Consider the following 68,327-nt stretch of genomic DNA (forward strand, 5'->3'; position numbering starts at 1 on the left):
AGTATTTGATCAATACATCTTTAAAACAATATTCCTGCACTGTGAGAACTTTTGAGGGAGTGTTGTCATGGAAATGGGAAATAGCGCCATCAGCATCATTTTCCCCGTGTGCACAGGTCTTGAATAGACAGCAAATATGGATTTCTGTTTCTAGGCACCCCCTCATACTTTTTTTCTGAGATTTTAACCAGAAAAGCTGCTTCTGTTATTAATCAAATGATCTTAGTAAGACATATTGAGCTGCTTTATGGTACAGTATATCATCCTGAATATAATGGCTATTTTTCATTACTGATGGGTTGAGTGTTCTCCTTAAATGTCATATTTTTATGTGGTGATACTGATTATTCTACATACTGGGTTTTTTTTTTAAGATTTTATTTACTTATTTATTTATTTATTTATTTAGAGGGTGTGAGCGGGAGGAGGGGCTGAGGGGGAGAGAGAGAGAGAATCTTAAGCAGACTCTGCGCTGAGTGCCGAGCCCAACACGGGGCTCAATACCTGAAATCAAGACTTGGACACTCAACCAACTGAGCCACCCAGATACTTCAGGAATAATGTTTTAATCAAAAGAAATACTCAGATCAACTCTTTCTCTCCTGCCTGTATCCCTATTTCCTTCTCTCTTTCTTCTTTTTCACATCCATTTGGTTATTCAGTCATTCAATCTACATTTATTAGCACTTAAAGGAGCTAAAGAGTTAAAGAGAGGGGTAGACTTGGAAATAATCATAATTGAGAAAGCCCCTCAATCGTAATGGTCAAATTTCTCAGAACACTCCAGGAAGAAAAATTTTAAGAAATTTAAACACTGAAAGGCATAAACCAGGTAAGTCGCTGAAGTTACATGTAATTCTATTAAAGCTTGCATATTTTAATTACTTACAATGACCACAATAACACGTCCATTGCTTTTCCTCTTTCCGGTTTCCAAGTTCATGACCCCCTCTGACTGGGTTCCAGAGTTTCCAGAGTGGCTTGAATGTTGATGTGGAGAATTTAAAAAAAAAAAAAATTATCTTAGTAACTGCTTGATTTGGTTTTGCTTTGTCAGGCAAAAGAATTCATAAACTCCCCTGCCCAAATTTTAGGGTCCAGGATGACCTTGAAGTTTTGATAGCTGGGCATTTTCTTTTTCGTCCCTGAAGCCCAGAAGATGTGAGACTTCTGTGCAGAGAGCATCCGGGAGTGGGTCAGAGGCATCCCTGGGCTGTGCATTTGTCCCCACGCTGCTCCTTGCCGTGCGGCTTGGAAGGAGAAACAGAGTGACTTCAATATTCTTCTTCTGAAGAGATGTGAGTGCTCTGACCGGAGTACATCTCTTTTCTAAAAAAGGCAAAAACACCTGCAGAGCAGGGTGAACGAACTCTGCCATCCGGTAGATCTCCGTTTACACCCACATGGGTGTCCGACTCCTCCAGTAACAAGAATGGCTCTGTTTACGTTCTGTCAAAGACAACTATCATCTTAGTCACTGGCTCTTCGGGAAACAGCTGTCTTAATTTAGCAAAATACCTTGACAGGCCCCTTGGTCTAGCAGCTGAGATAGGCACTGAGAACATTGGTTAGGAAAGAAAGGAAGTAAAAGAGAGAGCTCAACTGCTCTCAATTAGAAAAGGACAGGGCTCCAGGAATAGGGAGAGGAGAAACGGAAGGAGAGGCGGTTGCCGAAAGAGATGGCCAAGCGTCGAGGGGCAGTTTCCAAGAGACTCTTAGTTTTCATGTCGATCTTAGGCTATATTCTGTGCTATCTGTAAATCCCTTCTATCTGCCTAAAATTGCAGTAAAGACCTTGAATAATTTGTTTGTGGAAGCAATGGGAAAAGGTTGGATCCATGTCTCAATCAGCGCCAACACATGGGTAAGAAGAAATAGCAGCAAGTGAGGGGCAGAGAATGAGTCAGCAGTGTCTGGAAGTTGTGGCTGGAGGTGACTATGAGAATGGGGTCCTCCTGGAAATTCACAGTGCACGGGGAATGGAGGCAAAATGCTGGGCATGGCATGGAAGGAGGAAAACAATTCAGAACTAGAGACACATATATTGGGATTACCCAACACGGGAACTCACAGTTGGGGAGTGACTGTTAATGGGGGTTTGCAAAAAACCTTCTGGAGTTCCCAAGGACAGAATGGCTGAGTTGAGTAAAAAGGAATTCACCCTTCATGCTGGCAAATGAGCATTTGCCCAATATATTCCATGATGACTAGAGCAGGTAGTTCTTGCTAGATGAACTTCCGTTCAAATTCCTTAACATTCCTGCTATGGGGCAGGTACAGTTTATTTAAGGAGGCTATTGTTGGAAGAGCCTCAGGCCCTTCAAAGCCCTTCCCTTTATGGTTCTCTGTGATTGCTCTCCTGCCTTTGAAGGGTTCAGCATTGGAGCATGTGGAGTATCAGCCAGGTAGAGAAGTATGAGAATTATGCTTTCAGGTAGGACCTAAATAAGTCCAGTATGGCCAAAGAGTGCCCCGGAGGCAAATCCTTAATTAGTACTAGTTTACAGTCAGCAAAAAATAAATCCAAGGGTCAAAGAGTATGAACTGAGCTAAATCAGGAGGAAAAACTTGACTGGAAATCAGGAGGGACTGCACGAAGTGGGAGAGATTCTAGAGATGGGACAGAGGTGATTGTCCCCATTAAACTGCTGAGTCCCTAGCCTGCCGGTACTTGCTGTCAGACCTGTGGTTTGGGTTTCTGGCTGATTTAGTTCAACTTAAATGTATAGGTTCAGGACAAAGTGTCTTGAGGAAAGAGCCCAGAGAACCCAATGGTGTGGCTGAATCCTCAGAGGAGTGACAGAAACCAATATGACTCAGGCCTTCTTGTTAATTCACCAAATCCATGACCTAGGCTTTGTGGTACAGTTGAAAGCACATCAACTACAAAAGAAAGAAACATGATTAATTGCCAACTCATCTGACAAGTGATTAGTTTTTTATTTCAAGAGACCCATTTTATAGTTCTGAGCCTGTAAACATTAATATAAAAAATACTGACCTTTCTAGACTATTTGTGAGGATCAAAGAAAGTGTATGTGTGGAAGGGGATTGTGCAATATTCAGTAAATACTAGTTTGAATCTTTTCCTGCCTCCCTGCTTTCTTCTCTCCCTCTCTCCCTTTCTTCCCCTATTCCTCCTGTTTCTCTTCCACAGTAGGTACCCTAGGAGCTTCACTCCCTGAGCGTCAGACCCACCAAGACTTCCTCTTCAGTGTTCATTTCCAGCACTCACGTAGACCTTGCCACAGTGACCTTCAAGTGCATCAGTCTGCTGGCTTCCTCCCACACCAGCTCAGTGAGAGTGATGCTCCATGCCCACATGGACGTAAGCAGAGGGTGATTGTAACCCTGAGTCAGGGTCCCTCAGGAAAGATGAGCAGTAACCTCAGCAAACTCAAAGCATGTGTTTTATATGTCAGGAAAAAGCACAAGGGAAAACCACCTAGCAACTCTTTCCACTGCAGACTGGGGAGGCCTTGCTGAGAGCACCCCACCAGTCACTGCTCAAGCTTCCCTAAAGGTAACTCGTTCCCCTTTGCCCTCTGGCAAATCCATGTTAATAGTCCAAACGATGTGGATTTGGGAACATCCTCTAAAAAGAAGTTACCAGAGTTCTCAAACAGACCATATTGATATTCACGTTGACAAAAATTGTGCAGTATTTCTTTTGTAAGCAGATGGGAAGGGCAACTTCAGTCAGGGAGAAGTTTTGGAAGCAGTTGCAGAAGAGGGTAGCTGAAAGCAGGCAACAGGAGGAGATCACTCAGGTAGAGAGTGGAAAGCAACATTTCAGGAGCAGACAGGGAAAAATGACACTAAAAGGGGAGCCAGAGTAATAGGCATGTACCAGAATAAACGAGTATCTTTTTAAAGAAACAAGGCTAAGAATTTCAAGCAATTAAGAGTGATAGGGGGCTAAGAGTACAGTTTTACATGCAGGTTAAATAAGATGGAGAAGCCTTTCTATGATTTCCTCCTTCTCCTAAGGTAATTTCCCAGATTCCTCACTATGCCCAAATGCTTTTCAGCCTCGTCCCCCACTGTTCTCTCATTTTCCTACCCCCAGCTCTCTGTTCCAGCCTTTCCAGGCTTTCATTTAGTTCCTCTAATGTACCATGTTCCCTTGTTCCACAGGGCCTTTGTACATGCTGTTCTTCTGCCTGGAATACTCTTCCTCTGAAGTGCACTTTACTTGGTCTTTACAATCTCAGCTGAAGCATCATTTCCTCCATGAAGCCTTCCCTGAGTGATTCAGACCAAGCCAAATTCCTTAATTATATGCTATAATAAAATCATATTTCTTTCTATCCTAGAACTAATCTCAATTTATAATTATACATTCATTTGTGTTATTTGGTAAAAACATTTCACCCACTGGATTGTAAACTTTTTGAGTGTGAGACTCAAGGAATTCTTAGTACAGCCATCAGGATTTTAACCAGATAACAGTTGTTGCCAATCATAATCAAGTCTGGTGTGGAAAGAGACTTTATGTATTCTCTGCCCATTAGTAATCACATCCAAATCACCGTGGTGTTTCTCCACAATTTGGTACTAAGGTACACCCCATGAAGTTGGTGGTTAGGTTGATACAAGGTAAACCATGAAGCAGATTTTCAGGCCATAGTTCTTAATCTCTAGAACGGCTATGGACTCCTTTAAGAACCCAATTAAAGCTGTGGATATTGCTAGAGGTTGAACTGTGTCTCCTCCAAAAATATATATTAGAGTCCTAACCCCCAGTACCTGTGAATGTGATTGTATTTGGAAATAGGGCCTTTGTAGATGATCAAGTTTAAGATGAGGCCATTATGCCAGGCCCTGATCTAATATAACTGATGTCCATATAAAAAGGGGAAATCTGGACCCAGAGACACATGCAGAGGGAAATGATGTGAAGGCAAAGCAAGAGCACCACCTATAAATCAAGGAATACCTGAGGACACCAGAATCTGGGAAAGAGGCTTGGAACACGTTCTCCCTCATAGGTCTTAGTAGGAACTAACCCTGCCCACACCTTGATTTTGGAGCCCCCAAATTTTGGATTTCTAGCCTCCAAAACTACGAGGCAATAAATTTCTGTTGTTTAAGTCACCAAGTTGGTGGTACTCAGGAAACTGACACACGTTCCCCATATTATACAACTCTGCATGTAGTTTCAGGGTGTTCCCAGACCCAGCAATGCCCAGGTTAATCATTCCTGCACACATGCTATAACACTCCTGCACCCGAACCCACTGGGATAAGGACAAAGAAAGAAGACAGAATGGAACATCGGCATCAGGGACTGTCGGCTAGGTGTTTGGCCTTAGCCCGACACTTGGCATCTGCTTCTCCATCGAATCCTCATAACCCCTTGGAGAAGTAGATGTTAGCATCCTCATTTCAGGCAGGAGGAAATTGAGACCCCAAGAGACAGAACATCATGCACAAATTCACACATCTGGAGAGTGGCTGTGCTGGGAATATGGCCTGAGTTTGTTTTACCCTGAAACCAATGCTTTTTCCATTCTCACCCTGCCTCTGAGCATGAGTGATATGTGAGATCCAAAGCACATGATGTGTGGTTTCCGGGGTTATGAGGTTACAGAGAGACCAGGGTTATACATGTGTCAGTGGCTTCGAGGGAAACAGGAGAACAGCTTTTAAAAAAAAGTTAAAGAAAGGCCATTCCTTTCGACTACTTTCCTTTCATTGTTTACCATTACAACTTCTTTTGAACTAAAGATTTTGGTATCAAAGGATTTTTGCTCTTGCTAGGCAAAGATAGAGACAATAAAGGATTAATTAAGTCATACTGATGATAATTATCAGTAGGAATTTTAGGAATTTTAGAGATGGGACAGTAGTCTGGATGAGACAGCAAATCAAGTCAATCTCTCATTCATCAAAGAACTTATTGATCACCCACTCCATATCTGGCTCCATGTTCTGTGGACAAAGTCTGGCCACATCCAGCCTTAAATCTAGAGGGAGACACCAAGTGACATCAGTCAATACAGTAAAGTAAAATATTGTGTTATAAGCAAAAAAAGAGTGTACTACATAGCAAATGTGGGGGTAAATACTCACTTCTAGTCGGGTAGAAAACTGGATCTAAGTTTATCCCAAATTCTGAATAGTGATTACCCTGGCACCAGGAGATGAGAGAGAAAGGTGGTTCCAGGCAGAAGAAACATGTGCAAATGTCCTGAGGCAACAGAGAATATAATACATTTGAAGCCCTGAATACAATTCATGACATCCTGTGCGTGGAATGGGAAGGGCAAAAAGTAAACCCTGGAGGGGTGTCAAGGAGCTAGATCCTGAGGGCCCCTGACAGTAGTTGAGTGATGGAGTTGGCTCTGGTTTCTTCCAGAAACCGGGAGCTGTGAGAAACCATGACAGATTGGCAACAGAGGGGAGAGTACTGGAGAGAGGGCTACTACTGGCTGTGGAAATCCAGCAAGTCAGTTAATCTCTCTGGGTCTCAGTTGCTTCATCACAAGAGATAATAAGGCCCATCATGGAAGCTAAATGACTCATTCCATGCAGTATTCTGAGAATTGTGTGCCACACTGGCTCAGCTCTTAAAACAGTAATACAGGCCAGACCTGGTGGAGCCACTATTCCAAACCCGCTGCCTTTCATTCCACCTGTCTCCGGGGCACGGCTCCTCAGGGGCAATGCAGCCGTGGGGTGAGGCCCACAGCCCCCCTGGATCAGACACAAATTTCCAGCAGGTGTGTCCGATTAGGCAGAGAGCGACGCTTTCCCTTCTACCACGCTCACAGACAAGGTCCAGGTCAAAGGCAGTCTGTCCACAGGCAATGCGCCGGGCCGGGGCTGCAGGCAGGGGCCAGGGGATGAGGCCTTCGGGGGTGAGCTGCCGGCCAGTGGCCCAGGGAGGCCCACACTCTGTGTCGGCTTGGAGTTCACCAAGGCTTACCTCGTTTGGGGCTGGGGGATGGTGGAGACTCACCGTCTGAATGCATCTGAATCTTTACGCCATTATTCTTCGTTTTGCAGCTTTTTAAAAACAAAACGGGGGCGCCTGGGTGGCTCAGTCGGTTAAGCGGTTAAGCGTCTGCCCTCAGCTCAGGTAGTAATCTCAGGGTCTGGGAATCGAGCCCCACATCAGGCTCCCTACCCAGCAGGGAGTCAGCCGGCTTCTCCTTCTCCTGCTGTCCCTCTCCCTGCTTGCGCTCTCGCTCTTTCTCTCTCAAATAAATAAATACAATCTTCAAAAAAAAAAAAAAAGCTTAAAAGGTTTTTGGTTTTGCTTCATTGAGGCCTCAGGGAGGTAATACTTAAAATTATCACCCTGCCTCACCTGCCATTGAAAAATTCCATAAATTCAATTTGGGGAGGGCTTCCCTCTTGTCTCCCTGGGAGGCAATTTTAGAGACTCAGTCAAAATATGTGTGGGTATGAGTGACACCTCTTCCAAACGTGCAGTGCCGTGGGCCCTGAGAGTTAAGATCACATGTATACTGTTCTCATCCCCAGCACCAGGATTCTGAGGACAGGAATTGAACCCAGAGATGTATGGGAACAAGAGAAAGCAGATTCTCCTTGTTCTGAAGATTTATTTTCATTAAAGACAAAGTCTCATGTGTGCTGAGTACCCACCGTGCTCATGGAACTATTAGAGTTGTTTGCCCATACGTTACCTTTTACTCTGTTAAACCGGTCAAGTTATTATTAGGATTCTCATTTTCACAGCTATGGAAAATGTGGCCCAGAGAGGTCTTATACATTGGACCAGAATTTCACATGGGTGGTTTGACTTAAAAGCCTACAGGCTCCCTGTCCTTTGCTGTAGTTCAACTTCATTGTTTTAGGCCCAAAGCTCTACACAGTGATGAGACCCTGACCTCTATGAATCCCAGCTGCATCACTTCCTGTCTCTGTGGCCTTGAACTTGCCCCTTACTCTTGCTGTGCTTCCAATTCCTTAACTGTAAAATAGATAATAAAAAGATCCATCTAATAGGACTGTTATGAGTTAAATGAATTAGTACTTGTAAAATACTTAGGACAGTGCCTAGTGATTAGTAAGTGCTGTAAACAAGTTAGCCATTACTATTATTATAACTAGAAAGAGTAGCAAAGTCTCAGCTTCATCAGGGCAAAATAGAACATTGTCCAAGGTCTCTGGATGAAAGTAAATACATCAATATAAATAAATAAATACGTTTTTTAAAAGACAAAGAACATTCAATACCCAACCACAAAATCTCATTCCAAGAAATCATCTTCCCTTTAGAAAAAAAAAAAAAAAGAACCCTCCAAGGCAGATACATGAGAACTGTTGGTTTTTAAAAATTGTTTTCCAGTAAAAGCTATTTCTATTATTTATGTCTCTCACATCCCTGCTCCCGTTTCCCTGCAACTTCATTAAGGACAAGGATGAACTGAATAATACCATCTCTGTCCCATGATTATCTACCATTATTATTGGCATCCTGAAGTAGAGCACATCCAGAGAATTAAAATCTTCAACCTCAAAGTTTATTCAGCTTATCCTCGGCTACAACTGGGATAATGGAAAGATGGGGATTCAGCGACATTCCTTGATGGGGTGAAGCACTAAATCCTAAATTGTAGCTGCGGTTATGGGCCCAGAACTTTCTACAGGCTCTTTCTTCTCTTCCTGTTTTATGAATTTAGTTCCATTAGCAAATCTATATTGATCTTATACTTGTGCAGAGAACTACAGAGAATTTAAGAAAAGTTGCACTTGAGGAAAATGAAGTCTAGCAGGGAATCCATGAACTGGTTCATGTTAAACGTAATAAGTGACTGGGAATGCTCAGTCGGCTGAGCATCCGACTCTTGGTTTTGGCTCAGGTTGTGATCTTGGGGTCGTGAGATAGAGCCCCGTGTCGGGCTCCACGCTCAGAGGAGAGTCTGCTTGAGAGTCTCTCCCTCTCCCGCTGCCCCTCCCCCTGCTCGCACTTGTTCTCTCTCTCTCTCTCACAAATAAATAAATAAATCTTTAAAAAAGTAGTAAATAACTGTCAGAGTCTGGCTGGGGGATTAGGGCAAAAATATTTGGTATCATTACCAAACGTCCCTCAGGCTGAAATATGATTGAAAGCATTCCATCATAATTGTACTTTTTAATTGAGATATAATTGACAATAACATTGTTTTCATTTCAGGTGTACAACTTAATGATTGCAAAGTGGTCACCACAATAAGTCTAGTTAAGATCCATAGCCATACATAATTACAAACTTTTTCTTGTGAGGAGAACTTCTGAAATTTACTTCTGAAATTGTTTTCTATAGTGACTATCAATTTACATTCCCACTAACAGTGCACAAGTGTTCCCTTTTCTCCACATCCTCACCAACACTTTTTTTTTTAAAAGATTTTATTTATTTATCTGACAGAGAGAAACACAGCGAGAGAGGGAATAAAGCAGGGGGAGTGGGAGAAGGGGAAGCAGGCTTCTCGCCGAGCAGGGAGCCCGATGCGGGGCCCAATCCCACGACTCCGGGATCATGACCTGAGCCGAAGGCAGATGCTTAACAACTGAGCCACCCAGGCGCCCCCCAACACTTATTTTTTTTTTGTCTGTTTAATAATAGTCATTCTAACAGGTATGAAGTGATATTTGGATGTGGTTTTGATTTGCATTTCCCTGGTGATTAATGATGTTGAGTACATTTTCATGTACCTGTTGGCCATCTGCATATATTCCTTGGAAAAATGTCTATTCAGATCCTTTACCCATTTTTTAGTTAGATTATTTGTTTTTACTATTGAATTGTAGGAGTTCTTTATATATTTCAGATATTGACCTCTTATCAGATATGTGGTTTGCAAATATTTTCTCCCACTCAGTAGGTTTCCTTTTTATTTTGTTGATGATTCCCTTTGCTGTGCAGAAGCTTTGTACTTTGATGTAGTTCCACTTATTTTTGTTGTTGTTGTTTGCTTTTGTTGCCTTTGCTTTTGGTGTCATATCCAAAAGATCATTGCCAAGACCAGCAAGGAGCTTACCACCTATATTTTCTTCTAGGAGTTTTATGGTTTCAGGTCTTACATTCAGGTCCTTAGTCCATTTTGAGTTAATTTTTGTGCATGGTATAAGAAAGTGATCCAGTTTCATTCTTTTGCATGTGGCTGTTCAGTTTTCCCTACACTGTTTATTGAAGAGACTGTCCTTTCTGCATTGTATATTCTCCATTCTTTTGTCATGTTAATTAACCAAATATGCCTGGGTTTATTTCTGGGCTCTCTATTCTGTTCCATCAATCAATGTGTCTGTTTTTATTCCAATACCTTACTGTTTTGGCTGCTATAGCTTTGTAATATAGTTTGAAATCAGGAAATGTGATGCCTCCAGCTTTGGTCTTCTTTCTCAGGATTGCTTTGGCTATTGGGGTCTTCTGTGGTTTTTTTCCTATTTCTATAAAAAGTGCTATTGAAATTTTGATAAGGATTGTATTGAATCTATAGATTGTTTTGTGTAGTATGGACATTTAAACAAAATTAATTCTTACAGTTCATGAGCATGGAATATCTTTCCATTTATTTGTGTCTTCAATTTCTATCATCAGTGTCTTACAGTTTTCAGTGTATGGATTTTCACCATAATTTTATTTCTTTTAACTGTCAAATAGCTACTCTTTTTTCCCCCCTAAGGAGTAATTCCTCTAGGCCAGTAGTTTTCCAACAGCATCAGAATCACATGGGAGCTTAGAAATGCAAATACTCAGGCCTGACTCCAGCTCTATCAAATCAGAAACATAGGGGTGGGACCCAGTAATCTGTTCTATCAGCTCTTTCCAGTGACTTTAATTCATGCTGCAATTTGAGAACCACTGCTCTAGGACTTTTACTTTATTCCCCCACCCCAACATGGCCAAAGGCCTGTGGAGGACATGTGATGCTTTTGCCTGAATATGTGCACTTTGAAGAAAAGAGGATCTGAAGATCCCATGGCCAGGAAAGGGAAGACTCCAAGATTTTAATAGCCTATCAGGTTGAATTAACACCTTTTGATAACAGATAGAAAACATATGGATAGATGATTGCCCCAACTGTCAAAGGTAAATCAAGAGAGTACCAATGTTTTCTTAAAAAAACAAACAAACAAACAAAAACATGGAGCCTACTCCAAGAAATGGCCAAATGATTCATTAAAACTTAAAAGTTCAAAGTTCTTGGGTGGCTCAGTCAGTTAAGCTGTCTTCCTTCAGCTCGGGTCATGATCTCAAGGTCCTAGGATTGAGCCCCACATCGGGCTCCCTGCTCAGCAGGGCGTCTGCCTCTCCCTCTCCCTCTGTTCCTCCCCCTCCCCGTGCTTGTGCTCACGTTCTCTCTCTAATAAGTAAATAAATAATCTTTTTTAAAAAAACCTTAAAAGTTCTACAGCCCACAGCCAGAGTGCAAGGATTTAGCTGGAAATAAGTTTAAAGTTGGTGATGTTAAATGCTCATCTCAATAATTTGGGGATGGGAGTGGGGGGATGGCAGTGTAAGAAATCTTTTAAGACTGTTGATTTCATATCACCAAGACTCTTTCTAGAAATGCATGAAAGTACAGGTCAGCAGCTGCGTATCAGATTACTTATCTCATCATCCACCTTCTATATCACTGAGGATTATAGACTTTTTAATATCAAAGGGGGTGAAAATGTCATGATATTTTTGTTTAACTTTCATGTCTTTGATTATTACTGAAGTGGACACTACAAAATGCTTATTAGTCATTTTTCTTTCTTCCTTTGTAAATTGTGTATTTGTGTCCTTCACTTATTTTTCTAATAAGCTATAAGTATTTTTAATTGATTTGTAAAATGTATTATATAGGAAGTACATTGTAAAATATTTTTCTCCATCAATTACCTTTCATCTTCTTTGTTTTATATATACATGATATGTGTGATATTACATATCTATTACATATATATTTCATATATTATGTATATCATATATATACTTTTTATATTTTTTTATACACACAACTTTATATAGTCAGTTCTGTTTCTCCTGTGTGCTCTCTTTCAGTGCATTTTTGTTTGCTTAACTTTTTCAGTACAAGATATGTTTTCCTACTTTTTGTCTTAGTAGCCTTAAAAAAATTCTGAAGTGGTTTCATGTGTTTTTTACATCCATCTTTTTAATGCACTACAATTTATTTCAGTGCATGGTATGGACAAAGCTATAAATAGATTTCGTTTCCAAAAGAAATGCATGATTTTCCCTGTAGGTTTTGGTAAGAAAACCCATCCCTTACATGGTCTTATGATGCTTCATTATGAAATTTCAAATTTGTGTGTCTATTTCAAGACTATTGTACTCACTGATCTATCTGTGAATTCTAAAGTCTGTCCAACTTTTTATTTAATACTTCATTTTATAACTGACATCTCATAGGGAAGGTCCACAACTGTGCTTTCTTTCCTTCTCTAGTCCCAATTATTTATTTTACCAGATAAACTTTAAGATTATTTTGTCAAATTGCAAAGGAAACACTTTGGGGATTGGAATTGAATTAGAATCTCTATATTATAAGTGGAAAAAGTTATCTCTATAGACTAGTAGGTAAATTCAAAACGTGATTTAAAAAGCATTACTGCTGTACACTTAATGAAGCTAATGTATCTATATATTTAGAATATAGAGTCCACAAATTTCTTATTATTTTCAGGAGTCTTTGACTTTCTGACGCTACTATGAATACAATCTTTGCTTTCATTTTATTTCTGATTGTCTAGTATTTTAAAAATTGTTGATTTTTAAAATATTTACCATCAACATTTCTTCTATCAAAATAGATGTTCCACTGAGAAGCTAGAGGCTGCTGGGGAGACACAAGCATGTTTACAAGTGCCGTGGGCTGGGGAAGGCTGAGCCCCCATTCAGAAGCTATGCACGCCATATGACACTTGTCTCTTCGTGGTCTTCATCTTACAAGACAGGGAAGAGACATATGCACAAGGTAGGGGGAGGGCCATGTCTTAGTCCATTCAACGTACTATTAGAAGATACCACAGCCTGGGTGACATATAAACAACAGAAATCCATTTCTCACAGTTCTGGAGTCTGGAAAATCTAAGGGCAAGGCACGGGCAGAAGGAGTGTCTGGTGAGGCCTGCTTCCTGGGTCATGGACCGCTGTCTTCTCACTGTGCCCTCACTTGGTGGAGGGCGCAAGGGAGTTCTTCTGGGCCTGTTTTGTAAGATCACTAATCCCTTTCACCTAATCATGTCCCAAAGGCAACCTCCTAATGTCATCACCTTGGAAGTCAGGATATCAACACGAATTTTGGGAGGAAACAAATATTTGATCTATAGCAGGCCAATTCTCCACTGGTAAAAGAAAGAGGTGTCTGGCCTCGACTGCTGGTAGCTCTCTAAACTTTGTCCTCGGCACAATTCCATGCAAAGAAGAAAACTTCAATTTGATATCCTATTACACATCGTCACAGACAGACATGGCCATGCATTTATACACAATATTCCCCATAGTTCTAATGACACACACACACACACACACACACACACACACACACACACACACACACACACACTCTTCCAGCTACTGGACCGAGGAAAGATTTTCTCTTGCTTTCGTTATCTAGTTCTCTGAACCTGAGGTACATTTATTCATGACTAACACTTGACCAAAATTTCCTTGATTCCTTCTTCCTGGTCACCTTCCACATTTAATCCATCAACCCATCATGCTGACTCTACTTCCAAACACATTCTTACTGTGCTCCCTTCTCCCCAGCCCACTGTGGCCACCCTCATGCAAGCTGCCACCCTCTGTCCACCTGGACGACCGCATAGCCTCCCCTGTTCTTGCTTTCCCTCCCATTCCCTTATGAGCCATTTCCACAAGGCGGACAGAGGGATCTTTTCAAAATACAGGTCAGATTTTGCAAGTCCGTTGCCGAAAACCTTCCATCAGCTTCCCACTGTTCCTGGAATAAAGTCCATTCTCCTAGCTTTTGTGCCCCAGCATCTAGGATCTGGCCATTGTCTGTCTCTTCAGCCTCATCTAGAGTCACTCTGTTTGAAGCTCTTGCCCACAAAGCTCTTTCCTGTACATTTCCTGTATATTTCCTCAAACAAGATGAACTCATTGCATACAGATGCTGGATCTTGGCATGACCAGCTGCCTCTTAACGTTGAGATCACTCTGCTCCATCACCCTCTTTTCATTCTCTGTGTAGTTCTTGTCACTCTCTGGCTTTTTGAATGGTCCCTCTGTTGCCTGCCCGCCCGCCACCACCAGAGTGAAGCTCCCTGAGGTAGGACAGTCCCTGTCTTGTCCTTGACTGTATCCCAGTGCCTAGAAGGGAGCCTCAGATGCAGGAGGGTCTCAGTAATACTTAAGGAATGAAGGTCCCAGAAATGCTTAATTAATGCCTAATTAACAAAGAGTCTCAGAAAAGCTTGATTAATAAATGCTTAATTTGGGCAGATGATATTGCTCAGGAATGGCTCTTTCCCAGCAGGGGAGACACCGGCTGCTTTCTGACTAATCAGGCCAGACCTTTGGCAGAATTGGTAATCGTGGGTGGGACTATTCTTCTACCTTATTCATGTGCTATTTCTCTTCAAAGTCTGAGAAGTGAAATGGCCGTAACTCTTGCTCAGCTGACACCTCTGATGGCCAGTTAGTGATAACTCTTGCACAGCTTGGCAAACTCCTGATGGATACTTCCTGGTTCCAGTACTATTATAACTTTATATCTCTTTGATTGTTTAAACGGACATTTGACCACGAAATTGGGGGAAAGGTAAGTAGGGGCTACCATGACCCAGAAGTCTACAGGCACCGCTGGAAATCAAACAAAGGTGATATTGACATAGTTATATATTCAGCCCATGTTCAGAATTGGCTGTAGAGAATTATGTTTTAATATATTCATATTTGCCTTTTCTTCATTTAATAAATGTGACTCTTATAAGTACCATGCTAATAGCACACACCTAGTAGATAAATAATAGTTGAAAATTGTTATCAATTATCCTCCCAAGTCAAAGGCATTTGATGTGAACCTCAATCTTCTCATTTATGAGATGGGAATAATAATAATAATAATAGTAGTATCTAGCTTAAGCGTTGTTGTAAAGATTAAATGAGATAATCAGCATAAGACTCTGAGTAGAGATCCTGACAAAAGTAAGTGCTGGTTATTGTTCTCTAAGCTTGAGGTTGATATTATTTTTATTTTCTCTATCTTCAGTGCATTGTATGCAAAACAGCTAGAACTTGTGGGAACCATATTTATCAAGAGAAAGTCACTGTTATTTTACAAACTACGGTTATCTTATTCCTAAGGGTACCTGAGTGTGACTAGGGGTAGGCACACAATTCTGCCTGTGGGTATGAAACAATGGAGAACAGACACACATCTCAGAGAGCAGGCCAATTAATGGGCCAAGGTGAGCCCACAGAGGGCACCACCTTCATGGGTCACCGTAACCCAGCTCTGATCCTTAGCAGACTTTCAGGGTCACAAAAGTTTGATTTTGTTGGCCCGTGGAGGACTGGTCAGACTCTCAAGGGAAAGACACCAAAGGTAGGAAGTATCTAACATTTTGGGTGCCTCTTACTTGCAAAGCTATCTGCTACAAACTTTATAAATGGGATTTCATTTAATCCTAACAAAACCCTTTAAAGAACTAAGTAGAGAAAACATAGGCTCAGGGACAGTTCCAATAACTTGTCCAAGGTAATGAATGACCTAATCAGCATTTGAACTCAAGCCTGTACAATTTCAAACACTTGCCCTTTCTATTACACCACACAGCCTTTCTCAGAAACTGATGTATACTAAGCAATTTAACTTTGCTAAAAGATTGGCATATAATCCAGAACAACAATGCATTATTGTACAATGGTGTTTTTAGCCTTTCTGGTGAGTGGCATACTTAAATCGGCCACTGAGGACATTCACCTGTGATGACCAATTTCTTAAGAAGTAAATTTCCAATCAGGAAGGAATCCACCAAATCTGTAAGAATCTTCCAGGCCACCAAGTTAATTAAATGCTGCCTGTCCCGTAGACCTAGCCAAATCTTTCTCTTGGTTGTGGATGTTCTTCATGTAGGTTGGCTATGGCTCTGACCTACCCAGGTCTAGGGAAGGTGGCATTAGGCTCTGAGGCCAATACTCTCTTCCTGTGTCCTTGTTCCTTTCCTCTGATGCCAGTGGGTCTGCTCTCTTTGCCCTTTTGCTCAGCTGGAAATGATAAGATCTACCTGAGCTGGGATTTGCCATAGAATAGACAGACCTAATAATTTACTCCGGGCTGTAGGTTCTTTGGCTTCTACTTCCTCTAGTCAGCCCAGCCTAATTCACCAGAGTTCTACAGAAGTACTTGGAGGTTAAAGTCCCAGCTCAATAATGGTGATGATTTGCTTGGCTCTGTCTTCTGAGCTCGCTGCTCCATGGATCCTTGACAGGAAGAGGGAAGTATAATCTGGGTATTCCTGGATCTTGGCCAAAGTAACAACACAGAACTTTAATCTCCTATTTGTCCCCAACATTCTCCACATATCTGCTAGATCCTGTTATTTTCTTTCCTGGACATCGTTAGATGAACACTGCCAAATCCTTGGTCTTAGATTTCTTTTTTTTTATTTTTTTATTTTTTAAAGATTTATTTATTTGAGAGAGAGAGAATGAGAGATAGAGAGCACGAGAGGGAAGAGGGTCAGAGGGAGAAGCAGACTCCCCACTGAGCAGGGAGCCCGATGTGGGACTCGATCCCAGGACTCCAGGATCATGACCTGAGCCGAAGGCAGTTGCTTAACCAACTGAGCCACCCAGGCGCCCTTGGTCTTAGATTTCTTAACTAAACTCCATGTAAACCAACTTCCTTCTGCTAAAACACTTAGTCTTTTGACAAAATGATAACATTCCAGTGTATCAGCCCCATTCGGACAGCAACTTGTTGGGACTGCATTCCAGTGGCAATCTTGCTTTAATTGAACTTTATGATTTCTCCAGTTTTTCAGCCCTGAACATGTAGACCTTCTCTTTCCATGGCTTGAATCTCTGAAGAGCTCATTTACCCATTCATTATGAGTTGGTCCTATTCTTTCAATCACAGAGCTTAACCTTATTTCCAACTTAGGAGGCAACTAAGTTTAGCCCATTTACATCTTACTTACACTCTTCCAGAGGTATATGGGATTCATCTAAATGGAAAATTCATTAACAAACTTATTTTTTAACAGACTGCTTATGCTGAATGATTATATACAGCGAGAATCTGGGAAAAACTTTATCTCCATTCCAGAAGCATCCACGGCAAATACCATAATAAACTCTATTATTCTTGTGTTATCCAAACCATATGAACTATCTGAATTGTTTCCCCCTCTGCCTAACCGTTGACGCAGGAAATACAAAGTTCTCATGTCTGAACTGGGAAGATAAGGGGTTTAAGGAAGAGTAAGATAGAATAGTGAGTTGTCAAAATCATGTGGTACACCAATGTTATCCAAGAACTATCTGCATAATAATATACTTCCAGAAAAGTTAAACTGGAAACTGTCCCACAAGGTTCAATTACTACACATTTGAAACACCCCAGAATACTGAACTTCATTTGTTCTTAGTAGACAAAATAAAAATCATTTTATATTTATTAAATTGAAAAGCAGTATTCCCCAAACCAGTAGGTTTTCTCCTTCAGGCTATTTTCCTTCTTCACTAAATGGCAACATCTACCATAAGGTGCACAGATCCATAGGCATGGGAATCATTCTGAATCTGTGATAGGAAGGGCCAATGGTTCATGGTTTAAGGAAGAACCATCATTTCGGAAATGCACTATATTAGAGTAACTTAGAGGGGAGATGTCTGAGCTGAAAAATCACTCAGGTGTTGTTCCAGTAATGGCTCGAGCTGTTCCCATGTTTATTCAGTACACGGCGATAAGTTTGGATTGAGAATTTATCATGATAAACCAAATGACGTCTCCTCCTCTTTTTCCTCCTCTCTCTTCTTCCCTTCCCCTTTTCTCCTCCTCAACTATGCTTATTCTTCAGTTCTCTTTGTTGTTTGGGACATACATAGTGTGAACTAGAATGTATAGGATTTCCATAATCATGATATTTGATGATATTACATAAGACACATAAGGATCTAAGCAACGTCCTTCATGCCAAGCTCTCAGGAGTCCTGGTGATGAGCCAAGCTCATCTGAAGTCTTTGCGGGGCTAGCGGTTGCTTTTCATGTAGTGTGAGTTGTGGCGATAAGAGCTTGTGTGTGGTTGCTGACTTGAGAGGAAATTATGGAAGCCTGTAAGTGAAGGGAAGTTTAACCAAAAAGAAACTTCATAAAAGCATACAGCTTTATTGGGCTTGAGACATCACTTTTAGTTAGTTCATGTCGCTATATACCATAGGTCATTAAAGTTTCCCAAGATTGTGCAAGACGGACCAATCTATTGTGTTCACTTTATTACTATCCCCAAGCCTTCAAAGAGGCTGGACCTAGTAAGAAAGGGTCATTTAAAGCTTTAGAATCAACAGGTTCTGCCAAAACAAAGAGCCTTGCTAAAAAGAGACAAAATTGCAACTGTTGATCACACATACCCATTACCCAGTGTGATCACAGAATGTTTCAAAAATTTATTTTATGTTAGTTTTTTTCTCATCAAAAGTTTTCAATATTGTTTTTATGCAACTTGGTTTTTCCTGAAATTTCGCATATTACAATGGAATTTGATAAGAAGCTTGGCTTTGCTTATTCAATAAAATAGGACAAATACACCAGGACTACACAGCAAAGGTACCATTTCTACCACAAGGAGTGGAACAAAGTCAGGAGACCCTACATATCTGTGATATATATATATATAACTACCCACATGTCTAGCCCAAAACTATGCTGTTAATCCAATAGGTTTGTGTATTTAGTTAACTGGAAACTTTTCAATAGTTTTCAATAGATCGATGCATCCTTTTGGTTGGGAAACTAATGCTATTGTTTTCCCAGCCTTTCTCCAGGTTGAGAAAAGGAATCAACCAGACTGAGAGGTTATGAAATAAAGTACTTCAGGTTCGAAAAACCATTTCACAAGATCACCCTTTGATTTATTCTTTGTTTTTTGATATTGAAACTATAGAGCTCAACTGAAAATTACAATGATGGCAGTCATGTAAGAAGAATGCCTGTTTTTGCAGTAAAAATGATCCTAAGGAAGGATAAGAACATTTAGCTATGTGATTTGACCAAACGTATGTTAAAATAAATATATAGAGTACGCCATTGGGAATAAGAGCGGCTGCGGCAGCCTGGTACCCATATCTATGCCCGGATTACCTAAATACTGTGTATGTTGTAGTCACTGCCAATTATTCCTAAGTCATAGAATAATAATTATAGCCCGCTCTTTGGTTGCTGAAGCTATATTATGTTTTCCACCTTTAAGCATGAAATAGATATTGTAAATATGCATGAAGTTTTGCTCTAATGGAAACAATGCGAATTTTTAAATTGGGATATCATAAAAGCAAGCATCGCTTTCCCTGAAAAAAAAAATACAAGAAATTATAGGCCCAATCTTTTTTCTTCACATGCAGCTGAGCTAATAATTCTGCTTTAAAATAAATAAAAATCTATTTCAGTTGTTATTATCCTAGCATAGTTCTTAGGAGAAAAGATTACTGATGCTAGAATATTCATATGTAAAGCAAGTGTGTCTTTTAAGGAGGCGTTTACTTACAAGGCCTTTATTCACAAGACTGGCTGAGGAAGCTCCTTGCCTCCTCCAGCTGAAGTCATTTTAAGTCAAGGAGAGCAGCAAGGACACCATTCCTACATTTAAAGTACTTTCCACAGATGGAGGACAACAAGAGCTACATCCTGGGGGAAACTGCAAACACCCTTTGTGTTACAGGTGAATACACAGGCAAAGTGATTTAAGGTCACAGAGGGAATACTGACAGGGTGGAACTTGGAAATCCAGCAAGAGGTGATTAGCTCATTAGCTTTCCAATTGTGTGGAATTTCACCTGGGGGGAAATTCAGAGCACTTTGTGAGAAATCTCCTCAGAGATCTAAACTCTTTGGCCTTCTTAAAACATTTAAATAATTTTAAAATGCATTCCAATTTTAGGAAGTGCAGCATTATCTCAAATAGCAAAACTTCCTGCAAGAAAGTCACCCTGATAAGAGAGTACCCAGAAGGCAGAAAGGCTGGGCCCCTTTGACTCCACAGTGGGAGTGGGAGGGAGGGCTCTGACTGGGCCTGGGCCCTCAGAGTTGAAGGCGGAGGGTGGAAAACACCTCAGCACTTGCGTGGGTCCTGGCAGTTTGTCTTGGGAGAGGTAGAAGTGGCTCCAAGGTGACATGAAGGTCAGAGACACAGGAGGCAGGGTGGGCCCAAAGTGGTACCCATCCTAGTTGGGCTCGTCGCCAGGAATGCCGCGTCTGCAGATGGGGGAGACATTGGCCACGCCTCCTCATTCACGGGGGCAAGTCCCTGCCTGTTCACGAGCCCTCTTCTGTTCGACTATGATGTCCACTGGAGGGCTTTGACATAAGATTGGTGACCAAGGAAGGCCTCCTGCCACCCAGAGGTAACCGGGCCTTGCTTCTCAGGCTCTAGTGGCGGTTGGCAGGAGAGAGCAGTGTGAGCACTGACGCTGGAAAGTGAGGGGGGCCTGATCAGAAGGGCCGCGGGCCTCGTGCTGAGGAGCCTCCCCTTTGCTTGGACACAACGGGCACCCAGAGGAGCAGGGCGCCACCGGAGGTGAACTGAAGTCCCACCAGATGTCAAATCCTTCTGTGAAGGATTAATGATTAATGATTAATGAAGGGGTAATGATTCCTAACTGCGGAATGGCTTAGCTACTAAAATAGGCCAGCGGAGAACTGGAAAGACCACCCACCTCGTATGTCCCTGAATAAAGGAAAGGGGGTTCCTTTCCTGCTCCTGCGAGAGAAGATGTGCCCTTGGGTGGGCAAAGACAGAGATCCGGGGCTGAGGGAAGCTGTGCGGTTCAGAAAGGATGGGGGGCCATCCGTGGGTGGAGAGATGGGTCACAAAGGCTTTACCCGGCCGGACCACCTCGAAGGCAGCCTCGAATGCCCATCTGTGCATTCCAGATGCTGGCCTTGCCTGGCCTTCCCTCTGTTCTGAGACTCCGCGAATGGCCATGGGCCCTGGAGCTCCCAGGGGCTCCGCGCCGGCTTGGCACTGACTGAGCAGAGGATGGCTTTGAGGAGAAAAGGCCAGGGCAAGACAGAGGCCCTGAAGATCTTGCAAAGGCCAGTGATGTTAAGAGCCCGGACCTGAATGGCGGCTGAGGAGATGGACAGGGGCTACTCTGACAGGACTCGGGACCCTGATGGCCTGTGAGGACTGAGCCAGGAAGGCCTCTGAGGCTTCCAACCCAGGCAACTGGGCTTTGAGCTGAAGAGCAAGCTTTTGAAAGAGGATATTGAACATAGCTTAGAAGCAGTTTATTCATCAGAGAGGAGTTTTAACTCCGGAATAACCAAAATAATCCATCTATATGACAAAAGTATATATATCAAAGAACACTTTGAAATGCAATTAAACATGTTTATTGAAATAAACTGTGAGTCATACAGATTGTTTTCCGTGTGATAGAGATGTCATACATTTCTCCTAGTAATAGATAATAGCCAGATTAAACATAACAGTAGAAGAATCTAGAATCTGATTACTAAGAGTCTCCCCAGAGATCAGCAAACCCAACCCTTGAACAGATGAGGCAACTAATGACCGGAGAGACTGGCATTCTCCACTCTACAAATGTTTAGGGCACTGAGCATGTGCCAGGCACTTACTTGGCGCTGGGCATATAGAAGTAAACAGAGCATGGTACCCGTACTCAAATTGCTCATAGCCAGGCTCGTGGGCGACAGCGTCCAGTAAGCAGGAAATTAGCACACAGCCTAATAAGTATGGTGAGAACTGCATGCTCAAGCTACAGAGTGCACCCAAGCCGGGCCTGGGAGCAGCTCTCTGGGGTCAGCTCAAGTGTGAGCTGACCTGGGAAAGATGAGCAGAAGTCACATAGACAAAGAGATTACGACTGCCCCAGGAAGGCTCAGGTGAGGGAAAGCATAGTGCATTTAGTTCATCAAAGGCGTTCAAGTACAGAGGAATTCCAGTCCCGGATTCTGAAGACAATAGTCTCCTGACTCCCAGTGCGATGCTATTTTTAGAATACTATCTGTCTTTCTAGGTCTCCTGACAAATATGTGATGATTCAGCACATATAGCAATAATCTTGCATAGAGGAAAGGACGCATACATGGCTTATGCTTACCCAGGTAGAGACATGAAGTTGTCCAAACCCTCTTGTTTAAAATGTCTCTTTGAGGGATAATTACTTTGTATTGGAGCCTTTCATTTCCTCCCAAAATTTCCATCAACCCAGTCATGCCATAAAGCTCTTAAGTCTGGAAGGGATTTTAAGGAATCACTTTGTCAGTGGCCAAGGGAGCCTTCGCCCCCCTGGTGCAGGCAATATTGGGGCCATCATCCGTAGAGAACATAAAACTTTATCATAAAATGGACCAAAACTGTTCTGCATGTTATTATCACTATGTGGCAGCAACCCAGCAATTCTCAGTCACGTCAGTAACAAAACCCTCCTCCCTGCCAAGGTAAGCCGCTCCTGCCGCCCCTCGCCCACGTCTGCCCCTGCGCGCCCAGATCCACCTGCACGCGCGGAAGACACAGCTCCCGACACAGGCTGAACAAATGCTCTGCCCTTTTGTAAACATAGCTTGAGGAGTCAAAAATCATATATACAAAGAACCCCAGATCGGTGCTTATCTTCCTACAATTTGGACATTTCTCTCCAGGGAAGGTTCTCGCCTCTGAAAAGCCTCGAATCCCTTTCGAGCTGGGGATGACGTCCGACGCCTGGCTTTGGTGCTCACAGGCTTACCAGGAGCAGTCCTCGCTCATCCTCTCTGGCTGGGCCGCCTGGCAGGTGCTCGGTGGGATGAACACCGAGGGGTCTTTAATGCCCAGCTGTATGTCGAAAAACCGGGTGGACAATATCACACTGTAATTTTTGGTGAAGGTTTCCTGGACAGGATAACAATCCTTGACAGTATAAATGCCGATCCAGGTTTCATCTGTCAGAGGAAGGGAAGTTGACTTTTCAACATAGAAGGTAGGCAAAATGCCTGTATTTTTTTCTCTTGTGGTAAAATATACATAAAATTCACCCTTCTAACTATTTTTAAGGACAGTTCAGTGGCATTAAGTGTGTTCACATGAAACCATCGCCACCATCCCTGTCCAGAACCTTGTCATCTTCCCCAGTGGAAACTCCGTGCCCTCTAACACTCACGCCCATCCCCCCGCCCCCAGCCCCTGGCCACCCCCATCCACTTTGTCTCCATGACTGGGACTACTCTAGGGACCTCACACGAGTGGAATTATATAGTATTTGTCCTTTAGAGACTGGCTTATTTCACTCAGCGTCATGTCCTCAAGGTTTAGCCAATATTATCCGTGGCTGAATAATATTCCATTGTTTATTTACACCACATTTGGGGTATTCATTTATCTGCTGATGGACACTTGGGTTGTTTCTGCCATCTGGCTATTATGATTAATGCTGCTATGAACATGGGTGCACACACACCTTTTTGAGTCCTTGCTTCCAATTCTTTTGACTATACACCCAGAAGTGGAATCGCTAGGTCGTATGATAATTCTATGCTAAACTTGGGGAGGGGGGATTGTTTTTACACTGTTTTGTACTATTTCCCACATACACCATAAAGCCTGTGTTTTTGAAACCGTTTTGGGGTAGGCGTACGAAGGGTTGCAGAGAAGAGCTTCCCATCTATATACAAAAGCAGACACCGGGTATAATGGGAGTAGATCTGGTCTCTGTGACTTTAGGAAGTGATATGAGGATTCTAAAGTAGACCTCAGACAGATGTCTTCCATGTCACAGGTCTCAAGACTATTCAATGTCAGAGCCAAGGACAAGCCCATAACAGCCAATGGCAGAAAGGTACAAGGGGTGCTAGAAGGCTGAGGTGTTTCAAATATGATGCTTAGATTCTGGAACTAAACAACCAGCGGGGGGGGGGGCGGGGAGAGGGACTTCAAAGCAGGTGCGGGGGACGTTAAACAATTTGCTTAAGCTTATAAATTGCCCTAACTACCTTCCTTAATGGATTTAAACTTTTACCCCATCACGCTTCCCGAGATGCAGCACTTGGCTATTTTATGAAGCCTTACACGATCTAGCTGACTTTCTGTCGGACCACTCTTGGACAGTGATCTGCTCCTGGGGCCCCCCTATGGAGTACTGGTCCTCAAACGTGGCGTTTTGAGGAATGTCTAGAGGGTCCCAGGGCTCCGTCAGGGTGATCTTGGAGCACTGCTTGGTGGCTTGTTCAATCTGAAACATCACTCCATCCTTATACAGCAAAATATATTCAAATAATCTGAAAGACAGATATAAAGAGAATGGATCAGGACTTCATGTTACAGTCATCGTGCCTCTTATCAGCATACAGTCCAAAGGTCTTCGATACAAAATACTCTTAGAACAAGTAGACAAAAATAGTTTTGCTTACGAGGCAATCACTTATTTATGAGCACTTGACACATTGACAACCTAAATACGAAATCATTAAAATTCAGAGTTCAAAATTGATATTGAATCATTGAGTACCTATTATATGCCGGATCCTGTGCTTAGGCTACAAACAGGAGGAAGACAGGGCCCTGGTTTGTGACTTTTTAGCCACAAGGACCTAGGAGGATTTGACCCTTGGTTTGGCTGAGTTCTCCTTGCAGCACTAAATCAGGACTTACTGGGCTACACTGAATGTAGCACATCCAGAAGCCGCCAAGGTCAGACCACACACCTGTGCCCCATTGTCTCGGCTCTCAGTCACAAGTAATGGGCTTCAGTAAGGCACAGCTGCGTGAGAATGAGCCCCCCCCCCCGCCCCGGCACAGTACCCGGAGGAGGCTGAGACGCAGACAAAAGTTGAGGGGACCCCAGAGCAACCGGTTTCCCACACAGTTTGTCCTCACTTCTCTGGCCCACGTGTACAGCCCATGTGTGGAGCGAACCAGACGGACTTCCAGGCTGGGCGGGGAGTCTGCAGATGCCCCCACCATGGCCCTGCACGCCGTGTTGTCCCCAGTCCTGTGTGGATCCTAAAGCTAAGCAATCTTGGTGTTGGGGGAAGCCAACAGGTTGGGCTTCCCTGTGTTTGTCAATCCAAAACAGGCCACAGCTGCTGGTCTTGCAGAGTGAGGACACGGTTCTGACCTCACCCAGTGAAATTCACAACCCTTGAGGGCAAAAGAGCTGAGCAGGGAGCTTTTCCTGAGCAAATAATGTGAGAGTCATTCCACCCCACAGCCTCCATCTGCCTCCAGGGCAAATGTTCGCCATCCCAAGTCCAGCTTAAAAAGTATTTCCTTCAGAAAAACTATTATAAACGATCACTGTCTACATGGTCAAAATAGTACCACTATTAGGGTTGTGCTTCCTTTTTCTACGAGTCGGTATGGAAATGTAAACATGACCTCATTTTATATATTCAGATATATTTGTTTTGCTTCATTCTAGCAAACACTTGAAATGGCTTACGAGGGTCAATGCCTTTTAGAAGTGGGAGTGATTGCAAACAGAAAAGGCAGTGTTCATTTGCTGCGATATCGCTCACATGAAAGTGGAGCCAACCTCTTATAAAAATACGCATGCAGGGTTCCCACTGTACTGTGAGCCCTTTGCAGGAGCTGGGTTTGGGCTGTCACTATTGTCTCGTGCTCGGTGAAGTCCCTGGCACATCAGTCTAAACATTCATGTATGGAGTACAGACACATTACTCTCAGTGTTAGAGGACCATCCATTCATAAATACGGGACTCTGTACACAAATCCTGTTCCACAAGCTTTTCAGGGGCGGCAGGACCCACAAAACACCTGCACCATGTGCCCTTGGGGGGCTCTCTTCCTTATTCTCCTCGCCATCAGCACCGTCCTCTCGTGCCTTCCCAAGCCCAGGTTGTCTAGCCTAGACAGTCATTCGTCACTCCTGCAGAAACGCCGGCGGTGTGCTTCTCACACTGCAGCGACTGTCCCCTGGAAGTTATGCACCATGGGCAGCAGAGGCGGGGGCGGGGGGGCTCCTTCCTGAGGACAGCCCTCAGCCCCTGAATCCGCAGATCACAGAAGCAGGATGGCCAGGCTGGCCATCCAGGAGCTGGCCACCATCAGCAGAGCTTACTGGACCAGAGGAGGACATCTGACCCAGGGCGAGACGATCAGATGCCCTTCCACGAACCTGGGGGATTGCCACCTGAGGACTGCGAGGCAATCTCTCTATGTGGCTGGACATGTCCCCTGTACACTTAGAGGCCATGGGAGGCTGTTTCCAACATGTGAACTGAGCAAGAGTAAAGAAGGAAGCTGGGAGCACTGGCAAGCTGGGACTCCCGACGGCAGTGCATTTGCTGGATGCATTTCTTCTCTGAGGCTCAGGGTCTGGAGATCCCCCTGCAGAGTTATGATGTTTCCTTTGTTGTAATTAACTTTCCTTTCTTCCTCCTGGAACTTTTTGTGTGACTCAGAACCAGGGCTCATTTCTAATATAGTGGAGGACTCCCGCTGTTCCACCTAGAGCCCCAGAGGACAACCACCAGCACAGCTGTCCTGGGAGAGACACCACGTGGCCCTGCACAGATGCCAGGGCCACGGCCACCTGGTCAGCCCCCAGCTGGGGGGTGGGGGGCGGCAGGAGAGGAAGGCTGCCAACGTTACTACTGTCCCGGGGCCAGCCCTGCCCATGCACAGAGGGAAAATTTAATTTCTAAATAAGAATGCTAGACTTGAAAGAATCATCACAAACTATTAACATTTACCCATTCTGGGTGGTCTGAACACAGGTGTTTGTTACAGCATTCTCAGTACTTTGCTGTTTTCAAAATATTTAATTTTTTCACAAGAGGCCATCATCTGATATTGAGGTTATGTTGACAGTGCCTTAAGTAAAACAGAAAATATTCGTTTAATGGGAAACCAAATACAACCGTATAACTGCTTGGTTGTTTTTCAAAATCCCATATGGATATCAATGCTAGCTCCACTCCGTACTGAGTTTTGGAACAGAAGCTTTTGATGATGCTGTTGCGGCTTGGGTACTGAGGTGAACATAATTCCTTGTTCAGAGGTAAGCTTCTCCATCGCAAAGAAGATACAGGCTCTGGAGCCTGATAGAGCCATTAGGTCAAAACGCAGAGATCAGCCAGGGTTGAAATGAATCATCCGCCCGGGATGCTGTGTGGGTAATAACCCGTAGACCCGAAGGACTGGACTGACCGTCTTCAACCGAAACTCGATCCCGGGAAGCAAGATCAAAGCCTGGCTCCCAAGTGGAGGAAGCTGGGAGGACAGGACTCACAAATTACACCCCCGGGGTGCAAGCAAGGTGAGGTGCTGGAAAGGGCCTGGAGGACAAGGCGGGCAGGTCAGGCCTGGGTCAACAACAGCCGGCAAACTCCTCCTCGCTGGCCAGACCCCAAGCAAAGCACAGTTCCTGGGAGGGCCCTGCCAGGCCTCAGCTGCGAGCAAGGTCAGGCCAGCCAGGCCTGGCCAAGTGGTCAGCAGGCTGAGCTTGCCACACCAGCCTCCGTGCACAAGAGGTGTCCAGTGCCCCCATTTTGCCTCTCTCCTCGCGGGCCCAAGGATTCCTGTTGCTTTTGACAAAATTCTCAGGCTGCACTGACCATTTCTGTTGTTCCCTGAAAATCCATCGTCCTAAAAATTAGGCTCTCCCATCCCCATGTTTTCCCAAACACTGAAAACCTGTGGAAGTTTTATATCTTCCGGTTTTTGTAAAACTGATTCATGTTCAAAGTAAAAAAAAAAAAAAAAAACCAACAGTACAGAAATGGAAAATGAAGTAAAAATTGCCCAGAAACTCACACTTAACGGAGGTAACAACTCTGCGCATCTGTGTCTAAGCATATACAGATTATTTTTATTTAATTTTCTTTAAATTGTGGCAAAATACACATAACGTAAAATTTACCATCTTAACCACGTTTAAATGTGTAGTTCAATAGTGCTAAGTAAATTTGTATTGTGCAACCAATCTCTAGAATTCATTTTGCAAAACTGAAACTCTGTGCCCATTAAGCAACTCCCCATTTCTCCCTCCTCAGCTCCTGGCAACCACCTTTCTACTTTCTGTCCCTGTGAACTTGACTCTCTAGGTGCCTCCTCATATAAGTGGGATCATACAGTAGTTGTCCTTCTGTGACTGGCTTATATCAGTCAGCATCATGTCCTCAAAGTTCATCCATGCTATAGCGTATGTCAGAATTCCCTTCCTTTGTAAGGCTAATATTCCACTGATTATATAGACCACGTTTTGCTTATCCGTTCATCTGTGTATAGACCCTGGGTTGTTTCCACCTCTTGGCTATTTTGAATAAAGCTGCTATGAACATGCTGTGCAAATATCATATTGATTTTTCATTATGTGTAGTAGACACATTTTACAAAAATGAGTATTATGTTTTCTAACCTATGTTTTAAATTCAATAATTTGTCCTTGATATCCTTCCAGGTCAAAAAATACAGATTTATGGAATCAGTTTTTCTTAATTTACTATGAAAGATTTTTAAAATGCTGAAGTTAAGGGACTAGTACAATGATCACCTTTGTATCTACCACTTAAATTCAATAATGTTGACATTTTTCTGTATTTGCTTTATCTATTTTCTAAATATTTGCTAAAAACAAAGACTTTCTGCCTCCCCACCACACCATTATCACACCTAAGAAATTAAAATTCTTTCCCTAATGGCAGCTAATATCTGGTCCATATTCAATTGTCCCCCCAAAATGAATTTTAAAGTTTTTTTTTAATCAGAATCCAGGGCGCCTGGGTGGCTCAGTGGTTAAGCGTCTGCCTTCGGCGCAGGTTGTGATCCCGGGTCCGGGGATCGTGCCCCGCGTCGGGCTCCTCCCCCTCCCCCTGCTCGTGCTCTCTCTCTGGTTCATGCTCTCTGTCAAATAAATAAATAAAATCTCTTAAAAAATAAAATGAGAATCCAATAAAGTTTCAAGCATTATATTTGGTTGTTAGGTCTCTACTATTTTAAAAATCTGGAATACTACTCCTACCATTTTTATTTTTAACATGGCCTTGTTAACTCCAGGTCTGCACAAATTCCCCATTCTAGACTTTTGTCTGTTTCCTCATTTAACTTGCTCCTCAAGCTCCTGTCATTCCTCCAAACTAGACCTGAATTCTAAAGGCTTGATGTAATTTGGTTAAAGATTTTTGAAAAGAAATTGATAAGGCTGTGTGCTTCATGGCGCATCCTAGCCGAAGACAGGTGATATCCCATCCCTGCGACTAACTTTGATCACCAAATTAGATGATTACTCCAGATGTCTCCATTATGAAGGTGTTTCCTTTTACAGTTAGCAAGTAATTGGTCAGGAATACTTAGTGATGCTGAGAAGAGTCTATTAGCCAATAAGTGTCACCTAATGGTTCTGGGTCAAACCATTTCCTGAATCAATTATTTCACTGGAGATTGGGATACCAATGGCATAACAAATGACATCTACCTTTTTATCTACTTATCTATCAGTCAGCACCCTGGACTCAAGAATTTTTATATATTCAATGTATGACAAGTAAAGTCATTATTCCATTCGATGCTCAGATTGTCACAAGTTCTGTCAGTGGGAGCTCCTTCTAGTCTGTTGCAGGAGGAGATCCGCTGGAGATTTCTCTTCCCTCCAAAAAACAGACTCCCTGTCCTGCTCTCCGACCTTTGTTTCCTGTCTTGGAACATAAGGAAATAATGCTTGGCGTGGGGACAGCTACTTTAAGGCCTTGAGGCAACAAGTCAGCATGCCGTCTTGCAACTGTGAGCCAACTTTCTCTGAGAATGGCAGAGTAGATGGATGGAGAAGAACCTGGGGCCTCGATGATACTGTTGAGTCAGACCTAGGAAAGTGCATCACCAGCATTCTGAGGTAAACTACAAACATCCTTATAGTTTCAGCCTCTGTTAGTCAGATTTTCTGAAACATGCAGCTGTAAGAAACCTAAATAAAGAAAATCCACTGCTTTATAGTTCTGATCTATCAGATGCTTTTCAACAACTCTCTGAGAGCCTTTTGTTCCAGAATGAGTAGGGCCCAAGAATCTGGCTAAGCCCAGAACCTACAGTATCGGAGCCTGGTTTGGGCATAGGTAAATCCAAATGGCTACTGCCTATGTAGCCGAGAGGCAACTGTTTTTCTGTCTTGAATCAGAGTGGTCAAGGGGGAAAAAATCCAGTCTGCAGCAGAGGTTACAGACTGGCAAATTCCACTGACTGACATGTTATTAGCTTTTCTTTCTTTCTTTTTTAAACAGAGGAGAAAATATGAGGCTGAGAGCATAACTAAGTCATAAATAATGTGCCAGGATTGGACCTGAGGTCTGATCTCCTACCAGACTCGCTCTAATTCACCAATACCGTGCTTCTTCCCCCTCCTTCCACAGGCAGTGATTCTTCCCACCCCCCTATAACTGCTTGGCCATCCAAGATGTCTTAAATTGCAGAAAAGGGATGGACAAACATACTGTTGTGATCACAAAAAGGACTTTGGCTTTTAGGGAAGAAACTGGACACACTCTGGATTTGTGTAATATGCAATATAACAGATTAGGAATGCAAGCCAGCGCTCTGACTCTTAGCCGGAAGAAGTGAGCGGTAGCCACTTGCCATTCTGGTCCACACCGAGAGCTAGTTACACTCTATGGTACTTATGAGACATAAAAGCAGAACATTATTTCAAAATTGCCATGCCAGACGGAAACTCACTGTGCAAGCTGATACCAACCACATATAACAAAAGGGAAATTAAGTTACTGGAGAATGCAGCCCTAGGAAAAGTAAAATCAAAGAGTAATTGTGTGTGCAGTTTAAGGAGCTGTAAGGTGATGGGCTTCCACCACTCGGATTCCAGTTCAAAAGAGGAAAAGGTTGCTCAAGAAACTGGAGAGATTTCTTTTTTCCAAGAATGTTTCAGGATGAAAACTGGCAACGTGCAGCCATATACTCTTTGATCTGATGGAAGATAATAAAAAAGTGTCTCATGAGACAATAGTTCAAGCTGTCTTTTTCTCACCACTGAAAGGAAGAGCCTCATTAGTACCAGGATACCCATGTTGCCATGGTACACAGTGATTTCTAGAACTACACATCAGGGGGTGTGGTGTTAAGGAGGTTGAGAGCATACAAGGATAATCAGGTTCGTCCAGTCAGTACTATGCTTCTCAGGAGAAACATAGCAGTTGTCACTGTGTGTAAATATAAACACAGACGCCTTGCAGCTAACAGTTAATGAGTCTAAAGTATAAATCTTACTTTTTACTTTCACTGGGATTTGGGATGATACTGAATTTAAGAAATAAAAAATAATGTGTGACCGCAAAGATAGCTCTCTAATGAAAAACGTGATTATCAAAGTAGAAAACACAGTGGAGGTGGCACAGGATGCTCTCACTATGCTCTCACAAACACATACAAAACAGAAGCAGTGAATTAAAAGGTACGATTCTAGAACGCTAGGAAAATCAAATAAAGTGACAAAAAGGCTAATGGGAAGATAAGCAATCTGGGTAACAGAGGTAAGAGAACCAATCCCTGTAAGTAGAGAGTCTACAAGGAACAAAGAGTGAGGACAGAGTATCGCGCCTCCAGGAACAACAGATGAAATTTCCATAGAGCTGGACATAACCTGGGGATGTTAATAATGCTCCAGGATAACAGAAACAACCTACAAAAACAGGGGCAGAAAAAAATGTATTAAAACAAACCCAAACATAGTTTGGTATCAGACTTCCCTTCTAGAGCTCTAAATGCCATAAGCATAAAATACTATTATTATTACCCAATGAATTGTGTACACCCCAAAATTAGCTTTATGTAAAAAGGCAGTAAGTGGACGTTCTCCGGCATTCAAAATCTCTGGAAGTGGGGGCTCCTGGGTGGCTCAGTCAGTTAAGCATCTGCCTTCGGCTCAGGTCATGATCTCAGGGTCCTGGGATCGAGTCCCATGTCAGGCTCCCTGCTTGGTGGGGCGACTGCTTCTCCTTCTGGCTCTGCCCTTCCCCCTGCTTGTGCTCACACATGTGTGTGCTCTCTCTCTCTAACAAATAAATAAAATTTTTATCAAAATCTCTGGAACTGTACCACCATACCCTCTCTGAAGAAAATTAATTGAATACATTTTCTAGCTGATCGAGACATGAACCAAAATAGAGGATTCAGGTAGATAAGCATATCGGCATAAAAGATATTGCAGCGAGGAGGGCACGTACTGAATGGAGCACTCGGTGCTATATGCAAACAATGAATCATAGAACCCTACATCAAAAACTAATGATGTATTGTATGGTGACTAACATAACATAATAAAATTAAATTAAATTAAAAAAAGATTGCAGCAAATAATAAAAGGAGTAAAATCATTTATGTTTCTTTTGTGGCAACGCTACTTAGAAGTTTGTACAAACACTCACACAAGAGAAATTCCTCCCCGTTTAACAAGTGAAGCAGTTGACCTTATAGAGGCACAGTGAAAGAAGGAACACAAGAAATCACCCAAGAACTTTAAATTCTTTTCAACATACTGAGTGGGACCTAAACAAATACTTGTCCTTTACAGAAGAAACTGTTCTCTTGACAGAAAAGTGGATTCTCAAGTTTCATCCCCTCACTCCTTAGGAGAACTGAGACATCACCAGGGAGGCTCTCTGGGGGTCCCAAGGGCAAACTAGACAATAACTGGACCCGGACGGGGTGGGGGGTCGCTGTCCAAAATACAGTGTGTGATAAAGGGGACAGGGAGAGGGCTCGATTCAGAGCGAGGGGGACCTCCCACATCCAGAGGAAACACATAAACCACATCAGAACACAGCACGTGACATTTCAGTGGTTATTAAATCTGGAGTCCATTCTCTCCCCAGCACCTCTGCTCCCCAGAGGGCAAGCTGGTAAAACTGTCCACTGCCCTCTTCCTTCTGGAATGAGAGCTCCAGCCTCTTGTGCTTTCTCTACATTTGCTGCCACTGCCTCCCCACATCTACCAGGGCCCCTCTGCCAAGAGCTGTCCCTGGGATTCCTAAGGAGACCCTGTTCCCTCTTGACTTCAGCCAACTCAGTAACTCCATGATGGCCCAGGCATCTTCCTCGGAGGCATGTCTGCCTTTCTCACCTTGACATCCTGGATCACCAGCTTCTTGATGACATGTTCTGGGAAGGAGGACTTTACAATTCCAGAGGAGGTAAGATGTATCTCAGTAAGGAACTTGGTGAGCTGGGCGGGGAGGGGGGGCGCACTTGTTTTTAGAAGCTTTGAAATCAATGCAGATAGTCCGGCTTACCATAGTCCTCCCTGCACGTATTTTCGAGCAAACTCAGAAGGCCTTGCATTCATCATGGCTGAACTTGGATGCCACACCAACTAGTCTGGTGGTTCATGGTGCCTCATACATTCCTCCTAAGTTATAGCTCACCTGTAGCTGATAATGCTATGTCAGACCAAGGAACTAATGTGCCCCTTGGCCCTGTGCCACCATCTTCCTATCTGACAACATCTTCCTTGGCAATTTCTGAGATGCTCCAGAGCAGCAGGGTCCCCGGCACTATGATCTGAGGGATTGTGTCCCTCCCCGAACCCTACCAAATTCATGTGTTGAAAACCTAATGCCCAAGGTGACGGCATTAAGATTAGGATCTTTGGGAGGTGATTAGGTCATGAGGGTGGAGCCTTCATGAATGCGATTAGTGTCCTTATACATGAGGCCCTGGAGAGCTAGCTGGCCCCTTCCACCACGTGAAGATACAATGAGAAGTCTATGACCAGAAGAGGGCCTTTACCCAACTATGCTGGCACCCTGATCTCAGACTTCCAGCTTCCAGAACTGTGAACAATGAACTTCTGTTGCTTATCAGCTACGCAGCCTCTGGTATTTATTACAACAGACTAAATAGACTGAGACATTGGGGCAGCAACCTTGGAGGGGTTCCTTTGGCGCCCCTTCTAGGGCAGGCTGACAGCTCTCACTCATTGGCACAACTCACCCTGGAACTTTCCCAGTCCACATAACTTTAGCCACAACTAACGCAACCTTCCGTGAAGGAGCACCACAGCCTTTTTGTCCAGGGGCAGCTGCCTTCTGCGTAGGACCCAACTGTCCAAGAGCTTCTCCAATCTTTGGAGGATCTGAGGGCCATGGAGGCACCCTGCTGGGGGTCTGATTCTTCACATGGCCTCTCTGTTCAAAGAGGCACTGCTCCTGAAGTAAACCACTGGTGTTCGGGAAACTTCCAAAGCCCATATTGGGGGAAATTCTCTAAAACTGGGACTGAGGAGCAAGAGAAACATTGAAGATAATGTTTGATGAGGGAAGAGCAGGGGAGTAGCTTGTGGATGAAAGGAACCTGGGGGATCCATTTCTGGAGGTAGTGGTATGCCTTCTTAGGGGTCGCTACTACAAGCCTGCCTAAAAACTTCAAAATATGGGTAGGCAGTACCATTTGATACCAGAAACTGTTCTTGACAAAGAAGATACATGACGTAGAATATAAATACTTAGTAAGCTATAAAACCATTCCAGAAATCCACGAGTTGATTGTTAAAAATGTAATCATGAGGAAAAGAAAACTAGGAAGAAAAGAAGGCTATCAGTAGATTGGGTGAAGTTGTTTCAGAGTCGAGAGAATATCATGTACAAACTTCTCATGATGATAAACATAATCTTGATGAAATGGAAGGGAAAATATAAATAACCCAAACTAATGCAGAATGAAGTAGAAAGTTAAGTGGATCAATAACCAGAGGAAAATATCCTTACAATGGCCTATGAGATCTTAGATCTTTGATCTTAAAAAGAGATCAAAGAGTTATTTCTTCAAAAGGAGTGAGGTCCTAATGGTTTCAGGAATTAATTTTTTCCAACCTCAAGGCTGGAGAGCATAGAGACACACTGAAGGCTTGCCAATTCTTTAATAATTTTGCAAGGCTTTTCTTCATTAAAATATAGAAAGCAGAAAAATAAAAACTAAAGAACAAGCTAAATTGTGGCTATGGATTAAAAACAAATCGTAAAAAAAATGTTAGCGAGTCAAATCCAGCAGACTACTAAAAGCCTACTTCATAATGATAAATGAGAATTTATTTTAGGAGTGCAAAGATGGTTTAATGTAAAGCAATCTATTAGTACAAATCACTAGGTTGGTGAAGTTTAATATCCATCCTGATTAGAAGAAATTCTTTATAATATACGAAAGTAGGTCAGAAAAATATTTACTGAACATGACGGAGTATCTTTGTTAAACCAACAACCCACAGGGGACTTACCTGGGGAGTATTAGAGATAGTCACAACAGAGTGAGAAGCACAAGGGGGTATGACATCACCACAGGCATGCCATTTTGCCTTTCCGTTTCTTCTTTATCATATTAGAAATGACCAAAAAAATTAGAGGTGTGAGTGTGGGAAACATGAACAATCACATTCTGCCAGTTGAAATGTCTGCCAGCCGGAGCAACCTTCCCGAAGGGCAAAGTTGTCACAACTTAAAAATGTGCAAATCCCTCTTCTATCATTTTCTTATCTAACAATGTATCCAAAATACATTAAAAAGTGGTAGGCATCTAACTGCACATGTGTAGTAGTCTATACTAGTGGGAAATAGACGGGAAACAAACATGACTATCCCACAACAAGGGACTGCTTAAAGAAGCTATGTTCTACCCATTAGCTAGAACACCACACAGTCCTTAGAAATGGCATGAAAAATGTGCACAATATTTTGTTAAATAAAAAATGCAGAGCATGTTTCCATTTTAATTTCAAAATCACATACACAGGAATAGGAAAAGAAATCCAGAAGCACATACATCAGGGTCCTTAGTCCCATATAGCAGGATGATGAGCCATCTTTACTCTCTTTATGTTGCTCTTCCGTGTTACTTAGATTTTCCACCATGAACATGTACAATGCTAGTAGTCCAAAAGCCATGAAGATGGTATTTATTCACTCAGCACACATTTATTGAGTCTTATGATGTATCAAGCACTTCTAGGTGCTGGGGTTTTGGTGATAAATCAAACCAGTAATATTCTCTCACTCAGGGAGGCGAGACAGACAATAAACACCAGACAAATTAACTGGCCAGATGATGTCACCCAGGGATTGTGCCCGGAGGAAAACAGAAGGAGATGTGATGGGGAGTGGCTGGTGGGAGGGTCACAGAAGGTTCCTCTGAGGAGATGGTGAGCTGAGACCTGAATGAGGAGAAGCCGGGAGTTCAAAGATGATAGAAGTGGACTAGTTAGTATAGATGAGCTTGCACGGTATATTGTTAAGAGAAAAAAAAAAGCCCACTGTGAAACAGTATGTCCTTCAGTATGCATGGTCTGCATCTCAAAATCACCTAGGATAGAGGCGCCTGGGTGGTGCAGAGGTTGAGCATCCGACTCTTGGTTTTGGCTCAGGTCATGATCTCAGGGTCATGGGATCAAGCCCTATGTCAGGCTCTGTGTTCAGCGGGGAGTCTGCTTGTCCCTCTCCCTGCCCCTCTGCCTCACCCACCTCACTCTCTCTCTCTCTCCCCCTCTCAAATAAATAAATAAATCTTTTAAAAAATCACCTAGCATATTCAGAAGACATTACCAGTAGTCATATTGGTTGAGCAGTTACGGATAATTTTTACTTTCTTTCTCTGTGCATACCTGCATTTTGGGTATCCTTCTACAATGAATAGAAGTCACTATTATTACTCATTTCTTCATTCAATTACTCCAAAAAAATCTAATTCTGTGGTGTTGGAGATAACAGCAACAACCAGATAAAAATTCCTAACTGTGGAATCTTGCTTTGGGCAAGGGGAGGCAGGGGAGATGAGGGGACTGGTTCAAAAAGCACTAAATAGGGCGCATGGGTGGCTCGGTCAGTCGAGCGTCTGTCTCAGGTCATGATCCCAGGGTCCCAGGATCGAGTCCCACGTCGGGCTCCTGATCAGCCGGGAGCATGTTTCTCCCTCTGACCCTCCCCCACTCGTGCTCTCTCTCTCTCTCTCTCTCTCTCTCAAATAAATAAATAAAATCTTTTTTTAAAAAAGCATTAAATAGTATGTCAGATAGTGGTAAGTGTCTTGAACATGTAAGGCAGTGGGGTGCGGTGTATGAGAATGTTGGCAGGACAGACAGTCTAATTTGGGAGGGGGCCGTGCAGCTTTTTAGGAAGAAGGCTTTCTATGCACAGGAAACAACAACCCAAGTGCCAACAGGGGGAAGCTTGCTGAGCTGCGGGCGGCGGGGGGGCCGGCAACGAGGGGCTGCTGCTTGCTCAGAGACAAGACGTGGAGGGGGTGGGCAGCAGATCCCTCAGGGCAGCCGGGCCCTTGTAAGGACATTCACTTTGACCGACAGAAAGGCATTGGAGGGTTTTGAGTGGACGAGTGACATGAGACGATATTTCTAGCAGAATTATTCAAGTTGCTACGTTGAGAACAGACCAAAAGGGGCGAGGATGGAAGGAGGAGGACCCGTTAGGAGGTCAGTGCAAAAAGCCCAGGCACGAATGATGAGGGTTTGGGCATTCATGATGACAGTGAACATGGGGTAAGATTTTGGGTCTATCTCAAAATTAGAGTCGACAGGTTTCACTTATGGACTACTCGTGGCAAGTGGGAGAAGAACTCAAGGGATGACTCCAAGGGTTGATCCTGAGCAACCGGAGTTGCTATTAGCTGAACCTAAGAAACCTGCAAGAAGAATAACATTTGTTGGTTTGTTGGTTTGTTTGCAGGAGAGCATTACTTTGGGGTATGCTATAGCCATGACTGAGTTGAGGGCACCAAGAAAGCGGTGTAGACAGAACAGCAAAGGCATGGCAAGCCCGAGCCCTGGGACATTCTACCATTGATGGTCCGCAAGAAGAGGAGGAAGAGCAAAGGGAACTGGGAAGCAAAGGAAATGAGACGGAAGGAGAGACACCAGAAGAATGTGGTCTGTGAAGATACCAAGATGGAGGAAATGGGCACAGTAAAATGAGGAGTGATAAAGGATCATCTGGTTAATAATGGGAAGTGTACTGCTCTTGAGCAGAGCAGGCTCAGCAGAGTTGTGACACCCAAGGTCTGATTGAAGAGGGTTAGAGAGAGCATGGGGGTCAGAGACTGGACTTAGCATGAGATTTGCTTTAAATAGAAGGGGAAAATGGGGTTTCAGCTGGTGGGATCAAGAGAGGAATTTTTTTCTTTAAAGATGGGTAAAATAAAAGGAATTATGAAGGGGAAAATAGAAGCTTTTTACTGGAATTGGGGAAATATAACACTATCACATTTATTCCAGGAAAAACAAACCACTAATTGGTGGAATATTTTCAGATCTTTGGGCAATCTGCCCCTGACCGCCATCTTCGAGGGCAGAATCAGGAAGAAACAGCTCAAGGTTGACAGAGAGAAGTAAAGATGTTTTCAGAGCAGTTTGGCGACCACTTCTGGCTTCTAGTTATAAGTTAGTCTTACACCCCACCAGTCTTATTACTCCGTGGGGCTTGTCTTCCTTGGCACTAAGGCTCCTCACTGCCCGCTTCTCCTCGGCATCCCAGCATCAACCCTCTGAAATCCAGGGTCAACAGACCCACTGAATTAAGACTCAAAGCAAACTTTACGGGCTTCCAAGAAAATCTCTTTCTTGAAGAAAAACTCAGTTTTGCAAATCAGCATGGTTCATTTTTGAGGAGCAAAAGGCCACAAGCAGTCAGACTTCCTGAGCTAATTATAAAAGAAAATGCTGGCCCCAGCCACCAGAGACCAAGGGGAGGGAGCAAAGGCAAAAAGAGACGTTCTCCCGAAATTCTGAAAGTTGGGATTTCTTAAAATGGAAGCCCAATCCACGCAAAACAGGGTTGTGATTAAATAAATTTGCGGAGGGGCACCTGGGTGGCTCAGTGGGTTAAGCGTCTGCCTTCGGCTCAGGTCATGAACTCGGGGTCCTGGGATCGAGCCCCGCATCGGGTTCCCTGCTCCGTGGGGAGTCTGCTTCTCACTCACCCTCTGCTGCTCCCCCCCACCCCCGCTGCTTGTGATCTCTCTCGAGCCCGCTCTCTCCCTCTTTCTCAATAAATAAAAACTTTAAAAATAAATAAATAATCGATTTGTTGAGCACTTCATACTAATTTACCTCCCCCGGCCACATAGATGGATTCTGAAGATTTACAACAATATAACCCTGAGAAATCCAAAAGAAGACAAACATAACCTGATCTTCCCTTTCCTCTCACTCAACAATGTAATCTAAGGGGGCGCCTGGGTGGCTCAGATGGTTAAGCATCTGCCTTCGGCTCAGGTCATAATCCCAGGGTCTTGGGATCGAGTCCCGCATCGGGCTCCCTGCTCCTTGGGAGCCTGCTTCTCCCTCTGCCTCTCTCTCTCTCTCTCATGAATAAATAAATAAAATCTTTAAAAAAAATGTAATCTAAAATCACTCGGTAGGGCCAAGCAAGGTAAGCATCTGCATGGTCTAGCCTAGGGTGCAGAACCCAAGTGGGGTGAGGGGGCCACCCATGTAGGGAAGGTGCATCACAGCAATGAACAATTGGTTACCTACTGCAACCAATAATGGGAGCCAGTTTTCTCTGAGAAGAGACCTCCAAAAATGAACCATGTGGGGGTAGAGCGGAATTGGAGGTTCTGGTATAAATATATATATATGGATTAGAATTGGAAGCTTAGCAATGTACCTACACGTAAATTTGTGTGTATATGTATAAGTGACTGTGTGTGTATGTGTGTATGTGTGTGTGTTCAAACCTATATCATACCCTTGCTTTGTCCACTGAGAGGGTCTGGGAGCCACACCACCTAACAGCTATGAGCACAACTAGAGCAGCGATCTTGGCTTCCAAATATTTTTTGCCAGTAAAAGTAACCAGAGCTCCGGGCTCAGAAATGGCTTATTCCAAGACTCTAGCAGAGAGAGTATAGATGATTTTGGAACATCTTATTGTGGCAAAAAGTGAAAAAGTGCTCAAAGAATAAGAGATACATGTTTAAAGAATATAAAAGCCAACTTAAAGAGGTTCCTACTGGCCAGATCTGGGACAATGTGAACATCAAAACAAACAGTGAGAACAAACACAATACAGTGAGAATCCTTGAGTTCTTGCTGATATAAATAAATGAATAAATTGAGTGTCATGAAAAATGGGATGTGTACATGGTTTTAAAATATCTCTCTACAGGGGCACCTGAGTGGCTCAGTCAGTTAAGCATCTGCCTCCGGCTGAGGTCATGATCCTGGAGTCCTGGGATTGAGTCCCATGTCAGGCTCCCTGCTCAGTGGGGAGTGTGCTTCTCCCTCTCCCTCTGCTGTTCCCCATGCTTGTGCTCTCTCTCACTCTCTCTACAGCTCTCTGTCAAATAAATAAATAAAACCTTTAAAAAAATAATAAAAAATAAAATATCTCCCTATCGGGTGCCTGGGTGGCTCAGTCAGTTGAGCATCCAACTCTTGATTAAGGCTCAAGTCATGATCTCAGGGTCATGAAATCAAGCCCTGAGTCAGAATCCCCACTGGGCGTGGAGCCTGCTTAAGATTCTCTCTCTCGCTCTTCTTCTTCTTCTCCCCCTCCCCACCCTTTTTCTCCCTAAGGAAAAAAAAAAAAAGAATTCCCCATAACATACTTATTCATTACAAAGTTAAAAAGTGTCACTTCACACTGAAGAAACCTTGCAGCTGTCAGTTACCCAAGTGACCCCAGTGAACACCACAATGCAGTAAGAACAGAGTACTACCTCCATGGTAGTACTAATTATTCACCTACCACAGGTGAATAATTAGAATCTCATCATAAAGAGACATTAAACAAATGCAATTCAAGGCACATTCTACCAAATCACTGGTTTTTAATCTTCCAAATTATCAAAATGCAAGGAACACTGAGGAATTGTTCCAGTCAAAAAAAAACACGGAAAAGACAGGACACCGAAATGCAATGCTTGAATATAAACTGGGGCCTTTGGCTATAAAGAACATAAATGAACAACTGACAGAACTTGAATGAGACCCGAATTTCAGATGGTAGAAACGAATCCATGTTAACTGTTAATTTCCCAGTTTTTATGGCCATGTTGCAGTAGTGTAGGAGAATAGCCCTATTTGCAGGAAATGGGGGTGGTGGGGATATCAAGTTGGCAACTCACTCTCCAATGATTGCGGGGGCGGAAATGGCTGTGTCTTTACTTTCTGTAAGAGTGCAACAGCTTCAAAATAAAATAAAACTCTACATTTGGAGGGAAAAACACCCTTACCCTGCTGTTCAAACACAATGATTGTTGAAGTTACCTAGTGTGATAAGAGCCGTTGGAATTAATCTTCCACCACAGATATGTGGAGGAGCACTCTATAAGCAATGCTATTCATGCCCTGAAATATTCTGCCCCCCTCCCACACACACACACAGAGCAGAGCCTTCTGAGTCTGCAGCCAGAGCACTTAAAGGTGACCCCTCGTTTTTCTGCCCAGGAACACAAGTTTAGGTGAAAAGGAGAAGGAAGAAAAAGCATTTTGGTTTTATCTACACAAAGGGACACACTGAGAAAAAAATGTAGAATCCATGTTAAGTTCATTACCTCATGGTAGAAACAGGAATCAGCCTGATATAATAAAAGCACAGTGAGTGCGTCTGTGGTATCATTTCGTCTTTAAGGAAGAAAGCCTAAACGCTATTTAGTATAAACACTGTCGATCATTAAAATTAAATTCAAAGATGAAAAACTGATATCCTGAGAAGTTAGGAACTTGCTGTGGTGAAGCCAGGATGAGAAGCCATGTGTGGTGTCCCATGACTCGCTCACTGGATGTCTGCCCTCTCTCTGCTACACTAGGTGGTTTTCTCCAGAAATACAGAAGAGAAATGATATTCTGTTCTCCAAGAAATAGAATGCCTAGGGAAAACTGAGACAGACATGATCTGGTCAGAATCTGAACTGAGAATCCACTTGCCACGCCATTTAAGACCTATTTTTTCTTTTCACCTTTTACCCCCCCAAAATCCCTGAACATGTAAGATTGGGAGTCGGTTTGTCTTCTAAGATATTATCCATAATGTTCCCCTGCATATTCTCTTAATGCCTCTCTGTTCACTCTACGTCAGTAGCGCCATTAATTCCAACCCCCAAGCAACCATTTTGCAAGTGAGAACAGTAAGTTACTGGTGGCCTCACAAAATTCATTCAGTATTGCTTCTCCCACAAAGTTCAACATGTTTGCGGGAATATGAAAATAATCTTCTTGCTTTTCCTCCCTCTTCCAAATATAATACTTGTGAGTTTAGTCAAGGAATCAGGAAAGATAGTTGGAACCAGAAAACAAAATAGTATCAATTACTAATATTCCCCATCCTCTGCTAAGGCTGTCTTATCTGAAGCTTGTAAACTTGTTTAATCTTTTCCATCATCTCAGGGAAAAGAGAGCCTGGAAAGTCCTAGTCATTCCACAGTAACTATCAGTGGGATTTTCCATAACAATCTGGATGCAAAATAAAAATCTTAAGAAGTTGATCCAATTCTAAAACTTACTTCTCAACTTACTAATAAATATGAAGAGACAACCCATCCATATTTTCTTCAAATAACATCTGGTTTGTTGGCCAGACTGCTAATACCTGAAAAAGTTTATGAGTTTGTTCCAGCAAATCTACATTTAAAGAGCTTAAAAATGCATTTAGGCACTAAACATTCTTTTCTACCTCTGACTGAGGGCCAGAGATGGAACTGTGAGACAGCATCTTGCCAAGAAACTGGGAAAAAGGGGAATAAAACTGCCTTCTAAAATCTGAACTGTGAAATCAACACTTGATAGGTCAGGACAAAGAAATGAGAAATCACCAACCACATGGGGACAAAAAAGTTCTAGGCCAGCAAGATTTGGCTGTGACCCCACTAAAGACATAATGCACACATATAAAGACTATATGAATCGATCGCGGAGTCCTCCATGAAGAAGGGCTGCTAAGACAGCCTGAACAGTAGTCACCAAGCCTCCATGCAGAGTGGAGGGAGTCTGCACCCGCAGGGTTGGGGTAGCATAGAACCAGAGGCTAGGCATCTTTCTGGTGAAAAATGAACGCATCACTGAATCTCAGCCCCATTCCCCTGGGCTGGCCTGTCTTACTCATGATGGAAAGCTCAACACTGAGCATACAGCCTGGCCTAGAGCAAGCGATCATTAGATTCAGTGACTTTGCGCCAACTCTTTGCTCACAACCTCCTGATTATGATTTGGCTCCTCACATAGTTCGGCCCTACAGGGAGAGAATGACCTAGTCTTGTCGACCCAAATCCTGGCCACCATGCCTGCCACCGGACTCACTGAAATATACATTTTAGCTGTTAAGCCTGCTTCCTCCGAGTCAGCTCCCAAAGGAAAGGCCCCTGAGTGCCCTTCCCGGTCTAGTTTCTGAGCCCACAGGCTGGCTGGCAGCAAGTCTCTGGGTCACGGTAAATTCACCAGGATGGTGATGATGGTGGTGGCCATGGGGATAACTGCAGCCGTGTACTGAGCACGTTCAAGGCGTCAGACCCTGCACAATGTGCTTTACATACTTGAACTCATTTAATCTCCACAACAATCCATTAGACACTATTAGCATTCTCATTTTGTAAATGAGGAAACTGAGGCTCAGAAAGCTTCAACAATTTACCCGAAGACCCACACTTGGATTCTGCACTCAGACTCAGATTTGTCCGACTCTAACACTTTATCTTTTAAGTTGTGAAAATGTGACCTCTGGGGGGATGGACCCTCACCCTTCTCCTGGCCACAGTCCTCTGCTTCAGCAGTGTGCTCGGAGCCATTCCAGTCTGTCTGCAACATGACTGGTCATCAATGCACCATTATTGGGCCAGGCTTCACAACAGTGCACGGAAAAGTTAGCAGTTTATCCACAATCACAAGTGCATAAAGCCAACCCTATCTCAGTGAACCACGTCACTATCCATTCTGTGCCATCAGAAGCCAAAAATGGGGGCCTCTCCTTGACCCTTCCCTCCCCTCACCTCCGTTGTCAATAAACCTCTTCGATATTTCCCTAATGAGTCCGCTTCTCACCATGACCATGGCCACTACCCATCCTTCTCCTGGACCTCGACACAAGTCTCCCAGGTCATGTGTTTGCTTCTACTCTTGCTCTCCTTAATTTGCAACCACACACCCAGTGACTGTTCCATAATCCAGTCATGACCTTCCACTGTTTGAAAATCCTTCAGTGGATCCCAACCTCTCCACGTCCTCTGTGCTTCAGTCCTAACAGCGACTGGTCTGCAGGTCTTGGAATATACCCAGCCCTGTCTGCTCCAAGATGTCCTGCAACAGACTGCATCCCCCCAGAGCAGTGGTCACCGGTGCAAGGTTTTGGGGCTCGCTCACACTTAAGTGCCTCCAGGAACCTGGGTTAGCTGCCCATCTGAAGTGTTCTTGTCCCACTTAGCATACCCTTCATCTCACTGGGTGGGAATTTTCCTTCATGTGACTCCACCCACAGACTGTGACCTCCCTGAGGCCCAGGACCCACTCTGTTTATACAAAAAGCTTGCCATGAAAAAAATGCATGATGAATGCATGACAGCGTGGTTAATAGCACAGGTGTCAGAAGCCACCCAGCTTCCTCAAGTCCCAGCTGTGTGGTCTGGAAAGAAATGCTGAATCTCCCCGGACCTCAGATTCTCTGTCTATAAAACAGAGATCACATTGTTGTGAGTTTTCATGTAATATGTGGAAACTCCTCAGCACCATGCCCGGTATATGGTAAGTGCTCACACGCTGGTTGCTGTTTATTGTTGTTACTCTGTCCTTTGAGGCTGAGCCACAATGTTCTTTAGAGGCCTCAGAGATCCTCCCGGGCCCCCGTGATGACTTGGCTCCTCCAGCTCTCCTCAGCACTCACATTTTACCCTTCCAAATGCATTAGCTTCCATTTTTTAATATACTGCTAAAGGTTCTGTCCCTTCAGCACTTCCTTCAAGATACCTAACACTCCAACAAATGCTTTTAGGTGAAATGACATCAAAATTTGCCCCTGATCTTACTGCTCACCGGACCCTTAAACCATGGACATCACACGGCACCTCCGAACCACACAAACGCCACCCAGAGAGGCCAGCATAACCCCCAGAGGAGCACACATAGGACTTTCCATAGGAAAGCTGTGGAGTTGACAGGTGGTGATCCCAAAATAGCCATCAGGGCTCAGAAGGAGGTCACCATTTCTCACAGCAGACGTGGGAAGGTGAATTACGAGACAAGTGGTTTAAGAGAATGGCGTAGCTCCTCTATGGAATATTGTGCAGCTATTAAAAATAGGTCTCTGAGGCCAACCAATAAAATGGCGATTAAGAATGCATAAGAGATGGTGTATATAAAAAAAGATGATTTTTTTTATCACAATATGTCACACTTGCTTTAAAACATTTAAGGAGGTAGACCAAAATTTCAATAGTTGTAACAGGGTGATAAGTTTGTGGGCGATATTCTCCTTGATTCCCCACACCTTTTGCTGGGTTGTCCTATTCCTTTAAAACTGCAACAAGAATTCTTAAAATATATACATTCTACGTGCCTCCCCCGCAGATGGCTCCTGGAAGAGATGAGATGGTGTGCATGAGACGCCCGAGGCTGAAGCCTGACTCAGCAGCGTGTGGACCGGGGCGAACCTGGGCCCCGGGCCGCAGGGATGAGATCCCGCCCCTGCCCGGTTCCTTCTTCCCCGGCCACCGCCGCGCTGAGGAGCTCAGCGTGCAGAGGGCCCAGCCCTCCACCCCAGCCCCCGACCGCGCTGCCCACCCCCCGGCCACCGTCCCTGCGACCTTTCTCCTCGGCAAGAGGGAGGCGCCGCCAGCGGCCCCGCGACCTCGCCCGCGTCCCCCGGCCGCCCACTCCGCGGCCCGCGTACCTCTTGCAGGGGATCAGCGCCTTGCGCTCGTCCAGCACCCGCACGCGCTGGTTGAGCCCGTCGTAGGAGAGCAGGGCGCGGCTGTTGCGCCCGCTGCTCTGCCGGTACAGAACCTGGCGGCCCTCCCACTGCTGCGGCGCCTGGCACGGACGCGGGGTCCCCGGGGCGCCCCCGGCCCCCGCCCCCGGCGCCGTCGCCCCCAGGCCGCAGAGGCCGCCCAGCGCCCAGAAGCAGAGGCCGCCCAGCAGCCAGGCGCCCAGGGCCTCCCGGGCCACGCCGAGCCGAGCGCGCCCCGACATCGCCGACCGCAGCGCCCGCCGCCCCCCGAGAGCCAGCGCGAGCCGCAAGGGGCGCTGAACTGCGCCGCCGCCGCGCAGCCTTGGGCCGGGTGCGGGAGTGCGGTCCCGGCGAGCTGGCTGCCTCCGGTCGCAGCCCACCCCCACCTCCGGTGGTTGGGGTCAGGCGCTCGAGGTGCGGGAGCCGGGACCAGGGCCTGGGAAGGCCCGGGTGAATCGCGGGAGCGGTTCCTGCTTGGGCTGCTGGCCGCTGCGGCTTCTGTTTCCACTTGCTCTCTGCTGCCAACAGGAAATGCAGTGGCAGCGGTGCCACTAGCATCCTGAAGGGCATCCGCGTTTGAGGGGGGCGGGGTGAGGAGCGGGATGGTGGGAAGGAATACGTGTCTCCACTAACCGAAGTGGGCGGCAGGTAACCACATACTAGGAGGCAATCAAGTTCAAGGTCGGGAAGGCCAGGCTACTGCACTTGCTGTGTCCCCACACAGCTTGACCCTTTGTCAAAATTGACAGCTTCTTCCTCCAAATTAGAAATGGAAAGAAGGGTCCCTTCCTCAAGAAATGACGTCAGTCATTCATCCTGACCCTTTTCCTTTTCTTAGTATAGAGCCCAGGGGGCTAGGGGACAAGCCCTGGCTGTCGGGCATAGGACTGAGTCAGGGACAGCACCTTGAGGCCACACTTGCAGTGAGACTGCTACCCTCACCCATAACCTGACAAGACCACAACCCCAGAGGTATGTGACTCCGGGATTTTAGCATCAAGGACAAAGTTAATTGGGTTTATGGTTTATGTTTTGTAATATTAGGATGTACCATATGGAATTAAGAAAAAGAAGCAACTTAAAAAAAAAAAAAGACCCTTGCTTTCCAAATGTATAGCATCTCTTCAGTTGATCTGTGTTTCATGAATGACGAAGTGAGCTAGGTGAAAGAGGGAGAGAACATTCCTGGATGAAGGACATGAGCACAAGGGAACATGGGTGTAGCACTTTTAAGGAGAGTAATTTAGAGCCAGATCACTCAGGGCCTTGAAAGCCAGGGAGGGGCACCATCAGGCCTAAGTCTTAGGAAGCTGGGTCAGATGTGAGGGTGGAGAATGGGCAGGGAGAAGGAGGAGGGACATGTTGTTATAAATCAGATGAGGGACAGTGACGTCTGAAATGAGAGGGTGGAACAGAGCTGAGGGTGGAACAGAAGGAGGAAGAGCTTTCTGGTTTGGGGCCCTGGGAGTTCAGTCCTGAATGAGGAAAGAAGACAAATCAGTTTTGGATTGGTTGACTCTGAGATGCCTGTGGGATGTGCAGGTGGAAATACCCCAGGAACAGTTGGATAAGCACTTCCAGAAAGCAGCAGGGCTAGAGGGCTGGTTTGGGAAGCGATCGGCATCTGAGTGATAACTGAAACCAAAGAGGAGAACAGCAGGGGAGACCGTTGGTGATATCTAGAGAAATGTTTGATTGTCATAGTGGGGTGGGGACTAAGCCGCCGCTGGCATCTAGGAGGCCAGAGATGCTACTAAACTTCCCATAATGCACAGGAGCCAATAAAGAATTATCTGGCCCCAGTGTCAGGAGTGCTGAGGTTGAGACTCCTGGAGAGGCAGGGCGTGTCGAGAGCGAGGACTGGGCATGAAGCCCAAGCAGAGGAGCAGGCCTTTAAGGAGACTGAAAAGGAACTGCCAGAGAGAAGGCACTGACCAGGGGAACTTCCTCAGTTACGTGAGCTATTGGCAAATCAGTGCAAAGTACAGGGTAATGGATTGAGTGCTAAGGCAGGGCCTGAAGACAGAGGCCAGTTGATGGAATCTCCTGATGACTCCTTCACTGCTGCCCCACCCCAAGTAGAAGCACTAAAGACAGGCTGCCAGTGGACCTCCTGGTGGGGGGGGGGGAGAGATTTATAGAGAGGGCCTCTTAACTTCTCCTCCCCCCTTCTTAAAGGACATGTCCTGGGGAACATCAGGGCAATGCCTGCAGCGTTGTGACTTGGTACTTGCTGGGACAGACGCAGCAGGTTCCAGCTGGCTGTGCCAAGGACAGCCCTTTCCAAGGTCGCCTCTTCCACCAACTCACGGGAAAAGGAGCCCGAGTTCAGCTGTTTCTCAAAACTGTATTTTCTTCCCCTGTAGGAATTGTGGCTGCAAATATTTTTCACTAAGCCAGGGGGTTTAGACTCATTGGATTTGACTGCTGCAAATGACTGAAGATGTCATCTGGATTATCCCCTTTGCGTGATATTTCATTGGCCTGGTCTGGCATCCTGGGAGCTTGAGACTTATCTGGAAATACCTCTTTAGGTTGGCGTGGCTGTGTTTGGACGCTCTGGGCTTCCCCTAAACAGAACCCGACTCCTTGGATGAATCCTGAAATATATTTGTCATTTGTCCTCTCAACTTACCATGTTTAATTCATGTTCCCTAAAAAGATAAGATAGTGCATTTAAAGAGCCTAACACCACGCCCAGCCCATTGTAAATGCTCAATAAAATGCCAGCTGTATTTTTTGTTCTTTGGACTATTTTAATTCTTAGTCTTGGTCAGAGTCAAAATTAAACTAACATTGTGGGTCTGAGCTTTGGAGCCAAAAAAAAAAACAAAAATCAAAATGAAAAAACAACTATCTGCCATATGTTCAGATTTCTAATTGAACTATGCTTTTATGTTTTTTTTTAAAGATTTAATTTATTTATTTGAGAGAGAGAGAGAGCACAAGCTGGGGGAGCAGTGGGGGGAGAAGCAGACTCCCTGTTGAGGAGGGAGCCAATGCAGCTCAATCCCAGGACCCCGACATCATGACTTAAGCCTAAGGCAGCCGCTTAACTGAGTCAGCCTCCCAGGCGCCCCTGAATTATGTTTTTAAAGATTAACATTCAGAGACCACGTTTTCATATTCTAATGCCCTAAGAAAATATCATATACCAGAAATCTTACTGCTGAAGACTGATGTACATTTGCAACAATAAAGCCTGCATTTTCTGTGGAGACCTGCGCCAGCAGTTGGTTTTATTACCTTTTCCTAATAAAAAATAAGAGAATAGAGAACACAAAACATACACATTTGCTTTCCACGGTACACAACTTCTTAAGTAGTTTCAAGCACATCTAAAATCAAGATTCTAGGCTGCTGGGTTGGAAATCGCTTGGCATGAAGAGGGGAAAAAATCTTTCAGCTTGTGGTGTCCGGTGCTCTGTTTTCTCCTGGGTTCCATTCACACTGGAGAGAGGAATAAGGAGTAAGAAGAAGGAAGGGGAATGTTGGCGGAGGGAATACATTCCTAAACTAGAAGATGCTATTATTGCACCTTCCGGCAGTTCTGTTCCTGGAGCAGGTACAGACCAAATGCCGTTCTGGAAAAACCTGAGCCGAAACTCATGTCTTCTAGTCACAACAAAAACAACAAAACCCAACTCCGTACAACGGGGCGGGGGGCGGGCGGGGGGCGTTTGTTTATATAACGTTGCCCATCCGGTCCCACACAGTAGTCTCGCCGCTTAGCGCTTCTCATGCCCCCTACTGGAGAAAGCAAGCATGATTCAGAATTAAAGGGCCGCAGAAGTTCCCATTTCCCTCCAACTCTGTACTTGGGGAACCTCTAAAGCAGAGAGGGCGCAAAGTTCAGCTTTGACCCAAATAGCGTCTTCGCCTCTCCTGCACCCTCTTGGATCCGGTGTCCAAAACGACTGCCAGACTCTGTTTCTTGGTGCGAAGAAAAAGGACTGGCCAGACTAAAAAGGAGGGACTTTGGGGAAATGCAGGATTCCAGCCCTGGGCTGAGGCCCGGAGGAGATGATGTCACCGCTCCGGCAAAGCGAGGGCTGGGGGGGGGGGTGCGGGTGCGGCCTAGGGGGAGCCCGCGCCGCGCCCGCCGCTGCCAAAGGAGCGTTCCGGGCCCACGTCAGGGGACGTGTCGGGATAAATAGGGTCCCGCAATGGCCGAGGCCGGCTGCGCTCGGAGCTGCCGGGTCGGGGACTGGAGCTGCCCGGGCGGGTCCGCGCCCCGCTGGCTGAGGGCTGGCGCTGCTCGCGCTCGGTGCGCCGGACGCCGGATACCCCCCGCCGCTCCCGCGGCCCCGCACCGCTGCGAACCGCAGCGCGGGCGGAGAGCCTCTCCCGTGCCCCCGAAGGACTTCCTCCCCGGGGAAGGGAGGACGAGAGACTAGGGGGACAGCAAGCCGGGGGCCCCTTCTGCCGGTCGGGGCGGCAGCGCGCCAGCGCAGTGCCATGCTGCTCTCCGTCCTAGCGGCGCTGTGCCTGGGGCTGCGCCTGGCGCTCGGCGTGCGCGGCGCGCCCTGCGAGGCGGTGCGCATCCCCATGTGCCGGCACATGCCCTGGAACATCACGCGGATGCCCAACCACCTGCACCACAGCACGCAGGAGAACGCCATCCTGGCCATCGAGCAGTACGAGGAGCTGGTGGACGTGAACTGCAGCTCGGTGCTGCGCTTCTTCCTCTGTGCCATGTACGCGCCCATCTGCACGCTGGAGTTCCTGCACGACCCCATCAAGCCGTGCAAGTCCGTGTGCCAGCGCGCACGCGACGACTGCGAGCCCCTCATGAAGATGTACAACCACAGCTGGCCCGAGAGCCTGGCCTGCGACGAGCTACCCGTCTACGACCGCGGCGTGTGCATCTCGCCGGAGGCCATCGTCACCGACCTCCCCGAGGGTGAGGCGGAGGGGAAGGACCGAGGGGGCGAGGGGCATTCTTGGCTGTTGCTGCCACGTGAGAACCGGGCGACCACTTCTCCCGATGCCAGTGGGTGGACGGTCAGCACCCCCCACCCCACTTCCGAGGGTTGGGGGAGGTGGGAAGGGCTGGTGGCCTGACTTTGGGGAAAAGTCTGGTTTCCCTAAAGGAATTTCGGAAGCTGAAGAACACCACGTCCCATAGATTATGTGTGTGCGGGGTGAGGAGGTGCTTATAAGTGAGCCACTGGGGGCATTGTTATTGACAGAGAAAAGCGGCAATGGCAGGTGGGGCATAGGATGGGGCTGAGCCAGCGTTAAGCACTTCACGTGTATCGTTTAATCCTGAAAACAATCCCACCAGGATTCTCCAGTTAGTGTCAGCTCTTGAAAACTCTTGCCGAAAAAGGCAGTACCAGTCATCACTCCCCACCAGGAGCGCAAGTTTGTAAATTTAGTCGTTCTGGAAAATTGTGACGTCGGTTTCATAGTCAAACTCTGTGGCGTCTTCGTTAACTGGATAACAATTTTTGCTTCCTTTTTTTTTTTTTTGTCATTTTGCCGCTTTTCTAGGATGAAGGAGCAAGTTTAATTCCATTTCTTGAAATGAAACCTAAGAGCATTTTGCATGCTTTTATCTCTGACCCAGGTTCCTGCACATTTAAAGAGATTATGGTGTTACTTCAGTGTAGTTTTTGAGGTTCTATCTCAGAGCATTGCCCAATACATGAAGGGGAAGTAAAGTGAAGGGAAAATCGAAACTCCTCTCTAATTCAAAGCTTTAGAAAAATAAACATATTTATTGCTTACATTATATAAATGATAGAGGGTTATGCTTTGGGGGATTTACATATAGCTGTGGACTGTTTCTGCACTGCAAAAGGAGAGGTGATGATCTGGAAATATTCTGGACATTTTGATTAGTGTCAACTGTCAACTTGGAAAAACCAACATTTTAAAATGGATTTGGAAGGGAAGCTAACTGTGTGTATCAGCCAAGTCAAATGGACACACATTCACATCAATTTGTGCTCGATGGGTAAAATCGCGCTCAAAATTCTTCTTTCCGAAGCCCAGGAATGTCTGTGTGAAAGAGGTAGTCGACAGTCATATGCCACTTTTACGTTGTAGTATTCTTCTTTTGTGATACTGTGCTAGGGTGTGTCTCCAGACAGTTCTTTTTTCCAGCTGGGTGAGCAGGCTAAGTCACTGACCACACCCATGCGGCTCTGTGTGTGTTTCAGACGTTAAGTGGATAGACATCACGCCAGACATGATGGTTCAGGAAAGGCCTCTTGATGTTGACTGTAAACGCCTAAGCCCCGGTGAGTTCTGTCACCTTGAGGTTCCCTCTCTGCCTCCCCCCCAAATGGTTTCAGGACACTTTTCCAACTTCTTGTCTCTCTCTCATCTCCTTCAGACCGTTGCAAGTGCAAGAAGGTGAAGCCCACTCTGGCGACATATCTGAGCAGAAACTACAGCTACGGTAAGTCATCGGACGCAACCATTCACTTGAGGACTTGCCACGTTACAAAGCCAGCCACAGAGCTGATGACAAAGGGTTTACTTATGTGGGTTCTCGACGTGGGTTCTCGATGGCACAAAGACAACTGTAAAATGTCTTGCTCTTTTGGGTAAATTAAGCAAAACCAAAGTAGATTACCCAGGGAGAACAGTGATGTGGATCAGAGCACAAATTTGCCTTCAAGGTCCTCCTTGTCTTAGGGAGAAAGGCCACTCAGCCAGGCCAGCCCATCTGACCTGTTCTCTTCCTGAGGTTTCCTAAAGGATGGGTGAGTGATCCATGGGCTGGATTATCTGAGGCCCAGAGGCCCAGGAACTAAGACCTGCCCATGTTTCTTTTTACTTATAAATACCTGTAAAAAAAAAAAAAAAAAAAAAACCCTGTAGATATTTAACATCTTAAAGGAATTGCGGGGAAACATGTACAAGTATTGACATGGTTTATATCCCTTCCTCTCTTACTGGAAAGAACAGTCAGCACATTCTTCAAAGAATCAGGCTATTTTTAATTTTTTAAGTAAATTTAATTCTATTATCATTTGAAAGTAAATTTAATTAAAAATATGTTCTTTTAAAATATCTATTTGGGCTCCTTTATGTACCTTTGCATCTCTTAAATTACTTCTGCTGAAATAACAGGAACTGTTTAGGCAAAATGGTCATTTTATTTGTTAACTTTGTTTTCCGTAATTCAAACTGAAATTTTAAATCATGAACTTTATGTAATATTTCATATGTGAAAGTAGGAAGATCATGGCCATATAAAAGACTGAAGGGGAGCCTGCGTGGCTCAGTCGGTCAAGTGTCTGCCTTCAGCTCGGGTCATGATCCCAGGGTCCTGTGATTGAGTCCCACATCAGGCTCCCTACTTGATGGAGAGTGTGCTTCTCCCTCTCCCTGTCCTACTCCCACTGCTTGTGTCCCCTCTCTTGCTGTGTCTATGTCAAATAAATAAATAAAATCCTAAAAAAATATTAATTAAATTAAAAAAATAAAAGTCTGAAAAACATAACCTTTTATTTGAATCGTAAGATTTGAGATTATACATAGCCAATGTGGGTAACTCAACCAAAGGAAAAAAAAAGCACTGTCTTTTCCAGTAGCTTTCATTGTTGTTGTTTTAAAACTGTTCTTTGTAGATATTGTCTTAATCTAATCTGCTTTTTGTCTCATCTGACACTATCCAGCCCTCCTTACTAACCGGAGTTTCACTGTCTTGCTGTTGTCCATAACTACTTTGATGATGAAACGATTTCTATTTAAGTCCTTTGGCTTCTTCATAAACCAGCTTTCTAGGACGGAATCCAAGACAGATCCGTGCGAGGCTGATTACAATTCCATGGAAGGCAGTAATAGCAAGGGACCAAAAGGGCCAGAATTTTTAAAGCTTGATCAGACATGCTGATGTTAACAGCCATCTGTAATAACAGTTATATTTCTGCTCACTACAGACCTGGCTTTGACAGTCTGTGCAATTAAAGGATTGAGAGCAGTGATCTTCAGAGACTCCTTCCAGTTCAAAAATGTTATGATTTAATAACTTCCTTTGGAAGAGAGGAAATTCAAGCATCAGATGGGTAGTTGGACCATACAGACTTTAAAGTGGCTTCTGAGGGGCGCCTGGGTGGCTCAGTCGGTTGAGCGTTGGACTCTTGATTTTGGCTCAGGTCATGATCTCCTGACCTTGGGCTCCGGGCTCAGCAGGGAGTCTGCCTGAGATTCTCTTTCTCCTCCTTCTCTGTCCCTCCCCCCACACGCTGTCTCTCGCAAATAATAATACATCTTTAAAAAAAAGTGGCTTCTGAACTCAAGAACATATGATCCTCACTTCAGATGATCACAAGGCAGAGGATCAAAAATATTGATGTTCCTGACATGAATTTCCAGGTAGGATTTGGGCAAACAAACATGCAAACAAACGGGACTAATTTTAGGATTTTGAGGCTGGGAACAATCTGTGCCATTCTTTATCAGCTGCAGCCGATGCGGAGCAGTGGCCGAGCCAGCGGCAGAGCCCCGCGGGAGCCTGCTCGTCCCCCCACTCCTGCACTCTGCTGCAGGATCCGGGCCTCGGCAGACAGTGCTGACAATAGGATTATGTGGGCTCCTTGCCTGCGTCTGGGCAGCTTGGACATGACCATAATTACAGGAGGGATTCTTTAAGAGAGGCTCAGGAGTTGGCGCAGATGCACCATCCTTCTTTGTCTCCCAAGGCTTCATCAACACTTCTGTCACTTTTTTCAATCGCAGTCATTCATGCCAAAATAAAAGCCGTGCAGAGGAGTGGCTGTAACGAAGTGACCACCGTGGTGGACGTGAAAGAGATCTTCAAGTCCTTGTCCCCCATTCCTCGAATGCAGGTCCCACTCATCACAAATTCTTCCTGCCAGTGTCCTCACATCCTGCCCCACCAAGACGTTCTCATCATGTGTTACGAGTGGCGCTCCAGGTAGGCACAAAGGGGCAGAAGCAACTGCACGCTGCTTCGAGAAACGTGAATCTCATTTAGCAGGGATGGTTTATTAAAAAAAAAAAAAAAATGGCACCAGTAGTTCTTTTTTAAAAGACAACTAAATAAATAAATAAACAAATCGATCATTTTAATAGATGCCGCTGTTACCATATCACATATCCTAAATATCATTGAATTCCTCATGGCATTAAGGAAAAATCGAAATAGGACTATTTGAATGGAATCTTTAAAAATCAAGCCCAGAATTCATTAAGCGACTTCGAAAATCGTAGGCAGATAAACTACTATGAGTTAAAACAGTTCTTTTCAAACCATTCAAATCAATCTTAGTGTGGCAAATCCTGAATATTTTTTAGGAGCTCTTTAACAACTTACAGATCGAGTAAAGACGGCCATTTGAGATGACAGGTCCACATTTTCCTAATATACAATATAAATGTACAGTATTTGTTTGATAAACCATTACACACACACACAGTCAGACTCACACATACACATATCTCTGGGAGTGTGCTTCCCCACCTCCCTTTCCTTGGCATCTTTTTATATACTGGTACATTCCTTGTAATGGAAAAATCAACCTCTTCAGACCAGGTTCCAGGAAGGACCCCATAACTTGCTGCAGGACACATCTCCAGCAAAATGACTCCTTTTTTATATAACTAGTCTTCCCTTTGATTCCCTGCCATTAATGCTTATCTGTTTCTTCTGGATACAGCTATGGACTGTTTCGCCAAAACCCCTTTTGAAACTGACCTCACTTGAATACTTCCTTGATCTATATCCTGTCAGTATTTGGGTACCATCCTCGCACTGTGTATACCACCTTGTGTTCTTGGCTTTAAAACTATTCTTCTACTTACACCTTGTCTCTCTGAAGAAGTTGAATGAGTGAATGAATGTTGACTGAATGTTTCTGGGCTCATCTCTTGCATAGTGTTTGTATCTGCTACAGAATGAGATGCGGTTCTGGGACTCTACCAGACTGCTAGTCATTAAATCCTATTGGGACAGATGAATGGATTATAAATGAATTAAATAACATCTTTCCTGTCATCCTTTCTGTTCACTTATAGACTTAATATAATTCTGATGAAAATACCAGTAAAAATATTTTTGAATGACTGGGAGTTATGTCTTCATAATTGATGCTGATGATCATTTGGAGGAACAAACGGGCAAGGGCATGTAAAGGAGATTTTGAAAATACCATTTGAAAGGAGATCTACCTTAGGAAAAACAGAAAACTGGTACTGAGCTACACTTGCTAATGCCATGTGGGGCAGGAGTACACATGTAGGTAAATAACACAGAGGAAGCAGTCTTGAAACAGATTCTAATGCATAAAATAACTGATTGTGAAGGAGATATGGCAAATCAATTGGACATGAATATATTATATAGTAAATGTTGCAAATATTTTTATTTGGAAAACTAGTACATATTTTCACTTTATACTGTACTATAAAATAAATTTCAAATGGATTAAAGAGCTATTTTTAAAATGTAATCATAGAAGATAAAATTAGGTGAATAGATATGTGAAATCTGAAGGGCAAAATACTTTGCAAACATGAAATTAACGTAAGAAATTACAAGGGCAAAATGTCAATATATACTTTTGATGACATAATATCATGGACATAAAAATTACCCAAAAAGGCCAATAAATACTGAGAAAAATATTTGCAATAGTAACCTTACTGTATAAAGAGGTCATATAAGTTCATATTTGATACATTAAGACTACAATATATAAATAATGTGTACATAAATCTATATGGACAAGTTCCAGAAGAAATACAAATAGTATTAAATTTACCTCTTTAATTCTCCAACCCAGATTAAAAAATAATTTGAACGAAAGTTCAACCATTCTGAAAACAATTTGGCACTGTGCTTGGAAAACCTTGAAAAAAGACATTTTTTTTTAAAGATTTTATTTATTTATTTGATAGAGAGAGACACAGCGAGAGAGGGAGCACAAGCAGGGGGAGTGGAAGAGGGAGAAGCAGGCTTCCCACGGAGCAGGGAGCCGATGCGGGTCTTGATCCCAGGACCTGGGATCATGACCTGAGCCGAAGGCAGACGCTTAACGACTGAGCCACCCAGGCACCCAAAAAGACATATTTTTTGACCCAGTAATTCTACTTTCAGAAATCTGTCCTAAGGCAATAATGAGTCAGTGCACACTAGTATATATATACAAGGACATTCGACTCAATGCTGGTAATTGTAGCTAAGCAAAAGGAGGTTCAACAGTAGAAAAAGGCCTAAGTGCATATATATATATATATATATATATATATATATATATATATATATATGATGCATATCATTGTTGAAAGATTTTATGGTTATTAAAGCTGTATTTTTAAATTATTCTAATTATATGAGAAAATACATAGAATGATAAAAAATGTACAGTATGATCTCAATCTACAGTGTGATCTAAACACACACATATATATATATATATATATATAGGGACAAGGAAGAATAAAAGGAAATGCTAGTAAAATATGAATGGTATACATGTGGTGTGTACAGTTAAGAGTTATAAAGAATTTTGGTTTTTTACAAATTTGGGGGTTTTTAAACTTTTTCCTTTCATAATCAGAATTGCTCAAGATCAATTACTTTTTTTCAGGATGATGCTTCTTGAAAACTGTTTAGTTGAAAAATGGAGAGATCAACTCAGTAAAAGATCCATAGTAAGTATAATTAGCAACACTACCAATATGGAGTTAAGGGCATGTGAAGAAATTCTTTAGAGCTGGGGGATTCTTCACATTCTTCTATCTCCAGGCTCTGGGGTGCGGGGCCGTAATAGCAGCCCTGTTTGCCTTTTGAATAAGTAGTTAAGACCACAGCTATTCTGACTTGGAAGCTATAGCATCAACCTCTCTTCAGCCTCAGAGGTGATTTGGTTGCATTCAATACGGATCGACTGATTATTTCCAGGTTAAATTAGGTTGTTTTTTTTTATCTCTTTATGGTATTTTATTTAACTATTTTAGCGAAATCAGTCAGGTACTTGAGCAGAATTAACATCCAGAGGGCTTAAAACAGACATAGACACATAAGGGTGTGAATACGCAATTCTAAAATTCATTCTGTCTCTGGACAAAGCATAATCTTTCCCTGTATTTAAGATAATTTTGAGACTCTTGTCAAAATCAATTATCTACAAACTGTAATCATTCTTTGGCCAAATCCATGATTTTAGTGGCAACATCATGGAAATATTGGTAATTCAATTAAGGGAGTTAGAATAATTTTTTTGCCCAGAGATATGAGATTACACCAGAACTAAAGAAATCAGGTCATTGGTTGGAAATGTTTAAAGCGTCCCCTCTCCTGAAAATACGTTTAGATGTATCTAGGAGAATTTGTGTTCTCAGGTTCACGAAAGGTCTTACTACAGCCTGGGGCCTCTCAGTTTGCAAGGTAAAAGGCTACATTAATAGTGACTTATGGAGAAGGTAGTTTGAACACAGCCTCTCCTACTCCGTGCATTTCGGAATAACATGACGGTCACATCTGAGCTAAAAACTCAGGAGCTGCTCAGCCTTACTGGACAGAAAATTCTAGCAGGATTGGTTATCCAGTTTCCAGGACTACCGTAGATTAGAAACATCAATGTAGAAAGTCAGTCCACCATAAGAACCTGAGAGGAAAGCAAGCTTTCAGGAATCACAGAGCTGTTTGGGCCATTCACTTTTGCAGCAAACATTCTAATATGCTTCAGTGAGAATTTGAAGCTAGCACCATGTAATAGCAAACCTGATGAGTTCATTATTTCAGAACAGACTAGACTTGTGCCCTGGGAGGGTGGGGACCGGGTTTCTCATTTCCCTGCATTCCTAGTGCCTCAGACAATGCCGGGCCTGTGGTCATGCTCAAACTCTTTGCTGAATGAAATACACTCTGACCAAGTAGGGGCGTATAGGTTATGCTAAAAGGCGATGTCTATTTAAGTGGACCCACTTTTTCAGTTTTTTCTTACATGCTGCTCTCAGTATTTCTTTATAGTATTAGTATTTCTTTATAGTATTTCTTTATAATATAAGCAGTGAGTCCTTTTCTATGAAGGAAGCAACTATCCAGAAAGTCTCATTTCTCATCGGTTCTGGGTGGCTAACACTGAGCAGATTACTAGAGGCAGGAGGGGCTTCTGTCTTGGATGGAAGAGCATTAGGTGAACCCACCCACAAATGCGCTGGGAGATCCCCTGTCCTTCCTCGTGGGCTGGGTAAACTTCTGCTCTCTGCCATGTCAGAGCCTCTTTAGAAGGCGTTGCAGTGCACAAATGTCGCCGCACAGGGCCACGGGGCAAAAGTGCCTGGCCTGGGGCCTTGGGCCCCGGAGTCAGACTGATGAATTTGGTTCCCAGCTCTGACGTTTGTCAGCTGTGTGACCGGCTGCAAAGGAGCCGTGTGTGCCGTTTCCTAGCCACCACCATGGTGTCCAACCTAGCAGGGCTGTTGGGAGCTTCCGTGAAATGAATGGGTATCGAGACTTCATCCCATCTTGAGCACTTTTCAAATCCTCTGGTGTGTGCCAAGTGCCCAGCAATGCAGGCTGGCGATTTTATTCGTTGTTGTCTCAACTCAGCTCCTACAGGGGGGAAAAATGGCATCGATTCTGAGATCAGTTTCCCAGCGTTACACAGTGCGATGTCTCTGATGGTCATGTGTGCAAATTGCCTCCCAGCAGTGGGAAGAGAGGCTGCAAGAACAGCAGAGGACCGTTCAGGACAAGAAGCGAACAGCGGGGCGTACCAGTCGTAGCAACACCCCGAAGCCAAAGGGAAAGCCGCCTGCTCCCAAACCAGCCAGCCCCAAGAAGACCATTAAAGCTAGGAGTGCCCAAAAGAGAACAAACCCCAAAAGAGTGTGAGCCAGCCGCCTTCCAGAACGGAGACTGCCTCTCAGGCCGAGGCCAGGCGCTGCCCAGCCAGCCTGGGGAAGGCCCAACTCCCCTTGCCTTAACAACTGCAGAACTCCTCCTACACACATCTTGAAGCATTTTTCTTAATGATCTGCTTCCATTTTTCTTTTTCAGCCACCACAAGCCATAGTGGTAGGTATGTCCTTTGGTGTGGAAGGTCTATGAAAGCTGAAAGCTGGTGGACAAAGCTTCTGGCGGCATTCAGAGTAGCCTTTGTGGGGCCTACTCTGGGACATCTCTGTTTGGGGAAAAGATGCTTTTGGTTCTTACCATTTGACCTAATATGTGCATTGTAAAATAAATGCCATATTACAAACAAAACACTCATTTTTCTTTTCACAATATGTTTTATTTCAGTTTGACTTGTGCTGTTAGAAGGTTCGTGATATTCTAAGATGTGATTGAAAATACAATGATTCTAAGGAGGAAGGCAAGAGGAATGAATGTCTAAAAGATCTTTATGTGTTTGCTGTTCGTGGAAGAATTTCTGTGATGAAAGGAGGATATGGAAAATTGAGGTATTGAGGAACAATCTAGAAAAGCAGGATATGGAAAATTGTAATGATTTTTTTTTTTTACAAAGAACCCTTTCAGCTCATTTTTAGCTAGAAATTCTAAAAACTAAAATAATAATAATGATAACTAAATAAATAAAAGGGAAAGGCAGACACACCACACCTGGATCCTTGTTTCCTGGCTACCATGCCGGGGGTGGCAAGGCTCTGAATTCACATTCATGATGCTTCTCATTAGTAATCGTTATGTGACGCCAGAAACAGAATTCGTTTCTCTATTACGATTTATGCACCAGTGACTCAACCCCCAAGAGTTTTACACCCCTGGATGTGGTGCTTATCTCATCTCCCAGGACATCCTAGGTATCTTGATGCCAAGCCTGAGAGAAATTTTCTCTCTGCGGAGAACTGGTGCTTAAGGTCCCGTGGGCCCAATGCGGGGAGGGCCAAGCCTCCAAAGTCCCTGCTTCTCAGCCCGCACTGGTACCCCTGCCACACACCAGCTCTGCGCTTGGAACGACAACTACAGTCACCTCTCCATTCAAGGAGGTAGAGGAACAATCTGAAAGCTGAAGTATAAAATCTCCTTTAGCTTTCCCAATGTCCCTGCTTCTCAGAGAAGGCATGAAGTGACCTGTCGTACTCACACAAGATCATTAGACACATAATCTCCTTTCATCTCTGTAGCCATTGAGACACAGAAGTGAGGTGTGTGGGTAAGCCCAGGGCAAGTGGAGAAATGGGGTTAATAAGAATGTGGGCATGGGCTCCCCTCTTTGTCACTACCACAGGGCACTGGAGTTGAAGGAGTCCAGTAGATGGACCCACATTAGGGTACCAATAAAATACTCGGTGTATGTTTCTGCTCCATTAGAGGCCAAACTTCTCTGGCCCTTAAGGAAAGCAGGAGAGGGGTTCAGCATAGCATCCACACTGAAGAAACCTATGCAAGGCCGTTAAAAGGAATTGGCAGCCTAGCCTACTTCCTCAGTGTTGTAGGGATTCTCTGGGGAGGGGAATCAGAAATGGAACTCTCCATGGAAGTGGAGAAAAAAATATATGTAAAAAAAAAGTCAACACCCTAAGTACAATCCTGAAGGTTATAAGAGTTTGGAGAGGACTACATATTTAAACATTGTTTAAATATTTAACTGAAATTGCATACTGAATATTAGATGAGTGTAATACTTCATTAGGAACATTAACACATTATACAATACTTAGCTAAGCACACTTATACATTAGACAAGATGTAACTGGGCACATATATCAGTTTGATTAAATGAGAAAAGATGAACCAGGCCACTTGATTTATTTATTATGAAAAAGTCAAAAGCAAACATCAGCCCACACTGAGGGTAATGTGACAAGTACAGTAGTGGCCTTTGTGTGAGAGCCAAAAGTTTCTTTCTCTCCCTTCAGTATTTTCTCCATCGGAATACATGTGAGAGGAGGAAAATAAAAATATATGGAAAGGCAAGCTGAGATATTGAAATGAGAATTGTTTGAGAGTTGGATTACTTCAGTGAGGAAAAAAATAACTTATTTTGCAATATTTGGCTCAGCAAATCTCATAATTAAGGACAACTGCAGGCATTTATTTTTTTCAATAATTTTGTTGGTCTTTTAATAATATGGTAAACATGTATTTTCTATAAAGTATTTAATAAATGCATAAAATAAAAATAGTGGAATTAAAATCCTACCTTATCCTACTCATTGCTATGCAGAGGTAATCACTGTTCGTATTTTGGTATACAATTTTCCAGGTGTTTCCTATGCATTTATGTAATGATTTGAGGGAAAAAAACCTAGGAGCTTATTATACATACGGTTGATTAACCTTCCTTCTTCACTCAGCCTCTTATTCAGACTGGTTCTCATGTCAATAAAGCTGATTGCCACCTCATTTATAATGGCTCTGTTGTATTCCATGGTATGCGTTACTCGACAAACCCTTATGTTATTAGAGATTCAGGTTTTTCTTAACTGAACATACTGAATAACTGAATCGACATCTTCATAACTAATATCTGTGCACATCCTTAATTAGTTCTTCAGGAGAAGTCAGTTTAAGTAGCGTTGCTGGGCCAAGGGGTATGCCCACCAAGGAAAGTTCTTGATTATAGTGCCAATTATCCATCAGGATGTTGGACCACAGATAGGCAAAAATGCTAACCTTCCAAATCCTCACTAAGATTGTTTCATCCTGTCAATATTTCTTTATAAATTTCAGCTGGATGTCACCTTGAGCAAAGCTCTGCTCTTCCTCTGTGAGCCATCACTGACAACATTCTCAACTCTCCAAATACTCAGAAGCTGGGGGATGAGTAATGAAGCACCTCATAGAGGGTAGAGTCAATAGAGAGATGATAAATAAGATAGAGAGATAGGTAGATGATAAATTTCTTAACTTCTGGAGAAAGCCTTTGCAAACTTCTCAATTTTTTTCATGAATCAAATTTAATAGTATAACTGGTCAGCTAGAGAAACCAAAGAATTAGGGTGTAGCAGACATGCCAATAGATTTCCCCTCAGTCCAGCCTTATTTTTAAGACACGTGAGAATATAAATAACCTTAGTTTCTTCCTTTCTAGTTGGAAACCAAAGCAGTGTAGGACACCTGGGTGGCTCAGTCGGTTAAGTGTCTGCCTTCAGCTCAGGTCGTGAGCTCAGGGTCCTGGGATCGCGCCCCACGTTGAGCTCCATGTCCAGCTCCCTGCTCAGCAAGGAGTCTGCTTCTCCCTCTCCTTCTGCCCCTCCCCCCCGCTCCTGTGCTCTCTCTCTCTTTCTCTCTCAAATAAATAAAATCTTTAAAAAAGGGAAGGAAGGAAGGGAGGGAGGGAAGGAGGAAGGGAAGGAAGGAAGAAAGGAACCAATGCAGTGTGAACACACTTTTGGTCTCTGTCCTTGGATGCTTATAGGATTGTCTATTACAAACTTATAAAAAAAAACTCCTTTTCTTGAGCTAGCTCTAGGGTACTTCTGTTTGGTGGACCCAATCCCTGAATTAAAAAAAAAAGGGGGGGGCACTTTTTTTTGCCACAAGTCTCTACCTGCTGTTATCACCAATTCAAAAAGCAAAAATGGTTACTTGGAATTGTGGAATGCAAAAGCTGAATGGGACCTTAGAAGCCACACTCTAGCCTGCAGGAGAAAGGCTACACCAGTGCTTGTCTGATGCCTCACGTGTAGTCAGAGAAAGATCTGGGTTCCCAAACTTACTCAATTTCACCTTAACAGACCAAAGGGCTCTGGTTTGTCAGTAACATAAAGCCAGGCTATTAGAGGGAAGCCTCACGTTATCACCACAGGAAAAGGAATAAGAGAACAAATTAGTGCTTCTGGTTACAGAATGATATATGCCAATCCTGATCATAGTTCCTGATGGGAAAATATTTTTTTGAAAAGCATTTTACCCTGAAAGATATGTCATGGGACAGACATGCCAACCAAAAATTTTAGTTCATTGTGAACTTTGTGGCTTTTAACTGATAAGCACAAAATGGAGTTAACTGTCAAAGGATTCCATTGGAGGAAATGCCTGTGAGAGAGAACGGGAGGGGGATAAACAGGGCCTGCAGGGTGGACAGTGTGAGGGAAAGAGGGTTGGCGGGAAGCGCTTCAGACTTCCTTCACGCTTAAGGAGAATTGGGCAAGGCTGCGGGAAGCCGGACATCAAGGAGACCTTCAGTTCCCAGGCCCAGCTCTGTGTTCGCGGCCTGCCCCACTCAGTCACGGATGCGGACTAGCCCATGGCAGCCTGGTCTTGGCGCAAGGCTCGCTATGCGTTTCAGACTGTGGTGTCTGGAGACCTGGTTAGTCATGGCCCCTGTGGTTGGCGTGAAGCAACAAACGTCTCTGTCAACTTCTATAATTGTCATCTCTAAACTATTTGAATTTGTAAAACCCCAAAACTTTTACGTCTTCATATCTTTATGCCTTCTCTGTTTTATTTCAAATTTACTGAAGGGAAAATGCTCCAATCACAACTACAGTCTTACGGAATTTACCCTTCTACCAGAGAGAGGTCTCTTGTACTAGAGTGTAAGGAATGGCAACGATGAGGTAATTAATGAGGCCATTCATGGCAGGAACCAAGTCCAGGATGTGTGATTTTGCCTTTGCAGGCCCACACAGTGTTAAGGGTAAGCATATAAGCATAGGCGCATCTAGCCCAATATTTGTATGAGATCAGTTTTATGACTGGATAATCCTGAAATATGTAGCTGCAGTGTCTAGGTGAGAACCACTTTATAATGGTGAATTTGGATCACATTAGTGATGAACATTGAAAAGGAAAAAGAGCATACTTTATTAGCAATTAAATTTAGGGAAGACTCATAACCAGAGGGCTGACTCCAAGTGTCACAAAGTTGGAATAACATGAATAACATGATGAGGTGTAAAGAACTGGGATGAAGCAAAAAATGGTATTATGAATAAAATTCCGTCATGTATCGGGGGATATCTAAAATGCCGTTGTTGAATCAAACTGATGCATTTTTAAAATTCATTAACATTTTAGTTTTCTAATAATGTCAAATTATTTATGTCATTGGATTATTTCAGCAGCTGAAAATCACATGGACAATTGCTTAGTCAACTTTTCCCCTTTATTAAAAGCATTAAAAAACGGACTTTGGAGGTCATCCAAAGTAGTTTCCAAGGGATGAGCGAGTTCAAACACAATTCAAGCAGGAATCAGTATCTGGGCATCCACTCCAGTGAGCAGAAAGAGTAACAAGAGAGTCTGGGAAGAGGGCCACAGAATAGGGCACAGCATATTTTAGGGAATCTGTCCATTTTCTGCAGGACATCTATTTACAGAGAATAGGATCCAGGGAGGGGACGCTGGGAAGTATTAGGCTCTAACCAAGAATGCTTCAGGTCTCCTGTCTTGGAAGATGGCTACGGGGACTAAGTGGGGAGATCAAGAAAACTGTGGCTGCAGGGTCACGGTGCACAAGTAAGCCAGCCCTAGAGGAAAGGGGTTGTTTTATGTAGTGGAATTCATAATCCTATTTTGTAGTCCTCAACTGCTTCAGCCACAGTGGCTCAAGACATGCGTTCTGTGTCGCAAGTCCAGCTGAGAGTCAAGATCAGCCCCCTTAGCTGGGCCCTGACAACGTGCTATCCTCTTCTTTAACCTTTTTTCCCCAGGGGCAAGACGATATTCACTGGTCCTTGCCAACCGCAGCTGCCATGTGCCTGCCTCGTGCCTCTGCGTTCCAACCCTAACTTCAACCTCAAGACTAACGCCAACACAAATTAAGGTTTCATTGAATATATCTCTTTGGACATTGATTATCAGATTTCTGACTCTTTAGCTCAAAACTAATTGTATAATCCTAAGAAAATAGCCTTTCCCTATGTCTTGTTTATAAAATCTTGATACAGATAGGTACACATATATGGACAACTGAGTGAAACATGCCATCTGCTGGTGAAATATGTTATTAATTTTAAGAGAGTTTGAATGCTTTTTGAAGTTCTGCACCATTCCTGAGTGGTCCAGTGTGCTACTGGACATAACAGTGTGCCCTTAAACACAATTCTATTATGAATACCCAAATATTATCAGGCATATAAAGTGGCAGACAATAGTGTTCGATCTGAAGGAGTGAGGAATATGAAGAAAGTAAGGTGAAGATTTTTACTATATTTAGTCTTCTGCACAATCAAAAAAAAAAAGCCAGTAATTACAGCAATTGATTTACCCTAGTTTTTTTAATGCATTCTGAAAAAAAATTGAGAAATATCCCTACTAATAATTTACATGTGCTTCTCAAACATAATGTTGGAACAATAGAGTTTTGAGGTGAGCAACTTGTTACTAATACTAAATAATCAAGAGGTAATGTCAGCAAGATGGTGAGTAGGAAGCCCTGGGCTATCCCTCCCTCTGCAAACTCACCAACTCAACAAGATTTGGGACACCCTGTGACCTGAGTCCCCACCCCAGCAAAGGCAGCATATAATCAGAAAGAACCCCCCTAACCCTTGGCTTCTCTCCAGGAGTTGGTTTGCATGTCCAGTGCCCCAAACTTCCTGAGAGGGATCCCAGAGGAAGAACCTGGGTCTCGGAGCTTGGATGGATCAACCACAGCCTAGCAACTAGGGGAGCACGGAGATGGCCGCTTGAGATGGCAGAAATCATGGCTTCCCCTTCTTCCCAGTGCAGAGAGAACAGATGAGAAAATCCAGGTGTGGAGAGAAGCATCTGGTAAAAGCAGCAGGGCTACATGGGGTTTGGTTCTAACAATCTACCCAGCCTCCACATCAAGGGTATGGTGGGGGGAACCACTTGCCCCAGGCAGATGCTCAGGTCAGGGGGTGGGGTAGCCCTGGCCACACAGGCCTAGAGGGCATGGGTACCTGAGACAAGGTGTCGGGAAGCTAACTGCACAGCACGAGTCATGTGACTCTCAGCATCCAGGTAGCCTGGGTCCCCAGCCCCATGTCTACACTGTGGGGACAACAGGCCGAGGCACCAGCGAGGGTACCTGTGGGCCACATCCTGTCCAGGTCCAGCCTCCTCTAAAACAAAGGCTTCAACATAAGACACAAGCAAAGCAAAACAAAGCAAAACAAAACAAAAAAACAGGGGAAAAGCTTCAGGACATTGGTCTTGGCAGTGATTTCATAGATATGACGTTAATGACACAGGCAACAAAAACTTTTATGAGGTATCTAAATAGTCATATTCATAAAATCAAAGACAGGGATGGTGGTCACCAGGGGCTGGGGAGAGGGGGAACTGGGGAGTATTCATCAATAGACATAAAGTTTCAGTTAAGTAAGACGAATATGCTCTAGAGATCTGCTATACAACACTGTACCTACAATAAAGCATTGTACCCTTAAAAATTGTTAGGAGGATAAAGCTCAGTGTTCAGTGTTCATATCACAATAAGATAAAAAGAATACTGAGTAATCAGAATTTGTATCTTAACATTAGAGTTTAAAAATTAGGATGGAAAGTCATCCTTTGACTCACTCACATGCATCCCAGTATGTTCTCTTGCATGGAACGAAAAGGCAGGTGTCATAGCCAACATGCTGGGAATTATATATAACTCTGGCTAAAAGCTCAAGTGCATCACTGTAGTAACATCATCAGATTACATCCTGAGAGGGGAAAATGCCAAAACAAGTGGGAACTTTATAATCAACTTCATCCCTGGAGAGATTTGCATTGTCTTAGTGTCAGGAAAGGAGGTACATGGCCTGCACTTGTCCTGTAGTTAGATTGCAAATTCTGTAAATCAACATGACACCTTTTCAGAGTTTATTGCTGAAATGCTTAGAGTCAAATTTTTGTCCAACCTCTAAATATACGTTAGGACCTTCTATGCATTTTGTATATAACCCCACTCCTGGCTTCCCTGGCTCCATCCTACACTCTTCTTCCCCATATTCCATGTTCCTCCCCAACTATTTTGTTCAATCTTGTGTGCATTTATATAAGCCACCCTAAATCCTCTCTGAAAGATAGGGTAAAGATAAACATTAAGATTTGTTTGAAGGTCACATTTTTTATTGTTATTATGCATAACCACATGTTTTTCACTTGGAGGTGAGTTTTTAACTTGAGGTAACACCGAGTTTTCCTCCAAAGAATATCTTCCTTTTTATTCCTCCCAGGAAGCTGTGCCACATGGTTATATGCCAGTGTGAACTTACACACATTATCTTCTCAAAGTTCTAAGAAAAGAAAGAATATAGTTGATAAGATACATTACAAAGCTAATTTTAAAGCAATTACGAGTTTCCATTTTGCACACAAATCCCTGACATGTGCTAGAATCACCAAGCTCCGGAGATGGTCTCTTTTCTTTACGGATAACACTGCCTGATTCAGCAAGTAAGCAACCAGCAAGGATTTACCACCCA

At 43.9% G+C, this 68,327-nt stretch overlaps 2 protein-coding genes across 2 annotated transcripts; one reads left to right on the forward strand and one right to left on the reverse strand.

Annotated features, from left to right (window-relative positions):
• Window positions 1-21,529: 21,529 nt before the first annotated feature.
• Window positions 21,530-46,285, reverse strand: EPDR1 (ependymin related 1). Its single transcript, XM_028095324.1, has 3 exons — window positions 45,987-46,285; window positions 24,220-24,428; window positions 21,530-23,096 (listed from the first exon to the last, which is right to left on the reverse strand). Exons 1-3 carry the CDS (start codon window positions 46,283-46,285, stop codon window positions 22,900-22,902), a joined length of 705 nt encoding a protein of 234 aa, XP_027951125.1. The 3' UTR covers window positions 21,530-22,899.
• A 4,195-nt stretch (window positions 46,286-50,480) lies between these two features.
• Window positions 50,481-60,237, forward strand: SFRP4 (secreted frizzled related protein 4). Its single transcript, XM_028095329.2, has 6 exons — window positions 50,481-50,946; window positions 52,211-52,291; window positions 52,387-52,452; window positions 54,741-54,939; window positions 57,614-57,677; window positions 59,680-60,237. Exons 1-6 carry the CDS (start codon window positions 50,502-50,504, stop codon window positions 59,863-59,865), a joined length of 1,041 nt encoding a protein of 346 aa, XP_027951130.1. The 5' UTR covers window positions 50,481-50,501; the 3' UTR covers window positions 59,866-60,237.
• The last annotated feature ends 8,090 nt before the right edge of the window (window positions 60,238-68,327 follow it).

This window comes from Eumetopias jubatus, unplaced genomic scaffold (assembly GCF_037043125.1).
Source record: "Eumetopias jubatus isolate StellerSeaLion01/CBP00866 unplaced genomic scaffold, mEumJub1_p1.0 scaffold_14, whole genome shotgun sequence".
Taxonomy (NCBI): Eukaryota; Metazoa; Chordata; class Mammalia; order Carnivora; family Otariidae; genus Eumetopias; species Eumetopias jubatus.

What these genes read in the sequence shown, in the direction of transcription:
- EPDR1 (XM_028095324.1), bottom strand. Translation starts at nt 46,285, where the DNA reads ATGTCGGGGCGCGCTCGGCTCGGCGTGGCCCGGGAGGCCCTGGGCGCC. An exon ending in GCGCTGATCCCCTGCAAGAG is followed by an intron (nt 24,429 to 45,986) that starts GTACGCGGGCCG and finishes TCTGTCTTTCAG; the next exon opens with ATTATTTGAATATATTTTGC. An exon ending in CAGAAAGTCAGCTAGATCGT is followed by an intron (nt 23,097 to 24,219) that starts GTAAGGCTTCAT and finishes TTCCTCTGACAG; the next exon opens with ATGAAACCTGGATCGGCATT.
- SFRP4 (XM_028095329.2), top strand. Translation starts at nt 50,502, where the DNA reads ATGCTGCTCTCCGTCCTAGCGGCGCTGTGCCTGGGGCTGCGCCTGGCG. An exon ending in GAGCAGAAACTACAGCTACG is followed by an intron (nt 52,453 to 54,740) that starts GTAAGTCATCGG and finishes TTTCAATCGCAG; the next exon opens with TCATTCATGCCAAAATAAAA. An exon ending in TGTTACGAGTGGCGCTCCAG is followed by an intron (nt 54,940 to 57,613) that starts GTAGGCACAAAG and finishes ACTTTTTTTCAG; the next exon opens with GATGATGCTTCTTGAAAACT.